The sequence below is a fragment of the Myodes glareolus genome, chromosome 25, assembly GCF_982192425.1.
Source record: "Myodes glareolus chromosome 25, mMyoGla1.1, whole genome shotgun sequence".
In the NCBI taxonomy this organism is placed as follows: Eukaryota; Metazoa; Chordata; class Mammalia; order Rodentia; family Cricetidae; genus Myodes; species Myodes glareolus.
This window is the reverse complement of record NC_142050.1, coordinates 42,217,501-42,289,589: the sequence shown is the minus strand read 5'-3', so window position 1 is coordinate 42,289,589 and position 72,089 is coordinate 42,217,501.

Below are 72,089 nucleotides of genomic sequence, written 5' to 3'. Positions count from 1 at the left end.
TAGTCTGTCTTGAGTTTGCACAGTTTTGTGGACACTGTCATAACATCTGTAAGTCTACAAGTGCAATCGCCTTCTAAATGACAGGCTTAGAGAACTATCAAAACCCTATACCCCAACCAAAAAAAGAAAACAGCCATGAAAACAAAAATAAAAGTAACCTGAAAGATGCAGGGGAAGGATTTCGACCTTGATTAATCAAATTCTACAGATGAAGGTGTAGTAGTTAGGGTGTTCCTATTGCCCTCTTGAAACACCATGACCAAAAGCAATGTGGCAAGGAAGGAACTGACTTTATGTTGCATGTCCTGATTGCAGTCCATCCTTAAGGGATAACAGCAGGAAACTGGAGGCAGAAACTGAAGCGGAGCCGGTGGAGAAGTACTCCCTACTGGCTGTTCACCATAGCTTGCTCAGCCTGCTTATACCAACTAGGACCACTTGCCCAAGGGTGACACCACCCACCATCAGCTGTGCCCTGCAACACATATTATTATTAATACTGAAAACTCCCACAGACTTGCCTAGTGAACACATGGGGTCTTTTACTCAACTTAGCCTATTATTTCCAGAAACTCCATGTTAGTGTCAAGTAGACAGAATGCCAACTGAGACAGACTGCTCATAAGGGTTCAGAATTCCAGCGTGTGTCCACACATCCAGAAGTATATTGACAGCACAAATAAAGCTTATGGGGTATTTTTAAGAAAGAGATGAAGTTGGGGGTAGAAAGATTTATCTGGGAGGAATTAAAGGGATGAGATTATGAGTTGTATATATGATCAAAACACAATGCTGGAGATTCTCAGGGAATAAATTAAATATTTATTATAAATTCTTTATGCTTTAACATCACCTTATAATACTTTTTCTTTTATTTTTCACTCATGTCCAATATGATAGTAACCAGGGATATTAAAAAACAACAAATTTAGAATAAAATATATACTACATCAAAGGAAGACAATAGGTGAAATACACACAAAATTTGTTTTAAGAAACCTCTGGTTTCGATTTTTCAAACATTTTAAAATAAGATAAAGCAGAGACTTGTCTTTTATTTTTTAAGTGAATTTATTTGTCACCTGTACTATGACATTTAGAATAAGTTGGTCTCACTGAATCAATATGAACTAATGTAAGACTATTAAGAAGGCAGTTGAATTTTCGGAGCAGGTGACAATGATTGGAAATGAAACACGTCTTGAACTGTCTTAGGATCTTGTTTTAAGGAATTGGGTGTTGATGTTTGTACTTGATATTATGGCAAATTTAAGGTTTTGTGAATTTTGGACATATAACGCTTACTCTTAATAGAAGACTGAAGAATTCCAGGTAATGTGTGAATATTGTATAGCATAGGGCAATACAAATTTTATTATTTTTCTTTTAATAGCTCTGAGTATTTCCAGTTTATTGAAACAAAAACAATATCCATGCCCTCATGATGCCTGGACAACTGGCTAGGTATCTAGTACCATGCACTCCCTCCATTAAGTGAGCCTTAATACCAATCAGAAAGCTGCTGGTTACCAACAAAATAGGAGTACAACTATTAAAACTTTATGAATACCTTTCCACGCTGACTATTGTTATAATTATAGGCATCACAGCTTGACAGGACTATTATTGAGTGCTTCTTTATATAGTGGTTTACATAGTCCTTTTGGGTACTACTAAAGCTAGACTTTAGGAAGGAGGTTGTCAGATTAAATCAGACTATATCTTCCTTGACTTCTAAAATAAAATAATCTACCACCACTTTGCTAGCCTATCAAATTCCTAAATGATTTCAAAAACATACCATGCATAACCACCTCAGAATACAACGACCACTAGTCTTGAAAACTGGATACAGCTTATAGGATTTCTTTTCTGCAGTTGTTTTTGAACTGCCTAAGTCATACTACGGATGCACAGCATAGGAAACAGTGTTTAATACTCTCGTTTTCTGTGGAAACAAAAGCAAAATCTCTTCTCCAAAGTAATATACCTTTTGACTTCAGTTTTGAAGCCAAGGTATTTTCAAAATTCCTATCTTGGGTTAGTTCAGCAGCATTTATAAACAAAAGTCTTTTAGCAGTTGTTGCTCCTTCCTCAGCATTCAAACAATCCAAAGAGAGCATAATAGCATACAGTATCAAGATTCTCTGTGTATTTTCCATCTTTATGCGGCTTTATTTTACTTCTATTTCTTTTATTTTTACTTTTACTTTTTGAGACAGGCTCTCTGTATATCTTTGTCCTGGAATAACTCTGTAGACCAGGCTGTCCTTGAACTCACAGAGATCCTCCTGTCTCTGCCTCCCCAGTGCTGGGATTAAAGGTGTATGCTACCACACCTTGAACTCACAGGGATCTGTCTGTCCCTACCTCCCAGGCATTGGGATTAAAGGTGTGCACTACCACACCTTGAAGTCACAGAGATCAATCTCTACCTCTGTCCCTTGAAGTCACAGAGGTCAATATGCCTCTGCCTCCCAGGCATTGGGATTTAAGGTGTGTACCACCACACCCAACTACTCTCTTTCTTCCTTTTTTTTACATTAAGAACTTTAACTTTAGCCTGCATATATTTTTAACACACTGTAAAATATTTAGAGGTTTTCTTCCTCTTTGAATCTCTCTTTACTGTATATCTCTCTTTTTCTGACCACATGAGCCTTTAATTTACTAAGCAATATGGAGAGCAGTGGCTTTGACGGCTAGATCCAACCCACTCCCCAGCTCTCCAGTCTCATGGCTGAGATACCAGCCAGAGTTGTGTTCATTGCCACAACTCTATGGCGTTTCAAGGTCCTTGCCAGCAAGCAAGCTGCAGCATTCTGCTCACAGACCACACTCAGTCAGACTGCCTGCCTGAAAGAGTCAGAGATTACCCTGTCAGGACAGCCCAGAAAGCCGGCATTGTAAAACAACGCAGCTTTTTTCCTGCTATGGCTGAAAACCGAAAAGCATGCATTCAGCTTTTGATCAACACCGTAATTGTTTCGTGGCAGGACCTCTTAATGAGCTGCAGGGTTTTGCAGCTAAAGCTGAGTCAGGAAACCTCTCTTAGACGAGAGCATTTGCTTGCCTCTAGCAAGCAGAGTAGACCCGAGAAGTTGCTGCTACCAAGAAAACATGCTTTACTCTATTCTTTCCCAAGCTTTCTCAAGCTTTCTGTGGATTCAGTTATCCACGTGGGCGCCATCTGTAGCATGAGGGCCGGCTTGTTGGGGTTTCCGTCCCGCCTGGTACCCCAACAGCCGGCAAATCCCAAAGAGAAATTACACACAGGACTCCATAAGGTTATAAACTGATTGGCCCTTAGCTCTGGCTACTTATTAGCTCTTATAACTTATGTTACCCCATTATTCTTATCTACGTTAGCCACATGGACTCAGTACCTTTCTCAGTGTGACAGCTTACATGTTGCCTCTTCGGTGGTCTGGACAGGAATGCCTGAGAGAGAGCTTCTGCTTCCAGAATACTCCCAGTCTCTTTGCTCCACCCCTACTTCCTGTCTGGCTTTCCCGCCTATACTGCCTGCCTGGCCAATCAGCGTTTTATTAAAATATGATTGACAGAATACAGATAATTCTCCCGTACCAAACACTAGTAATTCTAGGACATGATACTACAGTACATGTGAATGATATAGAACGTCTCATATTGGTTCAGGAAGTGAACAGGGAGGATAGTGGTTAGAGTGGAGCTTAATGGTGCCAGACCTTAAGAGAGATCTTAACTTTTGCATATTTACTTTAGATACCTGTGGGCAAAGATGACGTGAGGACAGAGTCTCAGACCTGAACCCACAATAGCCTTAATGAGCAATGAAGGCTGGCACTGGACATCAGAAGGGCCCTGCTTCATCATATCCATCAGAGGATCAACGATTGCTATTACGTGAGTAAAGGTGTACAGACAGTGTGGCACCTGTTCCTCCATCTGCCACCTCCTTGGATGTTAGAGATTGGAGAAAGTCAGTGCATAGACATTTTGCACAGTTAGATATTAGTAGCAAGTCTGAATAACAGATTCACTCATTAACTTGGCCTGGAGTCACTCAGTTCACTTCAACATGTAATAGATGTTTGCCAGAAGTCAGGAAATATACAGGCTCTGTCTTTAAAGATGAGCAGTGAGAGGAGGCTAGCACAAAGAATCGTCGCTGAGCAATGTGATGAGTTCCACTATGAGAAGGCCATTCTTTGTGAGGTTTGGGAGCTGAACTTCAGCATGACAGGTAGAAGAGGTGATAATCAAACTTCTGGAGTCTGGGGATTAAGGTGTCATCAGGACAAAGACAATGGCATAGGAATGGGCTGTTACTATATAGTGGACTGAACAGTACGACTTCTAACTTTTGCATAAGGCTTGGAGTGGCTGAGAGTACACCAATATGTAGGTCAGGCAGGAGAGGCCCTCCCTGAAGAGACATTTTTTTCTCTTTTATTCAAAACGTATTATTTTTCATATAATATCATCATTATATTTTCTCCTTCCTCTACTTCTCCTAATTCTTCTCTGAGAAGTTTCATCCAAATCCATCACTTTTCTGTGTCTTTTTGAAAAAAGCAGGGATAACAATAAAATAAAATATAATGAAATAAAGCACAAAATAACATACTAGAATAGAACCAATCAAAGAGAAGGAAAAAAAAATCAAAGAATGAGAATCGTCTATAAACAGACCCAGTCATTAGCACAGGAATCCCAAGAAAACACAAAACTGAAAGCTTTAGAATATGTGCAAAGAACTTGTAGGGAAGATAAAGTTAAAAATAAAAAGATAAAGAAAGACACAAAACAAACAGAAAAATCCCTGACATAAAATAATGGGACAAGCAACCTTGAAAGATGCTGCTGAGTTCATTTTCTTCTGGCCATCAATACCTGGACATGCAATCTACCCTCAAGAGTATCTTGTTTTCCCAGTGAGATATCTTTTGTAGAAAACTAGATTTTCATTTGCAAGTGATTATCAATTGGAGTTTACCTCTGGGTTAGATGTGGTAGAATGTGTCTACTTCTCTGGAACCCTACCTGCTGCAGACCCATGGAGACTCTGTGCATGCTGCCTCATTCTGAGTTCATATGTGCTTCTAACCTGTTAACTTAGAGATCCTTGTTACCTTGATGTATTCCACCTCTCTAAATCTTGTACAATTTCTGTTTCCTCTTTGAGGTTCTCTAAGCCGAGAAGGGAAGAATTTGATAGTACAATCCCATTTAGTGCTAAGTGTTTCAATATCTCTGTATTTTGTCTGGCTTGTAGTCTCCTTATTTTTCCCATTTGCTGCAGAACAAATCTTTTCTGATGATGGTTGAGCAAGGCACCTGATCTATGAATATAGCAAAATGTCATTAGGAGTCATTTTATTGCTACACTATTTAAGTAGAAAGTAGTATTTGGTTTTACCTTAGGTCCCTGGGTATCTGGTTTCATGCTTTTGTCATCCAAGCAGTTCTGGGTACAGGTTCCATCTCATGGAGTGGGTCTTATGTCAAATCAAAGGTTGGTTTATTATTCTCACAAGTTTTGTGCCACCACTGGGCTTGCATATCTTGCAGTCAGGATAACATTGCACATTGAAGGTTTTATAGTTGGGTTGTTGTTTAATGTGTCTCCTTTGGGTAGCATGAAAAGTACCTTCCTATACCAAAAATACCTACAAACACAGGTATGATTCTATGTAGGCACCAGCTCAATTTTTGTTTAATGAATGAGTTGTACAGGTGCTGTCTTCAGCAATAGGGACTTGCTGACAGTTTGTGGAAAGCAACATATGGTCTTGGCAAGAGCCTGCTTGTTTAATAATTCCCATGTGATCTATTTGGTCAACAACTCAGTTAGGTATAACATATTCCCAGTACTGAAAGCTTCATTTGATGACAAGAGATGTCGAGGTGTTCCTCTGTCTCCCCATTGACTTAGAGATTTCATTTACATAATCTTAAATATGTATATATTTTAGGAAGCATCTTCTTTGTTAGGTTTTGAACTAGCCCTCAAATATCCTTAGTTTTAGTTTTATATCACTGCATTTCCTTCCTCATTCCTTTTACCTCTCAATATTTGATCCTCCCTTCCCAGCCCCTGCCCCCATCCATCCATCCCCATTTCTTTTTCTTTTCATAGGAAGATCTATTTTCCTGCTTATTCCCTTACTGTATACATAACCTCTGTGGTTCTATGAATTTTAACTATACCATATTTGTTTTACTGTTTCTGGGTTATGTCACTCACGATGATTTCTTTTTTTAGATATATTCATTTACCTGTGAATTCCATGATTTTCTTTTTATGCCTGAATAATATTCCATTGTGTATATGTACTACATTTTTTTATCCATTCATCTATTGAGGGGGCATCTAGATTGTTTCCAGTTCTTGGCTATTATATGAAGAGCAACAATGAACATGGCTGAGCAAGTGTCTCTCTGGTATGATGAAGTATCCTTTGGGGATATTCCCCAAAATGATATGGTTGTTTGAAAGAAAATGGTCTCCAAATGGAGTAGAACTATTAGGGGGTGTGGTCTTGTTGGAATAGGTGTGGTCTTGTTGGAGGAAGTGTGTCACTGTGGAGGCAGATTTTGAGGTCTCACATATGCTCAAACCACACCTAATGAAACAGACCACTCTCTGTCGCCTGTGGGTCATATGGAAGAACTCTCAGCGCCTTCTATTGTGCCATGTCTGCCTGAATGCTTCCCACCATGAGAATGAAAAACTGAAACTGAACTATAAGTGAGCCACCACAATTAAATGTTTTCCTTTATAAGAGTGTCCATGGTTGTGGTGTCTCTTCAAAGCAATAGGAACCTTAAGTAAAGCAAGTGGTATAGTTGGATTTTGGGGAATATTGATAACCATATCCCTGAGAATCCACCACACTGATTTCTGAAGTTGCTGAACACATGTGTACTCCCACCAGTAAAGGGGTAGCATTCACCTTGCTGTGCTTCCTTGACGGCATAAGCTGCACATGCTATTACTTATGCTTTTGTCCTTTCTCAATCTTGCAGGTGTAAGATGAAATTCCATCTAGTTTAGATATACATTTGCTTGATAATAAAGGATGGTGAGCATTTCTTTGTTTCTCAGCCATATGAGTTTCTTCTTTTGAGAATTTTCTGTTTAGATTTGCACCCCATTTTAAAATATTTATTTAATTATTTTATATCCTGCCCACAGTTCCCCCTCTCTCTTCTCCTCCCAGTCCTCTCTCCATCTCCCTCTTGCTCCCACCCATCCCTCTCCCTTTTCTATTCAGAAAATGGCAAACCTACAATTGATATTAACAAAACATGGAATGCCAAGATGCAATAAGACTAAGCACCTTCTCTTGTATAGAAGCAGGGCAAGACAACACAGTATGAGGAATAAGTTCCCCAAAACTAGCCAGAGTTAGAGATATCCCCTGTTCCAACTGTTAGAAAGCTCACTGAACATCAAGCTATACAAATGTCACATATAGGCCGAGGGCCTAAGTAAGTTCCATGTAGGTTCCCTGGTTTTCTGTTCAAAATCTGTGAGCTCCTATAAACCCAGCATACTTGATTCTTTTGGTTTTGTGATATGCTTGACCCCTCTGGCTCCTATACTTCTTCCTTCCTCTCTTTATTAGGATTACCTTAGCTCAGCCAAAAGTTTGACTGGATCTGTGGAGCTGTTTCCACCATTTGGCGAATGGAGCCTCTCTTATGACTATTATTGGGCTAGTTATCAATCTATGAGTATAGCCTAAAGATATTATGATGTGAACCATTTTAATTGGGTTATTTGTTTTCTCATTATCAAAGACTTTGGGGGGGGGCATATCAGCCCTCTACCTAATACATCATTGATAAAATATTTTCCCATTCTGTAGACTGCTATGGATTTACCTCTTAGGTCTGCCTTCATTATGTCCCATAAGTTTGAGTATGGTGTGTATTTGTTTTCATTCCATTCTAGAAAGCCTTTATTTTTTCCCTAATTTCTCTCTTGACACAATACTCTTTCGGTAATAAGTTGTTCATATCCTTAGGTTTGTAAACTTAATGTTGTTTCTGTGGTTGTTGATATACAACTTTGATACATGGTGGTCAGATAAGATCGAGTTTATTATTTCAAATTTCTTGTTTATGTTGAGGCCCTTTTTGTGTCTGAGTATGTGATCAGCTCTGCAGAGAGTTTCATGAGACTCTGAGTGGGCAAACTGTTCTGTCAATATCTGTTATGTTCATTTTGTTTAAACATCAGTTAGCTCCAGATTTCTGTTTAGTTTTTGTCTGGATGACCAGCCTATTGGCAAGAGTAGGATATTGACATTTCCCACCATAAATGTGGAGGGGTTAACATGTGATTTAAGCTTTAATAGTGTTTCTTTTGCAAACTTTGTTGCCCTTGTGCTTGGTATATGGATATTAGATTAGAATATCTTCTTTGCAGATTTTACTTGGAGTGTCTTTCCATATTTCTTCTGATAAATTTTGGTTTTAAATTCTACCTTTTCAGATATTAAAAATGGCTACATAAGCTTGTTTCTTAGGTTCATTGGCTTACTCTGAGGTTAAACTGTCTTTTATTTTTAGGAGGATGGATCCTGTTTTTGCTTTCATTCTGTCAGTCTATGTCCTCTTATTGGGTAATCAAGACCGCTGATGTTAAAAAATGCTGATGAACAGTATTTGATTTCTGTTGTTTTGTGGTAGTTGTTGTTGTGTGTGTATGTGTCAGCCTCTTTTGATTTGCTAATCTGGGATTATTTATGTCTGTGTTTTCTTACATGTGGTTAACCTCTTTAGGTTGCACTTTTCCTTCTAACACTTTCTTTTGGGCTGGATATAGATATAGATATAGATATATATAAATTTTATATATGACAAATTTGGTTGTATGTATTACTTTCTCATCTACTGTGACTAAAAATTTTGTTGGGTGTATTAGTCTGGGCTGGTACCTATGATCTTTTATAGTCTGTAAAACATCTTTGCATATGCTTCTGGATTTTAGAGTCTGCATGGAGAAGTTAGGTATAATTCTAATGAGTGTGCATTTTGTATTACTTGTTTTTTTCCTTGAAGCTATTATTATTATTATTAATTATTATCATTATTTCTTCTGCCCATTTAGCATTTTGAATGTGATGCTTCCTGGGAACTTTCCATTCTTGTCCAGTCTGCTTTCTGTTCTGCATGCTTCTTGTACTTTGATAGGCATCTCCTTTTTTAGGTTATGGAAATTTTCATCTATGATTTTACTGAAAATATTTTCCATGTTTTCCATCTGGGTTTCTTCTTAGTCCTCTATTGACATAATTCTTAGATTTGATGTTTTTATGTTATCCCTGATTTTCTTGATGTTTGTACCTGGACTTTTTTACATTTACTACTTTCTTTGACAAAGGCATCCATTTCTCCTATCTTGTCTTCAATGCATGTGATTATCTTTTCCATCTCTTCTATTCTGCTCTTGAAGCTTGACTCTGAGGTGCCTGTTCAAGTGTCTTAACTTTTCATTTCTAGACTAGACTTCCCCTATTTTAGGTTTTTTTTTTATTGAATACACTTTCCAATCATAAACTGATTTATTCGTTTCCTTCTTTAGTTTGTGACGTCAGATTTTTAAGGGATTAATACAATTCCTCTTTTAGGACCTCTATCATATTCATAAAAAGCATTTTAAGGTCATTATTTTATGTATCAGCTCCCTTGTAGTATTCAAAGCCTGCTCTGGTAGGGTTCCTAGGATCTAGTGGAAATATTTTGTTTGGGTTTATAATTATTATGTTTTCATGTTGGTTTCTAGGAATTTGGGTTGGGGAATATTTTGATTCAAGGTGCTAATATCTGATCTTGTCTTTGTTGGCTCAGTGTTTTGTTCTTTTGTTTCTGTTGCCCTTTCTCGTTCTTAGGTGAGGGTGGTACCTGTGTGTTGTCTGGTAGGAAATTCTTCCAAAATCCTGATTGATATGTCCACTGAGAGTTATAGGTAAAATGTGTTTCTAGGTATTGGGAGCTCACACTTAGGAATGGGGATTTTATTACAGAGTAAATGTGGAGGCCCACAGAAGGGAGTAAAACAGTGGTGACGATTCTTGGTTGTCAACTTGACTGCATTTGAAATTAACTAATACTTTAAAATGACTGCGCACACCTATGTTTTCTTATACATTTCAAGCTGTAAGATCCTCTTCCAATCCAGATCTTTAGGTGAAAAGACACACATTCCATCTGGGTTACACTTTAAGATGGAAATCTATATAAAGTTCATGGAAGAACTAAGTTCCTTTTTTGTCTGTTTGCTCTTGCCCTCATTAGCAAGTCCACTCCTCCACTAGCATTAGAGTCATTTTCTTTGGGATTCTGGTGCACACTGAGGTCCAGCTGAAACATCGAGTCATTTATACTTAACAACCACTGACTTCTTGGACCTTCCCTTCATAGTTAATCATTGCTGTAATAGCAGGACCTCAGCCTGTAAGTCTTTTTTTTTTATTCTCTAAGTTCTGTTACTCTAGAGAACCATTACTAATAGTGTTCCATGAGGATCTTCTTCATCTGCTGGGAATGGTGCAGAGAGTAGAGAGACACTGAAGCAGGTGATCTGTAATTCCCAGACCATCGGGAGACACTAAAGCATATGATCTGCAACAAAGTTGGGCATGAGACTGGGAGATTGGACTTGATGAAATGCAGAGATGAAGGCCTACAGTTAGTCTACCTGCTTCCATGGCTGGAGTGGCCTGGAAGATTCTATGAGAGGGCTATTGGGATGGGGGCCTGGGATACAGCAATGAATAGAGGGAAAGAAGTTTGGAGGCAAGCATCTATGTGATTCACTGAGGAAGGAGGCAAGGGGAAATGGAGACCGCTGCAGATATTCTGCTGGAGAAGTGGGGATAGAGATGTGGGATAGGATTTAGACGAGCTGAGTGAGAGGTGAACATTTGTAATTAATCTTCTAAGTTCCCTGAGTGGAGACTAGTCATGCATTGATATATTATTTACGTAACAATAATAGTCAAAGCAAAAGAAACCACAAATTTGAGAGGGAATGTGGCATGGGACATGAGAGAGGTTTGAGGAAGGTGACATTGGGGGTATTTGGTGGAGGAAACAGAAGGTGATTGTGATATAATTGTATTTTTGTGTATTTTTAATAAAATAAGAATATTAAGTATAGAGACAGCTGCACTGACACAGTACTGATTCCTACTCATGTGTTTTTTAATTATGTTAGGATATACTTTCACTGTAAGAGCAGAACAGTATTCAACCTCATTTGATTCGATATCTGAGGGACTGAGAAACTGAGTTAGACAGGCAAGGCAGATGAGGTCTCAAGCACGAATATCAATATTATAGTGATAAAACTTCAATAAAGAGCTAAGCTAATTGGTTTATATGTTAAGGAATTCTTAAGCACCCAAATATGTCACACACATAAAAGCTTCATATTTTGTCTTTAAAATATGCATACACCTCTCCCCCTGATGCCTATGCTCAGGAAAGAACTCGGTCAATCACAAACAAAATTGAAGACCAGAAATTAGACCTGGAAAGAAGGGTTTCCATGGGAGAGGAAAGGAATAAAAGAGGAAATGAGAGATAAGATAACCAAAATTCTTTATGTACATGTATGAAACTGTCAATCAAGAAAAATGGGCTAAAATGTTACTAATATTTAAACCTGCATTAATAATTAGTATATCCTTTTGGTTTTGTTGGCTTTCTATTGTCAATCTACGTATTGTGAAGAATGGAAATTCATAAAGAAATAGTTGTTTAAATATTTTAATATTAAATGGACTAAATAAAATTATAGCATATTCTTTATATTTTTAAACAGTATTTTAAACCTATACTTCACATTCCATATCATTCACTATTAAAAGTAAAGATTGCAATGGTCTGTTGAAGAATATAATTGTGTATTTGCACAAGCCCCTGGAAATATTTTATCTCATCATAAAGAAACCATTGATTTTTTGTTGTTGTTTTTTATAAATGTTCCCTCATGGAACATGTCACACAAATGGAATCCTATATTTCCTTGTGACTGGTTTCTTCCTTTTAACAAAGCAGTCCAAGGTACAAATCTATAGTTTATTTGGGGTGGGCGTAGTAGCTTACTTCTCTGCTTGGTGGTAACTTGTCTATTTAATGTATTTGTCCTGCATTTTACCAGCCAACCTGTCAGCAACTTGGAAGGAAGGAAGTTAAAACTCAGTATTCAAGACCGACAGGATCACAAATGGAATTGTGCAAAGGAAACAATCTTGGAATTCTAAGCTTCCTCACCTGGAGCAGCTTATATTGCATGGGGCTAGAGTCAGGAGTGAACAAGAAATATTAGTTGTTTGTACCTCCTGGGAACAGAATGCAGCTTCGTGTAGACAAAGCATAGGAAGGGGAGCACCCATCTTCTTGTTGCAACTCAATTGCGTCTGATCTGCTTTGGATGGGGAGGAAGGTGGTGGCGAACAGCTTCAGGCAGCACCAGAGCATCTCATGCTTTCTTGCTGAGTTGTGCTAGCACTGCTGGCAAAGATGTTTCCATACCTGTTCCATGCCCGGACAACTTTCACACAGTTTAAAGTTTCTTTCTAAAATCACTTGTGCCTTTTATGACCGTTTGCTGTACAGAAACCTGTGAAGTGAAGGCAGAAATATCGGGCGCTTAAAAGAAATCTCACAGTGGCTCAGAACTGAGAGATAGACAGCTACTTATTTAGGGGGGAAACTTAGAAATCAGGATTCTCTGCTTGATCGGTGGATGGAGATGAGATCCAAACAAAAGAGCCAAAGGGGAACCAGGAGAGAGGAAAGAAGGGGCTGGATGTGCTTTGGCATCCTGGTAAATAGACTGTGAGGCCACGCCCCTGTAGGCTGGTAAACCTTCCTGCAGCAGTGAAGATCCTCACATCATCACTGAAAAAAACTTTGAGCCATTTATTTCTAAAGTTCACACTGTTATTTTTAAATGTATTACAAAAGTGAACAAAGTACTCCAATGGCTTTTTAAAAGGAAGTTGATTAAGGACATATCTGTTGTGCTCACATTGATCTATAATATCATTCAAGAAAATCAACTATTTAGGATATAAAATGTTTTTTAAAACAGTCCAGTTTGGTATTTGTAACAAATTTTTTGAAACTCAGAGGGTAATCAAAATACCTAAGAAATTTCCTTCTAAGTTGAAAATAAAAAACATTAAATGTTAACATAGTAATATCCTTCAATTAAAATACAACATTGACAGTCATGGATTTAATAGCGAATGCTCAAAAGTGTCAATTTTATTGTGAATTCAACTAGTACTATTACAGTATTGTTTGTTTGTTGAGAAAAAAGTTATAGAAACAAGATAAGAATCAATATTTTTCTTCTTTTAGGGGCATAATGTAACTGAAGATAGAAGGAAAGTTGTGCATTTTGGGGAAAGAAAAGTAACTATTGCTCCATTTTATTAAGCTTCCCTGTACAGTTAACTTTTTCCTCTTCAAATCATTCAATTTAAATCCCCTAACAAAACATATTATTTTCATTTTTAGGTGAAATGGAGCTTGCTTCCTGCCTTACACTAGGGCTCCCTGAAGCAAGGTTCAAACAAGGACATGTAGTTATACGGTTCATTTGAGGGGACGCAGTATATGGATTGAAAAGTGTGGGACAGCAGAAAAGATTCAAATTATATAGCTAACAGTAGCAAGTGAGACTCAGTTGTCGCTGACCTTGTCAGAATTCTGTATCCTAAGACTGAACATTCATTGATTCCTTATTCATCTTGATCAACCATGCTCCCCTGGACTATTCACTGCCCATTCTTTCTAGGGTGTTCATGGTTGAGGCTGGAGAGGATTGATGTTTACAATTAGTGGATATTCTTCCAGAAGATCTGGGTTCAGGTCTCAGCACCCAAACGGAGCTCACAACCGCCAAGAACTACAGTTCTAAGGGAGTCAAAAACAGTCTTTTGACTTTAGTCTGCATAAGGCATTCAGGTAGCACACTTACATATGTTGAGGTCAATACTTATTTACATAATGTGAAAATAAATTCGAGAAAAAAGAGGTGCTTAATGTTCTGTTCTAGCAGCCTCAGCCCATGATTGAAGCTACCTGGAAACAAGAACAGAAAGTGAAAGGCCCCTATCCCAGAATTCGTGTAATTGCTACTTGAGCCCATTAGAGTTTGGCAACTCTAAGAATGAATTAGAGGCAAAGAGGGTAGCAATGAGTTTTGTGACAGTAGAAATTTGAATACACTCTGTTTACCATAAAGTATAACTATACTTTACATATCATCCAGACAACAAATTGGTTCAACCAAAAGAAAGAGGGAATGCTAACGTATCCTATGGATATCTGTCTATTGGACTAGAGCAAAATTTCTTCTTTTCATACCCAACCTGATCTGCTTTTTGTCAAAGTCTTTCCTGTTATTGTGTCCTCAGCACTTCATCTTCATTGTGGTCCTTACTCGCACCCATCATCACTTAGGCAGCATTCAGAATCTAAGATACTGGATCAGATGAGGACATTGATATAATACAACACATTCTACACCAATGTGTGCTAAATACAGAACACCCAAATCCAATAGCTCTTTTGTTCCATTATTCGTTTCTATTTTAGTTACTCTATATTCTTCTTCCCACTATTGAACATCTCCTTGGGGAGTTCTTATTTTTCTTATTTTTTTATTTACAGAATTTATTTATTTTACATCATTATCACAGTTTTACCTCCATCCTCTCCTCCCATATTCTTCCTGCACCTTCTATTCCCCCTTTGTTTCTATTCATAAAGGGGAAGTCCTCCCAGGGGTACCAACAAAGTATGGCATATCAAGTTGCTTTAAGACTAAGCACCTGCCCTTGTATTTAGGTTTGGCAAGGCAATCCAATATGAGGAATAGTTTACCATAGCCAGCTAAAACACTGAGGACAGCCTCTGTTTCCACTGATAGGAGTTCCACAAGTAGACCAAGCTATACAACTCTCACATGGATGTAAAGGGCTTAGGTCAGTCATGGAAAGGAAAAAAATAGAAGTGGAATGGGGGTAAGTGTAAGCTTCCGCACTTTTCTGTGGACACCCGAACCTCTAAACAGGCGCTCGCTTTTCCTGACTCGAGCCCACGAGAACGGACGACTGTCCTAAGGGTTTGAACACATGACACAGACAAAAGAGACTTGGCTCATCTACAAGAGTAAATGGCAACTTTATTAAACTCAAGACAGGTATTTATGTCAGTGGGCAAGAAGTATCGAAAATGCAAGGCCTCCTCCCATCCAGGAGCAGGAGGAGAAGATTAAAGCTTCCCGGCCCCCCTCGGGCAGGGTCAGCTAGGGGAGGCAGGCTATCAGCCCACTGCTAAGACCTTGAATACAAGTGGAATCACCATAACAAAGAGAACCAGGTTCTTGCTAAATTATCCCCTCAAGCCAGAGCTAGTGCAGTCTCCAGGAAGTTGGAGGTCACACGGCCCGGCGAATCGCTAGGAGAGAAGGGAAGAAACTTTGGTAGCCACAGGTAAGTGGGGATGAGAAGTTGTAGATCAGATTGGGCGAATGGATAGAGGGGGAAAGTCCTGAAAAAGATGGCTCAGTCAGGTAGAAACCTGATGCAAGGGGAACTCCCATGAATCTACAAGGATGATCCAATCTAAGACACTAGGAATAGTGGATATGTATCCTGAATTGGCCATCTACTGGTATCAGATTGATAACTACCCTAACTATCATTAGAGACCCTTCATCCAGTAACTGATGGAAGAGGAGGCAGAGACCCATAGCCAAACATTAATTGAGTTTGGGAAACACTGCAGAAGAGAGGAGGAAGAATTATATAAATCAGAGGGGTCAAATACATCACAAGAAAATCCTCATAAATAACTAACCTGGATCATGGGAACTCACGGATTCTGAACCAGCAACCATGACAGCCTGTGTGGGATTTCTTCTTTACTCAGTTATCTTTCAACTGTTCCTAATTTTACCTGTGTCAACCTAAACACAGAATCTAACTTAATAATGTCATTTCTATACTTCACGTGTGTTATCTAACATTATACTCTCTTGGAAAGCAGAATTTCAGTTGTGACAAATACGTGGTCATAATTAGACTACCAATGCATTTCTGTTCTTCTAAGATATTAAATACAAAAGGGATTTTAAAGGCTAATTCCTTTTCTCTTTTCACCATTGTACTATAGACACTTGCATCAGTACTTGTCTCTAAATCAGCACAAATATGATGATTGAACAGAAAATATAAACTTGTAAAGGCATGTATATTAAATCCAAAGCTTACAGTCGTAAATGAGCTGTACATTTAAAAATGGTGGCCACCTTTATGAGTTAGAGTAAGCAAAGAAAACAGGCTGTAACTAAATGGACCATTGATTCCATAGTCATACATGCAAACAGAAGAACATTACATCATATTTTGTGCCTAATAATATCAAAGAATAAAACTTAAGCATGTCCAATCTAAGAAATATGAAGTAAGAGTACCTAAAAAAATAAGGATAAGAATTGATCAGAAGTAATTGGCTAATTTTGACTGTCAGTGGAATTATAACAGGTAAGGCATATTTCCTTTCAAAAACCTGTCCATATTATTGAACAATGGCTTTTAAGTCTGAAAACATTTAGAATAACTAGTCATGTGAATGAAAATCACTACAGGATTTTGATCAAGAGTGAGAAATCACTTAGAAAATCATGGATTAGGCTATTTAATACAAAAGTATAGGCTAAATGGAGAGAAACAAGCCACAAAAAGCATGAATTCTGGAAGCAAGCATTGAAGTGGCAATTTTCCCAAGGCTGGGATATGTGAAAACACAGACTAAAAAACAGCAGAGGAAATCAATAGTTATTAAAATAGATTTTGCCACATTGAATATAAAATGTGAAGAATAAAGTATGATTTCACAAAATTGAAATAAAAGCTGTTAATTTTGGCAATGCATAAACTAAATAGATATTTCGAGCAGGAAAGCAGTAGCAAGATAAAAAGTTGTTATAAACAAATTGAGAACAGTTGAGAATATGATTAGTATCAAGCAGAGTGGAATTTTGGAAGGAAGTCCCTTTTCACACCAGAGGTGAGGGCTAAGGAGAAGTAAATAAAAATGGCTACAAAGTATGTTCAGCTCGTCTTTTCATGAGGAGGTACTGAGTACTCAGTTTGAATTACAATTGACCTTGGGACTAGGTGTTCAATAACTTAAGTGAAAAAGGTATGGACCTCTCTAGTCCAGACTTAAAGAGGCTTGGACATTGCATGCCTAAATAACATTACCAGGCAGCTCAATCAGCAACTACACCCCTCTTTTACATGAATGAGCCCATAACAAACTGACTCTAAGCCTCAAAGAGATACAGGAAAGCCGGAGCTCTTGAAGATACATGACTATAGAAGCAAGGCGGTCCACCATGAAAGAGAAGAAAATGGTTTTCTTTGAAGCCATATAAAGTTAATGTTGTGCTTATTGCACACACACACACACACACACACACACACACACACACAGAGAGAGAGAGAGAGAGAGAGAGAGAACACTAATATTGACTAGAAAAAAAAAACGAAAGCAGACAGCTCAAATGAAGAGAGTTTCTGTAACCCAAGTAGATTGTAATCAGAAAGCTAATGAAATATAAGTAAACATTTTTTAATAGAAGAGAAGGAAAAAAATAATTTGAAGTTTGTAATGACAATGCAAAGGCTTTCTCAAGGCTACAGAATTTCAGAATATCTCAATGGACTTCTATGGAGAAAATACAGCCTGCCTGCTTGGCAGGGGACTCTGACAGATACAATTTTAAATTATTGCAAGTTAGTAAATGCTATGGATCTATCCTTTCCCTTTGAAATGGCATGTAACACCAGTACAAAAATTTGTAGGTTCAACTTCCCTCAAAAAGTGGAGCCTTTTCCTCATTCCTTAAAATTAGATCTGTGTTATAAGCAGCCTTAGCTGTATTGTATGCAGAACTGGTGTGTTCCAAGCCTAGTCTTTACAGGTCTGATCTTCTCTTGGTAAAACTCTAAGAAGATTAGGACTTGAGAAATTAAATCACTATCCTGCACCATCCACTGGATGTGTGAGAATGGTCATCTCATGTTATCATCTTATTCTTGTGAAAAAAAAAATACTCTGGAAAAGCAACTGAAAGAAGAGTTTATTTTGTCTCCCGGGTCTAGGTACATCTCATCATTATGGGGAAGTTACAGTGACAGGAACCAAAGGCAGCTAATCACGTTGCATCCACAGTCAAACACTACAGAACACCACAGACTGTGTTCAGCCCTTGTAAGGAAGTCCAGGACCTAAATTCAGCATTGAAGCCACCCACTTTTAGTGGTGGTCTTTCCATCTCAATTTGTGTTTTTATGTAAGTATAATTTGTCCCCCACAGTTGTTCCTGGAGGCTTTTCTCCCAGGCGACTGCATGTGTCGTAAAGATAATGCATATCTCTAACCATCACAAACACCATCTGGCCTCTTGGAGACACCACACAGTGCTGCTCAGTGAATTACTACAGGAGAGTGCAGCTGAGTAGGAAAATCATTGAGACCAAAGTCAAACACAGACCAAACACTTTTGTGTTAAGCAAAGAGTCTGAATATTTTTTAACAGTAAAATCAATGAGAAGTCACACTAATCTCTTATAACCAATCACAGGTGCAGTAAGGCTAGAGCTAAAGCTGCCATTCCACTTTAGACCCGTGGATGAGAGCCAAAAGTCTATGCATAAAGGAGGTAAACTATTTTTATATACGACTTTGAAAAGACCTTTGTGACAACAGAAGAATATCACTACAGCATATTTTTATATGTGAATATACTTTCATATTTAGAAGATTCTTTCTTTTGGATTTCATGAGGGCACTTCTTGCTTTCTTTTGTTCACTGTTGTGGGATAATTTTTTGCACACTGTGAAGATGGATCTCTGCTTAAGGCACCTTCTGATTGGTTTAATGAAGAGCTGAGTAGCCAATAGCTAGGTAGGGGAGAATAGGTGGAACCTCCAGGCAGAGGCTCAGGAAAGAATCTAGGCATGTGGGAGACACCAGCAAGATGTGGAGCAAGTTAGATGTACAGAATGGAAGAGAAGTTAAAAAGTTACATGGTAGAATGTAGGTGAATACAAACAGGTTAATTTGATTTATAAAATCTAGTTTGGAATAAGCCTAAGCTAAGAACCAAGCTTTCATAATTAGTAATAAATCTCCATGTCATTTTCGGGGGCAGGAGGTCTAAGAAAGTATGACAAAAAAGACTGTAAATCACAGGATTGCTACACTAACTTTCAGAGAGGCTAAAATTGTTGAACTTAGGTTTTACTTGTCATTTTCCCCTGTGTACTTCACACACATACAAAAACGAAATGTAGGAAAACATCCAGATGGTGCAGCAGAAATAACATCTCACTTCTGAGAGCATAGTTACTTTCACCTTTACATGATACCATCTTAAACATGATAATTTCTGAGGAAAGAGTCATCCTTAATATTTTTCTGAGATAGAATTTTGCCAATAGATGTGAATGACAATAGTTAATTTAGAAGGTTTCAAATTTCATTTTTTTTTAATTTCCCTAGTTAGAAAGTTCTAGTAAAGCTACATCACTGCAAAATCAAAGTAAACAGATACTTGTTCATGATGGAAAGGCTGTCGTTGCTTCAAAGAAGTTTATCATCTATTTTTACTGGGATAGTCCTGTGCAAAGACTCTTCCCCATATTATGAGGTCTGTGGTTTCGTAATGTATCTTATTTTGGTCTTGAGATGGGATGAATGAGTTTAATAAGAGTTACAGCGATTCTAAAACAAACAGAAGAGAGAACAATATTAATGTATAAGACAACAAAACAGAGACTACAAAAACTAAATGTAAGGCATCATGTCTGTGAAGGGTGATGACCACTACAGAGACTAAGAGTCTCCCTCCACTGGAGACACTGGCGGTAGACAGAAAAGCGAGACAAAATGCTGGTATTGATTCACTCAATGACCCTCAAAGTGATAGACTGACAGTGAAGGTGTACTGTCTGGTTTTGTGTATCAACTTGACAAAGCTACAGTCATCAGAGAGGAAGGAGTCTCAGTTGAGGAAATGCCTCTATGAGATCCAGTTTTAAGGCATTTTTTTCAATTAGTTATCAATGGAGGGTGGGTCCAGTTGTTTGTGGGTAATGTTATCCCTGTGCTGGTGGTCCTAAGTTCTACAAAAAAAGCTAGCTGTGCAAGCCAAAGGAAGCAAGCCAACAAACAACACTCCTCCGTGGCCTCGTCATCAGTGTCTGCCTCCAGAATCCTGCCCTGTTTGAGTTCCAGGCCTGACTTCCTTCGTTGATAAACAGCAATGTAGAATTACAAGCAAAATAAACTTTTCTTCCTAACATGCCCTTTAATTGTGATATTCCACCGCAACAATAGAACCCTAACTAAGACAGAAAGCTACCAAAGTATTGTTAGGACAGGACCTCATGTGAGCACTGATCCTGAGTTATGGGATATGTTATAAAACATGAACATTTTCACTTAGATATATAACAAGTGAAAGTCTAGAGGAAGATTATACATCAATGAGGTACCAAGAATCCAAGTGGGAATGTAAATAGCCAGCACCTAACATGGACTCGGGTCTAAAGCTGGAAGTTAGAGCCCTATGAAAAAGAAAATGTTTCACACTTAAAATATTATAACTTCTGATAAAGAATTAATCTGGAGCTGTTTAAACTAGAAACAATATTCTGGAGTAAATATCAAGTTAAATGTAGTAGAATATTGTCCACACATAAGTTCTCTAGTTTTGCAAATGTAAGTGCTGAGCACATTAAAATAAAATAAAAAAATATGAAAGGGGAATATGAATTAGAAGTTACCAGAAACAATGGGCATGGAATTTGAGACATGTAGGCACCAATTAGCTGAAGCACCAAAGAGTTTTTGAAATAAATACACTTTTCCTGCCAATGTATTTAGTACAAAGAATAAGAATGCCAGCAATAAAAATGGAAATAATTAAGACAAGTGGAAACTTTATAACTGAAAAAAATTAAGGAATTCTTGCTGTCAAACTGCCCTCTAAATATTTAAGCTCATGATATAGTCATTTCCCTTGCTACGCTGAATAAATTCACACCCATTGGATACAAAACAGTGTACAGCTAGGAAACAGGATAATCTCTTCATGTAAGGATCCAAAATTAATTATATCAGTGGATTTCTTTTTTAGGGTGAGGGAGAGGCACATATCTTACAGTTCTGGGGTTGAGGCAATCTGGTGGGGCACTATTTATTCCCATTTTCTAAAAGGAATTGTCAGACCAAGAGTGGACCCCAGGTGATGTTTTAAAATCTGTCTTAGAAGGTATCAGTAGGCCAACTCAGCTCTCCCTTATCCCTGCGGTTTGTCTGTGCTTGCCTGGGGCCTCAACTCACCTTGTCTATCAAGAGAGCAGGGTAGGAAGATGGCATGAAAGATACTTACAGAGATTAAAGTTTTTCTCTCTGCAGTTGTTTTGAATTTTATACGTCTCCTGTGATCAAATGTTGCTGATGATTTTTTTTTTCTATCTGATTTCTATTTGTAGTTCTCTCTATGCGAAACTGTCCTGGTTGCTATAACAAGGACCCCTAGGTTGTAAAACTTATAAATAATAGTATGTATTCTGTCAGCTCTAGATGGTCAAAATAAAGGCAGGGTTGTGTGGGATGAGGACAAACTTCCTCATGGATGGTGTCTGCTGGAGGTATGCTAACATGGAGGAATTACAAACAAGCTCCTGGGAGCTCTATATTACTAAGATCATCTGATTTTCTCCCAAATGCCTCAAAACTTCCTGCAAATACTTTTACAATTTGGTTTTAAGAGTGGAAGAGGATAATAAACATTATACCATAGGAAAACCTCCGCCTTCTCATAAATCAGTAGACAACATATATTTCAATTTTTGTATATTTTTGATAAAAATTTAGAGACTTGGAACTAGCTGACACCATATCTAAGAGGCAATTTTGACTATGAGAACTTAAGCTTTCTCTGTTGTAATGGATTAAAGTTATTGTATTGTTTTAGAAGAGCAATTCTCAACCTGTGGGTAACAGCCCTTTTGACAAACTTCTATCTCCAAAAATATTTATATTATGGTCCATAACAATAGCAAAATTACAGTTTTGAGGTAACAAGAATAATTTTATGGTTGGAGGTCACTACAACATGAGGAACTGTATTAAAGGACCGCACATGAGTAACACTGAGAACCAGCGCTCTAGAGTGTGTTTGCCTTTGACCCACTATGCAGTTGAATCTCTTGTGAAGCTCTTCATTTCCTCCCAGGGTTGCTTTCAGCATTTTGAGGACAGCTCCAGGTCAGTTTTTGTTCTAGCAGCATAAGAGAAGGTTTATTGTGACTTAGAGTTTGAAGGTGCAGTCCATCACAGCAGGGAAGGCATGGCTAAAGGAACACAGGCAACTGAGTACACAGCACCTACAGACGAGATGCAAAGTGCAGAATAAAAGGTGGGATAGAGCTGTCAGCCTAGTGGTCCACCCTTTAAAATTCCCCTCATATGTCACAGAGTCTTTTTATATCTGCCACCTGTCCATCATCATCTGACCTCATCCTATTCAACCATTGAATTGCTGGAAGCCTAGAAAGTCAACTAATTTGAACATGGCTATACCAATGCAATGACAACAACAGGGAGTAGCTGGTGTGACACTGTACGTGCCACAAAAGACTGAGAAAGAGGTGTAATAAGGGAATTAGAGAAGAGAAAAAAAAGGAAAGAATAAAATATAAAGAACAGTAAAACTAAGGGATAAAACTACAATAAATAAAAGTGCTAAGAAAGTTTAAAAATCTAAATTAAATTTTAATTGTAGTGCAGTTATCTCTAAGACAATTTACAAACAAATTTAATACTTAATTTTCTGAGATTCAAAAGCAAACTTTATCTTCTATCTTTGATATACTGTTGGCAGCTATTAAAATATAATCGCTGGTTAATTAGGTGTGTACATCTGCTTGTGCTTGGAATAAATGCTACAGTAACTTTGGATAGTGCTGGCTAATTCTTCTGCCAGAGTTGGCAGCATTTAAAATCAAAGTTTATCCAATGGCACTCCATAAAATCACTGTGATGGAGTTGAGTTTTCAACACAATCCAAACTAATTTGTATTACTGTCACTGTATGTGTGCATACCTACAAAGTATTTTGGGGTTTGCTTATTTTACTCTCTTTAAATCTCTTGACCCAATGCTCATTGCTAGGGGCTCTCTCTTGGAGCTTCCATTTGAAAAGTCAGAGAATATTCATTTAGTATGTTATAAAAGTTTAAAATTATCTTCCAGAAAAAGGAACATTACAGAAGAGCCAAGGTAGAAGAGGAACCGTTCCTTTCTAGACCGACACTCTTCCCAAGTCTTTGTGGATACTCTGAGCTCCACTAACAGTCAAAACACTTTTTGTCTCAGTGATATCAGGTAAGCATGACAGTAATTTCTGTTGCTTTGTGAGCAGCAGGCTAACACTTACCTCCTAGGATTGAAAAGAGTTTTCAGAAATGAGCAAATCAATGCAGCTAAAAATCAGAAAAAGGCATTGGCCAGATTCCCTTAAGTGTTTCTGTCTAACTGTGGCCTGCTGTTTCTTTTCAATGCTCTCTGACTATTCCTGGGTTGAAGTTTGTTTCATTTTGAAAACCACATAGTAGGAAAAAATGGAAACGGTATATCACTCCTCTGACATGGATAAGTTTACCCCACATTCTTCTCTTAAATTTCTACCTCCACAAATGACTCTAAATAAATGATAGAATCCTTATAATAAATGATGGTCATTACCACTTACAAATGGATAAATGGTGGCCATAAGCCTGAAGTAATAAAGTCAAGAAATGTAAGACTTTGTTTGCAGTGGAATAATCCATTTGTACACTTTGAAAATTTGTCACTGTGATTGGTCAATAGCTGGACAGAATAAGTTTAGGTGGGAGAGCCAAATTGAGAACATTGGAAAGAAGAAGGGAGGACACAGAAGAAGAACAAGACACAGAGGGAGCAGGAACATGCCACACTAAGAAGGTACCTACATGTGTCAGAGTGTTAAGTGAGCAATATGAGTTAACTTAAAATGTAAGAGCTAGTTAGCAATAAGACTGAGCTAATGACTGAGCATTTGTAACTAATATAAGCCTCTGAGTTATTATTTGAGACCAGGTGGTCTGGAGAGTAAACAACCATTTACATTTATTATATAACTGTCTTTGCACACGTGGTCTGTGTCTCAGGTTGCACTCTATACGCCTAGAACAGAAGCATCCATTGCTTGCAATAGCAGTATTCCCAGAGTTTGGGAATTGAAATAATATTCTTCCTCTGCCTACGAACCTCATGGAATGAGAATGGGAATCTGCTCCTCCTACTTCTACATATAGTTAGCTAAGTTTATACATTACCCTGCTTTGTTTTGTTTTGTTTTTCTGAGCTGAGTGATATGTTCCCAGAATCCCAACAAAGAAAGTATGATGTCCATTGAGGAAACGCGTCTATTTTTGGAGTCATTTTTCTGATATTCAGCATTTAACATTGTTTATCATAAACTGAGAAATGGGTATGTAGTGTGTATTTTAAGAGTTCACAAGGTGGCATGGTTCTCCAGTAGCCCCCAGATATTTCAAGAATATATAACCACTGTTTTGTGCAGTATCAGCTATTCTCAGTTGGTGAAGACACAATCTTTGATCAGTGAAAATGTACTTCTGTACATAGAGTAACTATCATAAAGGCCAAAGCTATGGTGGCAGCTTTTCAAAGTAGCATAAATATGCAATCATGCATTAAATATTTTACAATTTTCTTGTCTCCGCATCTGAAGCAACATTTACAATCCCAGACACCATTGTTACTAACATTATTGACTTTGTAATATTAAAGCTAAAATTAGTTCTACATTTAAAATTTTTAAATCCCTTGTATTATTAAAATCAACATGATGGACTTTTAGCCATCAGACTGTACTTGTTCATACAGAACCAGAGACCTGAGACTCTGAACTAAATTTTTTTGATTATTTATTGCCCATTATAATTTATTGTAACAAATCATTGTTTTGAATTCAATTTTAAGTCAATTTTGGCATTAAAAGTTTTATTTCCCAAGACACGTAATGGTAGCATCATTGGAATCAAAGTTTGATGGTGATTCAATTTTTATACTTTTTTCCTCATATGTTCACCTCTGATTTGTGGAAAGTCTGTATTCCATTGGTAGTCTAAATGATACTGAATTCCTGAATAGAATTTAAGATGGTGATGGATTAATGGGTCATTTCCAGGGGATTTAACAGTCTCTACTGGCATCTTCCAGCATTAGACAGACACCATACATTTTACACATACATATAAGTAGGCAAAGCACATATGTACATGAAATAAAACAAATAAATATTATACAATAGAAATTAAAATGTACATTGCTTTCTAAATTTAGATAATCCTAACTTACACCCTAGACTTTGAAAGTGCTCAGCTCTTAGCACATTCAGTCTAATAGTCTCATATGTTCACTTTTCAATGTAAATGGTTATTTTGCTATCAAAGTTAATTTAAAAAATCGTTTTGTACTTGTATAAATTAGCAAAATAATGGAAAAATAATATATTTAAAAGAAGGAAAGTGGCAGGATTGTTGGACTATTGGACTCACAGCAGCTACAGTGACCTACAGGCCTGCTTCAGATCAGCCTGTCAACAATACATCTGAAATCATGGAATGGGAGAGCTCACTGTGGAGTTATGGACACTGGTTGGCTTCTGTAAAAGAGACAGTTTTCTTCAATATGTGATTCCTAGTATGTCAATCAATAGATGGCCTAACACCCAGAAGTATATGTACAGTACAAACTCGAGTCAATGATCTATTAAACTTACTAAAAACAAAAAAAATGAATTTGGGCGGGGAAGAGGGAAATGAAGTGTGAACTGGGATAAGGCAAAGAGGAGGTATATTCAAATTCCCAAATAATTAATAGAAGTAATAATTTAAAAAGAAAGTATATTCTTTCCCTGATATAAGTAAGGGGCATTCACATAGTTAAAACATTTCAAGTAATTAGTATTGTCAAAGCAATATAAATAAAATCTAGGCTATTTGATCATTCAGTTTTTCACTCATATTGTCACAGTCTTCACATGTGTCAAATTAAAATGTGACAAGACATATAGTAAAAGCATGGAGAAGTGTAAATGAGTTATAAATTATCTGCATGTGGGGAAGCTTAGGAAAGGGAGGTGGGTATTTCAGTGGCTCTGTGGTTTTTAACCTTCCTAAAGCTGTGATCTTTTAAGACAGTTATTCATGCTGTGGTGACCCTCAACCATAAAATTACTTTCATTGCTACTTCCTAATGGCAAATTTGCTAGTGTTGTGAATTAATGTAAATATCTGTTTTTTTTTTTGATGGTCTTAGGTGACCTCTGTGAAACGGTTGTTTGACCTCCAAAGGGGTTGTGACCCACAGGAAGAGAATCAATGCAGTGGACAGTGGTGGATGGCCTCTATCTTTCATATTTTGGTGAAGATTGGGAAGATGCGGGCCTCTCCTTTTATTGGTAGCAGCACATATACATCTCTTCTTCCCCATGAAAAGTCTGTCTATACTGCAGATCAAGCCCCCTTCTCCTAGATGCCTTCCTCAGCTGAAAGATTTAATATCTACATCAGATACTCAATTCATACCGTTTACATTAGGCTGTTTCCCTTTAGCTGAGATCCTGATAGTGTCCATCATGTAGCTACTGTCTTTGTGAAGGAATCTTCCTCTGTGTATAAAAATTCAAGTGATCACTCTCGTGGCTGTGTATACTTATGAGTACATGATGTTTATTTAAAGGGCATAGCTTCAATAAGGAAGCTCACCTCTATCATTTAATTAAGGGCAAATGATTTTATCCTGCATAGGCATGCTAGTTTCAGAATCATTAAGCACCTTTTAGAAAAAAAAAAACAAACCAGTAATGAATCTAGACATAGAGGCTGCTCTAAAAATGCCTTCAGTGTGATCTACTTAAATAGGGTAAAATTGGACTACTGTTTTTGTGGAAAACATTTAAGAACCTATGCATAAATGATGAAAGTATATCTTTTGAATCTCTGTTTTTCTAATAATAAAAAATACTTAAAGAAACATTAAGCAAATTTAATTCAATCCCCTCGTTAGTATTGATTTGTGACATAAATTGCTGCAAACACTTTCTTGAGATTAGCTAACCTTTTATTGTTAAACAGAAATTACTATATTCTTGTAACCAAGAATAAATATTTTAATGAACATACACTCATTTCCTTTCTTTTTTTCTTTTCCTTTTTTAAAATTTATTTATTTATTCAAAATTTCCACTTCCTCCCCTCCTCCCATTTCCCTCCCACTCCAGTCCTAAGAGAAGTCAGGGTGCCCTGCCCTGTGGGAAGTCCAAGGCCCTCCCCCCTCCATCCAGGTCTAGGAAGGTGTGCATCCAAACAAAGGTCCACCCTTAGTTCCTGGACTACCCATGTAGCGTTATCCCGGCTGATAAACACAGTCTCTTAACTCTGGAGACTGGTTGTTTGCAATTGAATAAAAACACAGAGAACCTAGAGTATCCTTTCTCAACAGTATTTATGAAATATCACCCCAGTAAAGTAATGTGATAAACATGCAGAAATACCCATTTAAATTATGATAGTTTGAATGTAATACTTGTTTTCTGACAAATAACAGTTATGCTGTGCCATCTTTATAATAAATTAATTATTTATATAATAGATTCTGTAGATTATTATTTCCTTGTTTTTCTTGCTGTTGAGGTTTAAATAGGTATGGTCCCTGTATACTCACGTGTTTCAATATTTAACCTATAGAGAGTGGTACTGTTAGGAGATGTAACCTTGTTGGAGTAGGTATACCCTCATAGGAGGAAGTGTGTTGCTATGGGGGCAGGCTTTGAGGTTTCTTGTGCTGGAGCTATGCACAGAGTGGTAGACAGTTCATTTCCTGTTGGCCTGTGGATCCAGATGTATAACTCCCAGCTCCTTCTCCAGCACCATGTGTGCCTGCATGCTTCCTTATGCCTCCGGTCATGACAATGCAGGATGACTAAGCCTCTGTAAATGTAAGTCAGCCCCAATGAGATGTTTTCTTTTGTAAGAGTTGCTGTGGTCATGGTGTCTATTCACAGCAATACAAAAACCTAAAGACACTAATATTGACACATTATCACAATTTTGGCAATGTAAATCTAAATATAGCAAATCCTCTCATATTAATGATCTCGATGGCTACTTGGAATTCCACTCAAAGTTCAGAAGGCATATCAATGTACAGAAATACACAATGATAAAGCATATACAGAGGGGAGATTTTGTTTGGGCTTACATTTAATTCTTAATTACTCTAGAAAATATAGTAATGCCATCTTTATAATGGTGTCTTCTTATCTCTGACACAGATTTTTCACAGTGTTTAGTTCTTCAGATCATTTCTATTCGTTTCATGATTTTGCTTAAGGAGATACTATATTACACAGCTTTAGATCAACCTTTAAATATTCAATAAACTTTAAATATATTGTTATTTAACTTTTAAATTTCAATTTCTTAACTTACTGCTGGTATATGAATTTTTAAGGAATTTAATTTCAACCTCCAGAACTTATAACCACAAGTCACATAGTCTTTGACAATGTTTTGGCATATGCAAGCTGATGAAAACAGAAATCATGTTTTTAATATCTACCATGATAAAATATAAAATAAACTTTAATCACATAACAAATAAAGCTTTACAACATAATTTTCATTCATTTTCCATATTTTATGCTTATTGAAGTTGCTTATTATCTACCTCAAAAAATCTGAAAATTATAATTCTATTAATATCTTCCTTTCACTTTTTAAAATAAGCACAGAAATTTAATTGTTGTTGTTATACTTATGAAAAAAGAGCTCATGAATTTGAGACAGAGCAAGGGAGGTATTCATGGAAAAGGAAGGATAAAGGAAATAATGCAATAATATTTTAATTTAAAAATTGTGTATTATACAAATCTCTATGGAATTCTCATAATTCCATAGAAATAAGTCTCATAATAATTAAGACTTCTATTTATTATTTCTAGATGATTTTAAATAAGGTCTACCACTGAGAAATGGATAAAAATGGTAAGTGTTTCAAATAAAAACTCATGTAGACAGTGAAAAACTTTAGGCTTGTGACCAAAGACTTTTCAACTGGGATGAAAAAGACATGAAGGGAGAAGTCAAGTCTGAAAGGGTTTGTAAATTTGGAGTTGGGCAAACTCATATATGGTGTTCTACTTTAGAAAACCTAACAGTACATGAAAACTCAACTCAAAGAGGTACAAGATTTTGCAGGTAGGTGAGCTGACTCAGTGCAAGAGCTCCCTGGGGAAGCAACATATGACAACTCTTAGTGGATATTTTCATTAAACAATTTTCCATTACTTTATTATTTAGCAATTCTTTTGTCTAGTGTTTTAAAAATAATTGTTTGGGGTCTGGAAAAGTTGAATTAGTAGGTTTGAATGAGTACCTCCTGTCTTTGGAGAATTCAGTTCCCAGCACCTAAATGAAAACTAACAACCATCTAAATCTAGTTCCAGATGATCTGACATTCTCCTCTGGCTTCTTTGATCGCTATTTGCAAGTGGTACCCAGTAAAAACAAGAAGAAAAAACAGCCATTAACATGTGATAAAAGTTTTTAAAAACATTTTGAAAGAAATTATGCTAAGTTGTCTTTGGTTGTGACAATTTGAACAATGTGGAAACATATAGTATGAATATTATGGTACATTCATAATGAAATAAACTGCATGCATAAGGTTGTCTATTGTTTTGTCTAACCTGTCTACTGTTTAGCCAAACTCTGATAAACTTTTATTATTGAATTTACATTTAGCTAATATATAAAGCAATAAAATTTGCATGCGTTAACATGATTATTTTATTTAAAAAAATAAGTTCTGTTCTTGTCTCTGTCCTCTATCCTTATAAACTTCACATTATAAATCTACTACATCTAAACATATTTGTGTTCTATTTGCACTGTTATAGTTCTGCAAATTCCTAAACTAGTAAGTACAATTTAATTCCAAGTAAAATGAGTAGGAAGTGTAAATATAATCAAATAAAGTGGTAATAAAGTTATTTTACTAAAGTGTAAATAATAAAATTATTGCAAGAATGTGGATAGTGTCTATAAAAAGAAGTCATACCACTTAAAATTATATGTGCCATCTTTTATTGATATAAAAGTCATATAATATTTTTCTATTTTTAAAATAGCACTCCATTTAACATCTTCACAGCATATATATGTAAAACAAAATGATATTCCAGTATAAATTGCTAAAATAGAATTGCAAGTTGAGAAAACATTTATAGTTTTAATTATTTTGAAAAATAACTTTGAAGTTCTAGTTTATAGCAATTTATGAATGTGAATAACATCTAATTTACAGTATTATAGTAATATGACATATTAAGGAAATGTATTACTTTGTCCAACAGAATATCACAAATCCTCAAAAAGCATTACAAAAATTATGTGATTAAAGTCTGTATAAATATGAAAAAGTAAACAAAAATATTTAGGAAGTAAATGGTTGTGTTTTATAATTTTCTGATGTTTTATATGGTTGAAGATATGTGGAATTATTTCACTGGTTTTATAATACATGTGTCCCAAAATTTACAGAATGGTCAATGAAGTATATAAATATACTTTATATTTATATATAATAAATATATATTTATATATTATATTTATATATAATAAATATATATGAAGTATATAAATTTAGTTGGGACCCTAAATTCCATAGATAAAATTCACTAAGAAACTATTTTGCTTAACATTAACACATATGAATGAGGAGATATGGTTTAACCCTTAAGAGCTCATACAGGTCTTCCAGATAAAAGGAGTTTGCTTTCTATGGCCTACATTGGATGACTTATAAACACTTGCTACTTCAGCTCCAAGGGATTTGACTCCTTTTCCTGGCCTCTGCAGTTGTCTGCACACATGTACACAAACTTTCACACAAAACACATATTTAAACATCATTGAGAATTAAAAAAACCACCCCAAAATTGCAAATGAAACAGTTCAAGTGAAAAACAATAAAATGCAATCCAATAGGAGAGAGGGAGAGAAGAATGAGCCAGCTAGAGTGTATGTGGGTGCAAGCAAAAATATTATAACATATTTCTATGCAGACATAACCTAGGGATGTGGGCTAGTATTTCAGACTAACGTACTCTAATTTTTCTCATAACTTGAAATCCCATTCTAAAAGCAGCTGCACTAAACTACTTCAAAGTAGCAGAAAGTTTGCCAGTGAACAAGTTCCACTCTTGTCCTACACGACTGACCATCTTATTGAATAGAAAAAGTACTGGTGGAAAAGGCTGCCTGACATATTCAGCAAGTAAGTAGACAGAACATCTCTCTGCATTAGTTAATTGTATGCACTGTGCCTACACTTGATGGGCAGCTAGGGTTTTCCTATTCACATAAGCAGATCAGACCATGGACACATGAAATAAGCTAAATGCCCAAAAACTTGTGTCCAATAAAAAAAGATTTTCCATGAACACAAAAGAATTTTACAATATGAGTTATTTCAGAACCTCCTAGTAATACCTCTCTAAAGCAAAAGTCTGGCATGAAATTAAAGAACTCTCATTAAAAAACCTTTGGAAACTAAATTTATATAGAAAAAAATAAAAACAAAGGACAGTAAAAAACAGAAATGTATGCCGAACTCATATATATAGAAACATGTTATAAAAAATAAAACTGACAAAAGACAGCAAAATAGTGGAGACTATGGATCCAGATAGCAAAATATATGGTAAAGAGGAAGGTTTTTACCAGGAGGGGGGGGTCATTTAGAAACAGAGTATCACTAACTAAATAGTATCAATCAGCCACCCAGGGTTGAGAATAAGAATCCTACAGTCACAGTGAGTTATGAAACTGTCTATAAAAATTAATTTGTATAAAAGACATCCCTGAAAGATCCTAGAAGAGCATGTCCTAGGTGCTCTTCCTGTCTGACCATTTCTATTCCATTATCATCTCAGGACTGTTCTGATGTTTTCCCAGATAAGCACACTTTGCAGCCCTACCTACACTGTTACAAAATCATCACTAAACTATTAGCTTCACTTTCTATCATAGAACTCTTACTATTGTTTTGATTTCTCTTGCCAAATTCTCTATCCTTTGAAGTAGCCCCATTGATGTAATCATCAGTTATTTTAACCTATAAATGAAAACTTTCAACATTTGTGTCGTCTAGTTTTCTTTATATATAACCAGTATCTCTAGAAGCTCTGATAGTTTTTCAATATTTATTTAAAATTTTAGTTAATATTGAACCCACTTCAGTATAATTCATTGATTATTATTGTGGAAAATAAAACTATTCCAGAGTTCTGAAGGTTATCCTGAAGAAGAACATGATTTATGTCTTGCAGGAGGATATTTTTTTCAGAAAATATCTTACGCATTCTGAGATTGAAGTTTTGCCAGACCTTGCAACCAAGTTAATAATATGCCTTGATATCATTCAAAACTATATACCTAACCTATTTTACTATGTACAGAGCCTGTTAAAATTTAATCAGCTTTTAAGAAAGCAATGGAGTTGGGACAAATCATCTCCATTATTTGGAGACTTCATTAGGATTGCCTTTATAATATTTTAGGAGGTTTGCACTGCACTAGGTTTCCATACCACCCTTTTAATGTCCCTCAATTCTAGCTTGTCTCTCCTGGATTTTCTTTCTTTAACTCATTATCACCTCCTTGATCTTATCTGTAACTCCTTTTCTGGTCTTCCACCTCACTACCAATCTTCTTTTAAACTCCCTCTCCCAGGAAAGCTTAATAAATGTGCAGCCCAGGCTGGCCCAGAATTCATGATCCTACTATCTCTACATCCTTCAGCAAATCCTCCTGCCATGTAACGACGTATCTTTTCACCAAAGATTCCAATATCAGGACTGGGTTACATCCAATTGATTTATTGGCCAAAAGATCTCATGAAAATCAGCAAACAACCTAGGTTGTTACAAAGACAATACATTGTTCCCACAAACTGACAGCAAGGCCCCATTGCTGAGCATAACCCACACACAACTGAATGGCCTTGCAGCTTCGCCTCTTTGTTCTAGTGTCTTTGCTATTAAAAGGCACTCTATGGACTACCAAAAGAGGAAAGTAAACACCAAGCTAGCCACAATCCCTTTATCTACAATGTTACCATTCCTGCAAAACAGAAACACGATGTTACAAAGTTTGTGGGAGTTTGTTTGACAGGACTTAAGGCTCATTGCTCTAGAGGGAACATATATCCAACATTGATTGAGAACCAAGACTGAGACTATATAAACCTGAGATCTAAACTAAAATCATATAGATTTGGTATTAAAAAATGAACTGTTAGAATGGCTCCTAATGATATTCTGCTACATAAATGCAGTGACCCAGTGACCCACAGTCAGATACTAGGCAGGCAGAGAAAGGGTGGGGAGAGAGAGAGAGAGAGAGAGAGAGAGAGAGAGAGAGAGAGAGAGAGAGAGAGAGAGAGAGAATTTGGGAAACACAGCTATAAATGGGATTTCTCCATAAAATTCCTTCCTTCAGAGCTCAGGAATCCATTAGAAGAGAACAATAAAGAATGTAAGAGCCAAAAGAATTGGAGGGTACCTGGAAATCAAGGTCCTCTGAACAACTGAGTAAAGGTCCTATATCCTTACAGAGACAGAGGCCAAGCACATGTCCTGCATGGGTCTGTACCAGGTATATATATATCTCTGATTCTTGTCTCTTCTGTTAGGCTCTTTCCGTTCTGTTGGATTGTCTTGTCCAACTGTAATATGAGCCTTTTGTTTGATCTTTTATTTTATTACGCTTGTTTCTATGTCTGACTATTTTATAATGAGAGACAGAAAGTAAGTGAATCTAGATGGGAGGAGAGGTGGAGATGAACTAGGACGTGTAGAATAAAGGGAAAAGGTAATCTGAATATATTGTATGAGAAAATAATCTATTTTCAATAAAATGGGGAGAATAACAAGAGGCAAAAGAAAAAAAAGCAATGTAGCCAGTCTTACTATTCTATAATACTTCCTATGTAATTGAATTTAAACTCTCCCATGCCTCTAGCCCAGAATAAGGTATATGGGTACTGTGGTATTCATTTCCTGAAAATAACCAACAGACTGAAAGAAAATTTAAGCAACATTTCCCATAAATGCTGAAAATAGCATGTGGATATAGGTTTGCAACATCTGTGTGTGGTATTGAATTCTGTTCCGAGTCAGTTGAGATTAGTAAAGCTCTGTTTGTGAAACTGTGCTTATGATGGTTGTAGCAATGTGTTCCTTATTCTTTTCCCATATCATGTTTACTGACCTCAAAAATAGACACACAAAAAATTTCTTTGTCCTGGACATGCAATAGAGAAAGGCAAAAGACATAGAGCAGATATAGACAGCAGACACATCACAGACAGACAGGAGTCACAGGGGAAAAGTATTGAATTAAAATTTTAGCTACACTAATTCAAGAGCCCATTTCTTTTTCATTCATGAATGTGTCATTGGAACATTTAGTGCCCCTTCTAGAATGTTTTAATGTCTTGTTAATGTACAGAACATTACCTTGTTATGAACATGAATAAATTGGCTATTCATTGAGCAGGCTGATGATAAATGGACACTAGGAAGTAGATATGTGGCAAACATATGCCATGTTACAGCCTTTTTGAATCACAACTAAAGCTTGCATTAATTTTTTTTCACCTATCACATCATGAACAACTATGCTTTTTCTTTCCTGCAAAATTGTCAATTGGTCTGTTTATTTTCTCAATCTCTCTGCTCTCACCTGTTGCTTAGTAAGTTTCCCAGGCATACATCTGAGATACTTTTGTTTTTTGATGCTAAGTTTTGTTTGGATATATTTTTTTGTTTGTTTGACATACGGCCTTGTTGTATGGAATGGCCTATTCTGGAACTCACCATTCTCCTGTTTCCAACCCACAGTTCTAGTATAACAAGTGTAAGTCACAACATTTGGTTTCTTTGATAAGAATTTATTTACATAGTTTCTCACAGCTAACACTGAAGTCTGAAAATACAAGCAATTTTTATAGATAAGTTTTCAGCAAAATCTTGAAATAATTTCTCTATTATTAGATAAAAAATGGCCTAAGACTGAGCCAGTGACCTAGACAGAAGTGTGCCTGAGACAACAAACTCCACAAGAGCAGGTACAGGGGAGCAACTGCTGAGAGAGTGGCTGGTGCCAGAGACCTCTGCACTCTAGACCTGAGTCTGGGACTTTCAAGGGAGTAGATTGAAGCCAGAAACCATTGCGGGACCAAACCGAAGCCAGGGATATCAGCAGGATCAGATCCAGACTAGGGAAATTTACAGAAACGGGACAGTCCGTGCCCTAGGTTGCAGCAGGCCTGAGAAAAATGAACTCCACGGGAGCAGAACAAACCCCAGGAGCACTGAGCAACCTTCAAGAACACGAAGTGACCAACAAGAGGACTGGAACCGTGGCACTGACTGCACCACGAGGAGCAACAATGTGAGTCTTGGATCCACTGGCACCTGGAAGACTGATCACCACAGTCACAGATAACCCCACTTATACAAATTAGAGGAAAAGATGGGTAGACAAGGTGAGAACACATGCAACACCACAAAGAGCAACACAATACCAGTAAAAACAAGGGAACCTACAACAGCAAGACTTGAACAACCAAATACAGATGAAGTATAATAAAATGACCTAAAATAACTTTAGGAGAATGTCTGAAGTGAAAAATACCCTCAAAGAAATGGAGGAAAAGACAAACAAAAATATTGAAAGACATCAAAAAAAATCCCTTAGTGAAAACCAAGAAAAAGCAATCAAATATATGAAGGAAACTATTCAAGACTTGAAAACTGAAATAGAGGCAATAAAGAAAACACACGCTGAGGGAATTATAGGGAGAGAAGTCATGAGAAACCAATCAGGAACCACAAATGCAAGCATAAACAGCAGAATACAAGAGACAAAGAGAGAATCTCAAGCTCTGAAGATACAATAAAGGAAATAGACTCATCAATCAAAGAAAACATTAAATCTAACAAAAGCTTAACCCAAAATATCCAGGAAATATGGGACACCATGAAAAGACCAAACCTAAGAATAGAAGATATAAAAGAAGTAGAAGAAGTTCAACACAAAAGCACAAAAAATATATTTAACAAAATTATAGAGGAAGGGAAGACTTTCCCAACATAAAGAAAGATAATGCCTATGAAGATACAAGAATCTTACAGAACACCAAACAGAGTGGTTGAAAAAAAGTCCCTTCACCACATAATAATAAAAACACTAAACATACAAAAATAAAGAAAGAATATTAATAGCTGAAAAAGAAAAAGGCCAAGTAGCATATAAAGGCAGACCTATAAGAATTACATCTAACTTCTCAATGAAGACAATGAAAGCAAGAAGGTCCTGGTCAAGTATTATGCAGACATTAAGAGACCCTGGATGCCAACCCAGACTACTATACCCAGCAAAGCTTTCAATCACCTAGAAGGACAAAACAAGATATTCCATGACAAAAACAAATTTAAACAATACCTAGTCACAAACCTAGAACTACAAAAAGTACTAAAAGGAAAACTCCAAACCAAGGAAGTTGACTACATCAACAAAAACACAGACAATTGATAATCTCACAGCAGCAAATTCCAAAGAAGGGAAATATACACAAAATAACATGACCAACAATGAAAACTAAATTAATAGGAGATAGCAACCACTGGTCATTAATATCACTTAATATAAATGGGCTCAACTCAACTATAAAAAGACACAAGCTAACAAATTGGACAAAAAAAACAGAATCCATCCTTCTGTTGAACATAAGAAACATACCTCTACCTCAACCTCAAAGACAGACATTACCTCAGAGTAAGGGGTAGGAAAAAATAATTTCCAGTCAAATGGACCTGAAAATAAGCTGGTGTAACTATTCTAATATCTAACAAAATAGACTTAGAAGTAAAATCAATCAAAAGAGACAACAAAGGACATTTCATATTAGTCACAGCAAAAATCCATCAAGAGGAAATCTCAATATTGAACATCTATGTCCCAATTACAAGGGCACCCTCATATAGAAAAGAAACACTTCTAAAGCTTAAATCATGCATTAAACCACACACACTAATAGTGGGAGACTTCATTACTCCACTCTCACCACTGGACAAGACCGTCAGACAAAAAAATTAACAGACAAATAAGGGAACTAATGGATATTATGTCTCCAGTGTACTTAACAAACATCTATAGAACAGTCCATCCAAAAGTAAAAGAATATACCTTCTCAGCACCTCATGGAATCTTCTCAAAAATCGATCATGTACTCAGTAACAACACAAACCTCAACAGACACAAAAAAAAAATGGGAATAAACCTATGTATCTTATCAGATCACCGTGTCTTAAAACTATAATTCAACATCAGCATTAATTCCAGAAATTCAACAAACACATGGGAGTTAAATAATTCTTACTTGAAATATCAATGGGTCAAAGAAGAAATAAAGAGAGAAATTAAGTAATTCCTAAATTCAATGAAAATGACCACACAACATACCCAAATTTATGGAACACAATGAAAGCAGTGTTAAGAGGAAAGTTCATAGTGCTAAATGCCTACTGGAAAAAGAATTCTTTATCCTACTGGATAAAGAATCTGGAAAAATCGCACACTAATGAATTAACAGAATAATTGAAAACTTTAGAACAAAAAGAAGCAAACTCACCCAAGAGAACTAGAAGGCAGAAAACAATCAAATTGAGAGCTGAAATAAACAAAACAGAAACAGAGAAAACAATACAAGGAATAAATGAGACAAAGAGTTGATTCTTCGAGAAAATCAACAAAATAGGCAAACCGTTATTTAAACTAACAAAAAGGAAGAGAGAGAAAGAATGAACAAATTAAAAAATCAAAAATGAAAAGGGAGACACAACAGACATGAAGGAAATACAGAGACTCATCAGATCATATTTTGAAAGCCTTTACTCCACAAAATTGGAAAACTTAAAGGAAATGGACAACTTTCTGGATAAATCACTTACCAAAGTTAAATTAAGAACAAATAAGCAAATTAAATAGACCTATAACTGCTATAGAAATAAAAACAGTCATCAAAAGTCTCCCAAGGAAAGAAAGCCTACGACCAGATGTTTTCAGCTCAGAATTCTTTTGATAAGTATTTGTCTATTTTAAAGCTATTCTTTTCATACTAGTACATTAATAAATTAAACCATGCTTTAGTCTGTTGGAACATTTTTCATATTGATAATCAATATTCATATAATATTAGCATACAATTATTATATTAATTATGGTAATATCCACATTCAATGTATTTTCCTAGATAAAACATTTACAGTATCACCAATCATTTTATATTTTTATATTATTTATGCTTACATAAGTTCCCTTCTTCCTCTTCTACTATGCACTTCTATGTACCTCAACCATGCTCTCTCACACATTCATATTCTCTTTTAATTTTTGTGGAAAAGCTAAAGAGGCCTCATCCTTAGTCAAAGAACTCCAGGCAATTTAGGGATTGCTAAGAAAAAAAAGCCCCTATTGTTTATCTAATACATTGTGGTCATTTAAATCACATGCATACAAATAAGAATACGGACTGAGCTTGTCATATTTGTATATTTATGCTTTTTATTCTTTTGATTTTTCATATCTGCTTACATTATTATATTCATTGACAAACTAAACTGTGGTTCTCTTCTGTAAATATGCTGCCCGCAAATTAAAAAGAAAAGAAAAATATGGTCTTGTCCCTGTTCACCTAAAGAAAAAAGTAGCATCACATCATTTCTTTAGTAAAGACTTGATCACATTATTGAAAAGAAATGACATAAACTAATGATTTCTCCTGAGGAAATGAAATGAAATGGTAAATATTTTGCTTGACTGTCTTTGAGATTTCTAGTAGAGAAGCATTTTACTAAAAATATAAATAATTTTGTATATATAAAGGCAAACTAAAACTTGCCCTAAAGTCCAACCTGTTCATCTGACAGGAAGCAGCATAAGTCAAAACCTGAACATCTTTGGAGATTCATTTATGGGTGCTGCACATTTCTAGATAGGTTTCTTTAGAGATGATAGCAGAATTTTTCCATTCTAATCTTAGAAATTGTGCAAAGCCCACAATATATCACAGCCAAGACTCACACCCAGCTCTAGAATGAGAAAAGACAATTTCAGCATATTTACCTTGAGCATAGTATTAGAAATTACAGCTCTAAATATTCCCCATTAAAAATTTAAAACTAGTAGTAACTGAATTATTGATCAATTGATAAAATCATAGTAAAGTATGATGTCTACAGCTACAAGGGTTGTTTTGAAATAATGTGTACTTATATAGATGCTTCAGTTTGTAATTATCAATGAATATGAGAATTAAAGTACACTTTATTCCTATCATTATCATTTTATCCTAAACTCTATGGTTAGTGACTAGATTTTCCATTGTTGTTAAAGATATTGGGGAGTTAAAAATTGGCAAGAATCCACAAAGATGACCCCAGCTAAGACCCTAGCAATAGTGGAGAGGAAGCCCCAGTTGGCCTCCCCTGTAATCAGACTGGTGAACACCTCAACTGTCATCATAGAGCTTTTATCCAGCAACTGACAAAAAACAGATACAGAGATCCACAGCTAAGCATCAGGCCAAGCTCTGGGAATCTAATCCAAGACAAGGAGGAGTGAATATATGAGCTTGGAAGTTGAAGATCGTGATGGAAAGATCTAGAGAGACAGCTAAACCAAGCTTGTGAAAACTCAGAAACTCTAGACTGACTTCAGTTGAGCCTGCTTGGAACTGAACTAGGCCCTCTGTATGTGGGAGACGGTGGTGAAACTTGGATTGAGGGGCCCCTGGCAGTAGGACCAGGATTTATCCCTGGTGCATGAGCTAGCTTTTTGGAGCCCTTTCCCTATGTTGGGAAGCCATGCTCTGCCTTAATGCAGGTTGGAGGGGCTTTATCCTATCCCAACTTAACGTGTCAGATTTTATTGACTTTTCAGGGGAGCCCTTATACATTAGGAGGAGTGGATGGGGATGGGCTGGTTGTGGGGAAAGACGGGGGAGTTTATGGAAGGAGGAGTGGGGGCAGAGCTGTGGAAAGCATATAAAATGAAACTTAAAATTAATTAAAATTTAAAAATGGGCAAGTAACTATTGAAGCACAAAGATATCATCATTTCAATGCACGCATATGTTCTATTGAGTATCAAAAGGGAGTCCAAGCTGCAAGTGGAAACTGGTTTTCCAGAACTGGAGTATTAGTCCTTTGAATAGAAATTAACCATAGCGCTCTTAAAGTCATGGGCAAGGCAAAGTAGAACACAGCAGCACACAGATCCCGGGACCTCTCCCACATTCTGGATTTAAACTGGAAAAACAGAGCCATAAACCCTAAATATGTTGGCTTCTGAAAGTTTTGAATGATTCTCAATAAACAGCCAGTGTCACAGTATTTGGGCTTGCAGCTGATGTGAACCACATTTGCTAGCAACATGAATAAGCACAGAAGCAAAATCTTTCAGGGACTCTTCAGTCATTGCATGCAACCCCCTGGGTCCCTTTTGACATCGAGGCCATATAGCTTAAACTAAGTTGTTGTCATTTCTTAGTGATAGTCATGGGAACTAGTACATCAAAACTCATCAATCTTCCTTCAAATGGGGAAAAATACCTATTTCAAGTAAATTGCTATAAATGTGCTAAAACATGCATGTGCACACTCATATTCAAATCTAATTGAAATACTCGTGATTACTGAGACTACTTCGCAAATCTTCACAGTGAAAGCAATTTAAATTTTGAAGAGAAAATGCCACTGGGACCATTTATTTATTGAAATATAGTAAACACTAATATTCTCTCTTTTCAATTTAATAGCAGCCTTAAAGTATATGTCTTATTAGTTTAACCTTTATTCAATCTTTTCCAATGTGCTTGGGAAATCTGTGTTGATAAAAATTCACACTCTTATGTTAGCTACTTGTTTAGTCTTGAATGAAAATGACATTAGATTTTAAAAACAGGATCTTTAAAGTAAAGCAATCTGTTATGGTTGGTTTTGTATGCAATACTTTAATTACTTCCTGGATATCTTCTGTCCTGGTTTTTAGGTCAAAAACGGAGAACCATCTTGGTTGATAGATCAGATTACTAACAAAGGACACAAGAATAGCATCCTCTGGTCATAAAATCTCCCCGTGCAGATACATCTGAAGCAAAGGTATGCCTGCAGGCAAATATTGCATAATACAAGTGTTCTATGCCAAAGAAATGGCCCATTTCTGTGTGGGTTTTTGTTCTTACAATATTCTTTAGATTGAGACTCACTGTTCTAGTTTTTTTTATCAGTTTCACACAAGCTAGGAATAATCTGAAAGAATGGAACCTCAGCTAATAAAAAGTCTCTGTAAGATTGGACTGTGAGTAAACACATGGAATGTTTTTTGATCCATTACCATTTCCTGAAATAATAACATAAAATACTTCTATTACATGAGTTAACTCACGGGATTGATTATTAAATTTTTCTATCTTATTTTTCAGTCTGTTTTCATTTCAAGCCTGGGTCATGTCACTTGGCACAGATTAGCCTTTAACTTTAAATCTCATGCTCACAGATCCCGTAGATTAGAAGTGGCATCACCCAGATCTTCCTGCCTCAGTCCTACACATAGCTGAAACCGCAGGTTCTTGTGATGATCTTTGTTCTGTTTCTATTTTGCAATATTACAGTATAGTTCAATGATACTGTTGCTGTCCTCTATCCATAATCACCCACATAGTGGAATTCAGTGATTCATCCCATTGCCTATCAATCATATAGATTTAAAATGATTTTTCATATCTTGTGCAACTCAGAACCTAATAGTACCAACTCTGAAATGATAAAATGATTAATGAAGACTTGAAATATGCAAATTAGGTCAGATGTCCCTATGTAACTTAAAACAGTATGTTGAGATTATTTGCTATTCCTCATAGCATAGTTAAGCCTTGTCCTTCCCTTCTGGATACATACTGAAGTTATGGCCTCTCCTGCATGTCTTATGTTAGTAATCTACTCAAAATTTATAATAATCTTTGACTTATGTTCAGTCACTATATAGTAGGATGTTTTCCATCCATCCTCTTTGTTATGTCTATATTAGCATTATTAGAGACTATTTTATCATGCAATTAAATATACAGGAATGCAAAGGACAGAAAATAGCAATATATGTAGAATGTTTTACCAGTTCATAACTTGAAACAACAGAGAAAACATGAGAAATAAAAGGAAATTGAAAGGATAGACCAAAGACAATTATCCAGTAAAATTGTCATTAGTGTTTGAGAATAGTTAAAAATGTAAGCCATAATCTTAATATGTAATTTAGTTTTTTAATTAGGATATTAGATTATGTAGAAAAATAATACAATGATATCATTCCAGAGGCTGTTGTCAATTAGATGGCATTTAACAACTTTGCAATATTTGTTCCTCTATAGAACATCACCCACAGTAACTATATTCCTAAATTCACCCTCAACAGACATAAAGAAATCAGTAAAGAAACTATAAAGCCAAGCTATGAAAAGTAGGCACAGACAACTGGGCAGGACATGATGGACAGAATTACAGTGGACATGCCATACTTGCCCTAACCACAGGCAGAACATCACAGAGGGTGAAACCATTTGTAAAAAGGTGGTTCTTTTTTAAAATAAAAGTAAATAAGCCCTGCAATGCATCGACAGTCCCTAATACCATGGACTCCAAGGTGGTATCAATGGACCAAACCTTCTGTCTTGTCTCTCATCCAAGGTAAACAACCACAGTACCACATTCCAAGCATGACCTAAAGGCTCACACTCCAGGCTTCCTCCACTACCAGGATGATCACAGTGGGACCCAGACAGAGATAAGAGCAATTGTTGCTTATGAACAGATAGCTATCTCCTATGTATGCAGTCTGAGACCTCAGTCTGTACAATAGAACCACCCACACTTAGGGTGAATATTCTTACTTCAATTCAGATTATCCCTTTAAAACATGTTCAGAGTCTTATATATTTTTATATTATTAGTTCTAGTCAAATTGGTAATCAATTTCTTTTAAGAGCAAGAAAAGCGTAACAGACAAGGCAAAATAAACTATGTCAAAGACATGGCTTAGCCTCAGCAAATAATCAATGAAATGGAAAAATAAGCTACAGAGCAGAAATAGATATATATGTGTATATATACACATGAATGGAGATTAATATGCACTTTATATAAGCAAGTCAATCTAATAGTACTGGGGTAAACAGAAAATTTAATTGATTTGAAAGTAATGTTAATTGAAATACAATTAACAGATGCACTTTAGTTGTGTGGAAAATATCCAGTATCACTAATCTTCAGTAAAGAGGCAGATTCAATCCATCATACGATATAATACACAACATTTGTTAGAATTAATGTTTTTTTTTAAAATAAATTACAAGGTTCTGGAGAAAAGAGAATGCTTGCATGGAATGGTAGAAATATGCCGTCACTGTGGAAAACAACATCTGAGTTTCTAAAAAATGAAAAAGATATAAACACAGAATTGTCAAGAAGATTATACAGGGCACATTTCAAAGAAAGAAAGGAAGTAATAAAGGAAGAATGGCATGGAGGGAGGGAGAAAGGAAAGAACCACAGTGTTGAATAGACATATCTAGTCAGACCATTATGGTACCAGTGATCAGAATGGTTATGGGGGAAATCAATCTTGCACTGATCAATAGAGGTGAATGTAACTGTAGGACTAAGATGCTTTGAATACTTCAGACAGGTCACAGGCGAGTATCTCACAAAGGAACTGGTGCTGCCATTTGTAGACTGATTGATTTTTTTCAAACTTTCTGCTGCTATAATAATTTGCTCTTAATCCAACTAGACCTGACTAAATTGCAAATAGTAATCAATAAGAAAGGACCAAACAGGAGAAAGGAAACTGACTTTGTGAAAATTTCATAACCAAACCCATCATTGAATACAATTAATACAACTAAAAAAACTAATAAATTGAATTTTATAGTATTAAAAATGATGGCTACCAGTTATGGAGATTGACCACATTTACAATATCCTTTAAGAACGACACTTAGACTAATATTTGGAAGACTGAAAGGTGCTATAAACTAGACAAGTTGACATTATGCCCCAACACATTTTCAGTAAATTTTCTACCTACTACAGTAAAATGTGTCAGTAAAATATAATTATTTTCTTAAAATCATCACAATGACAAAATAAGGAGAAAGTACAGGCCAAGATTAAAAGAAAATGGCATATAAAATATGTATGAAAATACCTAAGCAACAAAGGGAATTTTCCTTAAGAATTAGCTGTCAATTTTAGCAAACTTGAGCTTGAATTTCAGGTACCTTACATAAGAAGGCTGTTTCTCATTGCAATCTTTTTAAAGAATTTGTTCATTTTACTTGGCATGAGGTTTCCAATGGCTTTGTCTGTCAGGTTAAGGATAGATCAGGAGAATAATCCAGATGTGTAGGCAATAACTTAAAGTGAGAACTTCTTAATGCTGAGAGTCGTGACCAAAGACTAGGAGGATGGGTAATCCTTAAAATGTTGCAGTGATGAAAATCTTCATGGAAAATTTGCAAAATGTCATGATGCCAGGGAGAACTCAGGTGAAAGACTTTTGAGCATCTGGTCATATATTTAGGTACTCTGCAAAAGTCCTAGAAGGTATGTAGCATAGTTATCTTTGTTCATAATCTTGACATGGGAATGACCCATTAAACTAGATGAAGAAGGGGCTGGAGAGATGACTTGGGGATTATGAGCATTGACTGTTCTTTAAGAGCACCCGGGTTCAATTTCCAGTACCCACATGGCAGCTCATAAGTGTGTGTAAATCCACTCCCTGGGTGATCTGATACCTTCACACGATTGCACATAATATAGAGTTTAAGAAAACTAGATAAAAAAGAGCACAAATAGCTATATGCAAATATATATATATATATAACACAATAATACAACACAGTAACAATATGCATATAAATATATTATTAGTCAAATTAAACTTAATAACAGGATTAGAAGTTACTGTCAGATAAGTGAAATAGTGACAGATATTAAGTATATGCAATAATATTATCAAACAAGTTAGGTATGAATAGCCTATAAAGATTTGCCACAAATCAAAAGGAAGTACATACAACCTAACTGAAAAACAGACTTAGGCATGATTTACATTAGGCATAGGTTTACATTAGGCAAGTCAATTTGCACTGATAGGCTTGCACATTTTAAACTTACAGAGGGGCTTAGGAGATCACTCAGCACTTAAGAGCTCATACTATTCTTCCAGAAGACCCGAATTCAGGTTGTAGCTCACATCTACCTGTAACCTCAGCTCCTGGGATTCTATGCTACTGGTCTATTAGGGTGGCTGAATTCATGTGCATATATGTCTTCATATATATACAAACACACACAACTAAAAAATAACAAAAATTTTAGAAAATAATATGAATATGACTAGAAATATCACTCTGCAATATATAGGGAGATTAATGAACTGTCAGGGTGACTCTCTCCAAATAAGCAAGCCGGAATTAGCAGGCAAATTTCAGTCATGGTACATTCAGCTTTGAATACCGCAGTACTCTTCAGAACATATGTTGTCTATTAGCAGTGACAAGAATTTTTAAATAAATTATCAATAGAAAGAATTGGGAATCTTATAGATCAGTGTATAATATCACTTATTGCTGCTAAAAGATTCATTAATAAAATTCCAAATATTACTTTGATAAAGTTTAGTAAAATTCATATACACACAACATTTACTCAATAAATCCACTGCCTGGGCATATATTCTAGAGAATTTTTTATAGATTTGCATATTTGCTGAAGTAAACGCGTAATTATGTATAAGAATGTTATTCACCAATTCAAACATTCTTGAAATTAAAGGATACCATAAATGTATCATACAAATCTTACAGTCTATAACATGCTTGTTATAGTAAGAACAACTCATCGGGCAATTAACTTTCTTAAATGAGGCATCAGATCTAAAATAAGTTCAATGTATTTTAGCATAAAATATTATAGCAGGATTATCCTTTTCTTAATTTAAATGAAGTAAAGGTAACTGTATTTTACATAGCAAAATTATAAAGCAGAGCTATTAATATAAACCAGGATAGAGTGATTTTACACATATCAGAACTTGGATTAAAATACAGAATTCTGATGTACATATACATGTACATTTTAAATATAAACATATAATTATTATATTATTATATGCATACAAATATATGACAGAAAAGAAACTCAGAGCATTTATCTAGAAGTGGAGGCAGAGGAAGATGAAGAAAACAGGTGAAACTGATCTGAAAGGCTAGTATCACTATATTTATTAACTGACTCATTCATACATACACATATATATGTATATATGTGTGCTTATAAGTAATTATTACCCTAATTAATTTACAGATTAATTTTATTTCTATTTCTATTTGATTTAGAAATATTTTTTGTATTTACAAACCTGAAAATGAAAATTAGAAGATGAAGTTGAATAAAAATGAAAATTAATAAATGGTGCATATACAGTACTGATATATTTATTAGTAATAATAAAACATTCAGACTGCTTCAAAAAGGTCTCCAGGTTCCATTAATGTATATACAAAGTTGAAACAGCATGGCAGGGCCAGGATTTCTGACTCTGATACAAGAACTCCGTGTACTGTGCAGGCCCTTTAGGAAAAGATTTAAAACATTTATTTGGGAGACTTAATGAAGAATTTTGCCTTACATGAGGGAATTTTTCTTTCTTGCTTCTATTGCATATTTTCAGAGCAATAAAGACATATTAAATTTGTTTGTATCCATAGAATACATACGTACAATAATCCTATCTTTGCTATTTTAACTGAAGAACCAAGGCTTTCTAAACTGAATACCATTAGTATAGGCATTAAGATCAACAATGAATAAACAGTATGGCATAAAATTGAAACTTTCTGCATGAGAAGCACTTTCCTCCACACAAAGGAGCAGGGAGCAGAATGGAGGTCAATGGAGTTTATTGGACTTTCCAGGCATAAATCCACACATCTATGGACACTTGATTTTTATTACATACCATAAATACACACTGGTAAAAGACAATATTTCCACAAATGGTACTGGTCAAACTACAAAGATGCATGCAGAAAAATCCAAATAGATACATATTCATTACCCTGCACAAAACTAAATTCTAATAGAGCAAAGACTTCAATATAAGGCCAGATACAAGGAACCTGGTAGAAGAAAAATAAGAAAATGCCTTAAAATAATTGGCATAGGGAAAATTCTGCTGAACAGAGCAGGGCTAGCACAGAAACTAAGATCAGCAATTACTAAATGAGACCCCATGAAACAGATAAGGTTCTATATCAAAAAGGGCACCATGATTTGGACCAAGTACATATCTTATAGAGGGCAATATCCAGATATTAAAAAAAAACTCACAAACCACATATGAAGAAAACAAAAACCCAATTAGAAATGGGGCACATAACTAAACAGAATTCTCAGAAGCAGAAACTCAAGTGGCTGAGAAATACTTAAAGAAATGTCTAATTGCTTTAGTCATCAGGGAAATGCAAATGAAAAATATGCTGAGATTTTATCCTACACCCAGGAGAATGTCTAAGATCAATGAAAAAAAAATACAACTGACAACTTACATTGGGGAAGATGTGGAGTAAGGGGAACACGCATTTATTGCTGGTGGGAGTGCAAACTTGTACAACCATTATGGAAATCAGTGTGGCAATTTTAGAGGAAGATGAAAATTAATATACTTCAAGCTTCAGCTATACCTCTCTTGGAAATATATTCAAGAGGTGCTTCATCCTACCCTAGAGATACTTTTATAAACATGTTCATTGTTGCTCTCTTTATAACAGTAAGAAATTCAAAACAACCTATATATCCCTCAACAGAAGAATTGATAAATAAACTAATGTGATACATCTACACACTGGAGTATTATTCTGCTTTAAAAAATTTAAATTTGCATAGAAAAATGGACGAAGCTAGAAAAAAATCCTGAGTATTATATCCCAGACCTAGAAAGATAAATGTGGTATATATTCACATATATGTGGATATTAGCTTTTATGTAAATGATAATTAATCTATAGACCCACAGAGGTTAGGTACACAGTAAAGGACTGGGGTGATAGATAGAAAAGGGAAATAATATAGATAGTTATGGATGGATGAGAGCCTCTCAAATGGGAAGATCAAGTGGGGTGGGAGAGGGGATGGAAGGACGAGGGAGGGAACACTGGAAAATACAGCCAAATTTAAAGACCTTTGGAGAGGTGGTATGGAAAACTGATACAGTAAAAAATTCCACATATGCTGCTATGAACATATATATATATATATATATATATATATATATATATATATATATGAAGGTGATTTAAATGAAATAGTCAAATAATTGGAGAAACAGAGCTCACTGGACATCTCATGTCACCAAATGAAACTTTCAGTATCAGAATAGAATTCTATCTAGTTGAGTTGTTGGTCACAGGGCTGCCAAGGGAAGTAGAAAAAGACAAGATCTCCTGAATAAATTGGGAGTTTGGGTGTCATGGTAAAGAGCAGAAGGGGAGGGGGAGGAAAGGAGAGGAATGAAGGAAAACATATAGCTCAATATAAACATTGAAAAAGAAAAACCAAAAAAAATGTATCTATTACTTGTACATTTTGGTCTCAGGATTTCTTTTCATTTTATCATTTCACTGCGCAGCTGTCATCTCCCTCTAAATATTTCAATATAATAAAGTCAGATAATTTTTTAAATGAAGATTATATAGGGTGCTCTCTACAAAGTAACTGCATTGCTGAAGACTACAGCTACAAAACTTATTGATATGCAGAAGTCAAGATGGCGCCTACATAGTGACTTCAACCCTACAACCTACCATCATTGGCACAGAAAGGTACTCTGTACACCAAAACTGAAATGTAAACACAAGCCAGTTACAAAACCTTTGACCTACAATTGTATCCTGTCTATTTGTTATGCTAGCATAATGGTGGCCCAAATGTTGTGTTCTTTTTTTTTTTTTGATTGATATTTGTTGAGCTCTACATTTTTCTCTGCTCCCCTCTCAGTCTCTCCCCTCCCCGTCAACACTCTTCCAAGATCCCTATGCTCCCAATTTACTAAGAAGATCTTGTCTTTTTCTAGTATCCATATAGATTAGATCTATTTATGTCTCTCTTAGGGTCCTCATTGTAGCCTAGGTTCTCTGAGAATGTGATTTGTGGGCTGGTTTCCTTTGCTTTATGTTGAAAAACATGTACTCACTTATTAGTGAGTACATGTGATAATTGTATTTCTGGGCCTCAGTTACCTCACCGAAAATGATGTTTCCTAGCTCCATCCATTTTCCTGCAAAATTCAAGATGTCGTTATTTTTTTCTGCTGAGTGGCACTCCATTGTGTAAACGTACCACATTTTCCTTCTCCATTCTTCAGTCGAAGGGCATTTAGGTTGTTTCCAGGTTCTGGCTATGACAAACAATGATGCTATGAACATAATTGATCACATGTCCTCATGGCATAATTGAGCATCTTTTGGATATATACCCAAAAGTGTAAATCCAGCCACACTGAAACTTATAGAAGAGAGAGTGGGAAGCATACTTGAATACATTGACACAGGAGACCACTTCCTAAATATATTCTGTGTGTGGATCCATAAATGAAGAAATGCTAGGCACTTGAAGTACACAGACAACACTGATAATAGTGAAAGGCATTCAGATTTGGTTTTTGTATTAGATTTGAACACACAGAGACATTAGTTACTAACATAAGAGACAAGCCACCTAGAAATTCAAATTCAGAAGAAGAATCATTGTGTGTGTGGGGGGGTGTCACAAGTAATAAGGAAAGAGTACACAGAAAAGAACCACTCCATGTAAGGGTGGGGTGGTAATTTGAGCAACAAAGGTGGGAGAACAAAAGAAATACAAACGGGAGCAGTAGATTCAGATAAATTGTAGTAAAAATGAAGAAACAAGTGAAAGGTCAAAGATCATCTACTGCCTTCTCTTTCTTTCTGAGAAGAAAAATATAGAGATTGCATTTTTAATTCTGAATGGTCTCTTCCAGCCTGTGTGACATTTCTGACCCCCTCCATTCACCTATTTGTACTATATGCCCCTACTTATACTGTGGAAGGGATTGTAGAAACTTGAAAGGTAGGAGAACAGGACTATGGCTCAATTGGTAAAATGCTCACTGCAAAATACGAGGACCTGAGTTCAAATCACTGGAATTCATATAAAAACCAGGCATTCCCTGGATGTCTGTAATATCAGCATTGGTAAAAGAATACAAATGCAAGTAAACTCACACAGCTTGTTGGATGCTTTCTAGCCATCAGAGAGCTCTGAGTTTATTGAGAAAATGAACAACTCCTGAATCAACCCCTGGCATCCATATAGGCACACAAGAGCACATGCACTCACATGTACACATGCACACACATACATCATACACATATTTTCATAAGCAAATGCTAGCTTTAGTTTTAAAATGCTATATTTTATGGCTCTAAACATATTTCCTCAGATAAGAAGACCTTTAAGTATAAATGAAAGATATCGTAAATATAAAAGAAAACATTCTTAGATCAGATAAGAAGATTTATCAGCTAACATTTAGGTTGAGAAAAATGACAGTGATTTCCTGCAAAATGTTAGAGAGGCACATTCTCTAGAGAAATAATTGTCAATATTAGAAAATTAAATTTCTTCAAGCATGCCTGCTATTGTCACCAGGATGTCTCTTTCTAGAAACTTCTTAAGCCATCTTTTAAGTTGTTATCCATGCACTATCAACACAGCAAATTATTTTTTAGACAGGTCAATACTTCACATTGGTGATAGCTGCATTACTCATTTATTCTACTGTTTTGACATGTACCATATGTTGACATAACTGTTAGTAGCCCCATATGTTGACATGTCTGTTATTAGCTCTTCACTCGAAGACCACCAGGTGAAAATGCCATATTCTCATGTAATTTATAGAAATAGTGACTGTTAAGTGACTCATGCAAAAATGAGGCTATTATCTTCATGTCATAAACCAGAAGGAAAGTGAAAACTCCTGGGAGAAAGACACAGTCAAGTGAGGGGTTCAATTTTTTGGAGAGTAATTGTTTAAGAGTAACTTTTATTTAACAGTAATAACTCAAAATAACTTAGAAGGAAATAAAAAAGCTTATAAAAGTTAATGGAAGAAAAAGGAAAAGAAGGCAAAAACTATGAAAAGAATTATCAGCAAGCCAAGCAAAAAAAAAAAAAGAGTCGATGTCAACGCTACTGTACACAATAAAAACATTATTAGTCATGAAAGATTGCTGAGACTTCGTGTGACTAGAGAATCCAGTCTCTTATTATGAGCCACCTGTTAGGTCTCTAATAATTTTATCAAAGCTTTGTCTTCCTTTATGTTGTAAAAAATTTTATAATAATATATTATTTGAAAATATCTCATGAGTTTTTGGATCTCTAGGCTTAGCTATACAGAACAGAGGGCTGGGCAGCTTTGTGACTTACAAATGAAAGCATTCATAATTAACACCAACATATGGCAGTGGCAGGTGGTCATCTTGCTCAATAATGGTCATGATATGAGTTCATTTAGAATTTTAAATTGAAGAACCATCACTTCCAAAATATATGGGACTAGCTCCTTGAGAACTATACCCATCAGTTATTCACTGTTTCCAAAGCATGACATTCTTAACAATGATGCTTTCTTAATCAAATGTCATAGAAAATTCCCTATCAAGGCACCGTGATCCTGGTAGCCAAAACCATGGTAAAAAATAGAAAAGCTCAATGTCAATCCCACTTGGGTATGAATATGTGCAAATCACTTAAAGTGTTCCTTGTGATTCACTAGAACAATATTTAAAAGACATAAATTAGAAGTTTTTCTCAGATAACAATTTGTGTCCTCCTATTTACTAAAATAAGAGCAACCTTAAAAATGAGATTTCAGTGTTCCCAAGTATAATATATTATTGTCATGTGTTTCTCTACTAATAGTTTACAATAATTATCAGTTCCAGTAACTCAATGCCAAATAGAAATCACAAAACAACCTCATTTTCGCTGATATCCCTGGTGTTCTCTTCATAGAAAAATACCATTTTTATCCAAAAGAGAAGAGGCATGAAACTTCACACAGATTTATAACAAAAATAGGAAGATGGAATGATCATTTCTTGGATATGATTAGTAAGTGACCCACCATGCATTGGCACATTCCACTGATTTTCATTCAAAGGTTTACATAATGCATATCAATAAAAGGCAAGAAAATTAAAAAAAAACAATAGAAATTGGAAGTAGGTTTCAAAAAAGGTTGAAGTCATTGAAAGACAAAACTGAGTAAAATATCAGAAGAAGATGGAAATATTTCCCATGTTCATTAATCAGTCTGATTAACATAGTAAATATGGCCATAACACCATCCTACCAAGAAATTATAGATTCAATGAAATCCACATAAAAATTCTAACCCAATTCTTCACAGGCCTTAAAAGGACAATTCTCAACGTCAAGTGAAAAAAAAAAGAAAGAAAGAAAAGAAAATGTACTTATAGCAGTCCTGAATAATAAATAAAAGAACTGTTAGGTTCATCCATATTCCTGACTTCAGGTTGTACTACACAGCTATACTAATGAAAATTCCATGGTACTAGTATAAAAACATACAAGTTGATCAATAGAATTGAAGACCCAGACATAAATCCACATTATTAAGGATACCTGCTTTTTTTGATTAAGAAGCCAGAAATACTTACTGGAAAAAAAGAAAGCATCTTCAACAAATGATGCTGGTCAAGGTGGAATTCTGCATGAAGAAGAATGAAAATAGATCCATATTTATTGTGCAACACAAAACTTAAATTCAAGTGGATCATATTCTCAACATAAAACAAGATACACTGAACTTGATAGAAGAAAAAGTGAGGAACATTATTGAATATGATGCACAAGGCACTACTTTCTGAATACATCGAATATAATGCAGGCATTAAAGCTAAGAATTAATAAATGGGACCTCACAGACCTGAAAACTTCCGTAAGACAAAAAAACACTGTCAATAGCATAAAACAGCAGCATACAGGATGGAAAAGTTTTTTACCAACTCCATGTCTCACAGTGGTCTAATATCCAAAACTTGTAAAGAACTTAAGAAAGTATATATCAAAGAAACATGCAATCCAATTAAAAATAGGTACAGATCTCAACAGAGAATCCTCAATAGAGAAATCTGAAATGGTTGAGAAACACTTAGTAGAAATGATCAAAATCCTTAGACTTCAGGGAACTGTATATCAAACCTACTTTGAGATTCTGCCTTTTATCTGTCATAATGGTAAAATCCATAACACAAATCACAGCTCATGCTGGCGAGGATGTGGAGCAAAGGGAACACTCCTCCAATGCTGGTGTGAGCCAAACTTTTATAGCCACTGTAGAAATCAATATGGTAGTTCCTCAGAAAGCTGGCAATAGATCTAACTGAATATCCAACTGTGCTATTCTTGGACCTATACACAAAGTATGCTTCATCCTACCACATGGACACTTGCTCAACTGTGTTCATTATGACTTTATTCATAATAGCCAGAAACTGGAAACAACGCAGATGTATGTGAAGAATGAATGAATGAATCAATAAATAAAATGTAGCACATTGATGCAATCAGTATTACTCAGGTGTTAAAAATTAATAGCATGAAATTTACAGGCACTAGGAAAAAAATTCCACTAAGTGAGGTAACCCAGATCATACGGTATATATTCACTCATAGGTGGACATTAGCTGTTATCTATATGGCAATCAAGTTACAATCTACAGGCCCAAAGATGTTAGGTAAAGAGGAGAGGATGTTGGAGGGGGTAGTGCCTGTATTTTCCTGAGAAGGGAACTAGAATATATTTTGCAGGTGAGGCCCGGAGCAGGAACAATCAGGTTGTAGCTACCAAGGTCTTTTTCCCTTCTCCTGGCGATTAGCAGGGCCTTGTGACCTCTGGCTCCCTGCAGATTCTGCACTAGCACTGGCTTGAGGGGATAGCTTAGCAAGAACCTGGCTCTCTTTGTTATGGTGATTCCACCTGTATTCAAGGTTCTAGCAGTGGGCCCATAGCCTGCCTCCCCCAGCTGATTCTGCCTGAGGTGCCAGGGGGGGGGGGGCCTTTAATCTTCTCCTCTTGCTCCTGGATGGGAGGAGGCCTTGCCCTTTTTGATCCCCCTGCCCACTTCTATAAATACCCGACTTGAGTTTAATAAAGTTGCCATTTACTCTTGGTAAATGAGCAAAGGTCTCTTTTTTGTGTGTGTCTGTTTTAAACCCTCAGGACCGTCGTCCATTCTCGTGGGCCTGAGTTCGGGAAGGCGCGCGCCTGGATCGGGTGTGGGTATCCACTGGAAGGCAGGTTCTAACATCAGGTGATGTAGAAAAGATTGGTGGAGAGAGAAGGGGAGATACACCTGTAATTTGGGAGAACCACATCCACACCACTGTTGAATGTAGAGAGGTCATGCTTGGAGCCTCATCCCTATGTTGTAATCTCTTTGGTGTGAGAAGGTACTCTACAGACTACAGAAAGAGAAACTTGACACCAACCAGCCATAAAACCTTTGACCTACATTTTGTCCTTCCCGAAAGATGGGCTGGGACAATGTTAGGAAAGAACTTGTGAGATTGGTCAACCAATAACTGGTTTAATTCGAGGCCCATACCACAAGAGAGAACCTGTGACCTATACTGTCCAAATGGTCAGAAATCTGAGGCCCAGATTGGTATGGTAGAATCAAACACGAGTGGTCTTTAAAAGAAAAACAAAGGAAAGAAAAAAAGATAGGGAGGGAGGAAGGAAGGACAAAATGACTCTTAATGATACTGAGCTCTATTCATACATGGTGGCTTGTCCAGTTTCATCTGTTTCCTCTGCAGCAGATGGGAGCAGGTACAGAGAACTTGATCCAGGAATTACACTGAGAGAGTCTAAATTGGAAATCTCCTTTGGTCCCTCTTCTGGGAGGCTGTGAAGCCTTTGGAAGAGGGAGCAAAACGACTTGGAGTCAAGGAGAATGGAAGACACCAGGAGAACGTGGACCTCTGAATCAATTCACATGTGCTCACCATAATTGAAGTTTCAAACAGGGGGCCTTGGATCTTTGGATCTGCACTAGGTCTTTCTTTTATATTATAGCTGTTACCTTGGTGTTTTTGTTGGTGACTCCTAAGAATGGTAGCAGATGTGTCTCTGACTCTTTTGACTGCTCATGGGACACATTAGTGAAGCATGATCCTAATTATTACATTTTGTGTATTTTTCTTTATATTGTGCTATACATTTTTCTCTGCTTACCACCCTTTCTCCCCTCTCTCCTTCTACCCTCTTCTCTGATGCTCAAATTCCCAATTTATTTAGGAGATCTTGTTTTTTTCTCCTTCCTACTTAGATACTTGTATGTCTCCTTTAAGGTACACTTTGTTGTCAAAGTTTTCTGGGGTTGTGGGTTGTAGGCTGGTTTTTCTTTGTTTTATGTCAAAAAGTCATGTATGAATGAATAGGTATTATATTTGTATTTCTGGATCTGGGTTACCTCACTTAATTTTTTTCTAGAGTCATCCATTTGTCTACAAATTTAAATATGTCATTAAATTTTACCACTGATTAGTACTCCATTGTGTAAATGTACCACATGTTCTTATCCATTCTTCCGTTGAGGGATATCTAGGTTGTTTACAATTCTGACTATTAAAATAATCATACTATGAGCATGGTTGAACACATGTTCTTGTGATATGATTGAGCACTTTTTCTGCATATACAAGTGGTATTGCTGGGTCTTGAGGTAATGTGTTTCCTAATTTCCTGAGAAATCACCATACTGATTTCCAAAGCAGCTGTACCAGTTTTCTCTCCCACCAGCAATAGAGGACTGTTCACTTTATCCCACACACTCTCTAGCATAAGCTGTCATCAGAGTTTTGAGATTGGCCATTCTTACAGGTATAAGATGGAATCTCAGTTGTTTGGATTTGCATTTCTCTGATGGTTGAGGATGTTGAGAATTTCCTTATGTGCTCTTCAGCCATTTGGGATTCATTTGATGAGAGTTCTCTGTTTAGATCTGTACCCCATTCTTTATTGGCTTATTTGTTCTTTTGATGTCAAGTTTCTTGAGTTCTTTGTATATTTTGGAGATCAGCTTGTGTCCGATGTGGGGTTAGTGAACATTTTTTCCCATCATGTAGGCTGCTGTTTTGTTTTGTTGACAGTGTTCTTTACAAAAACTTCTCAGTGTCAGGAGGTCCTTTTTATTAATTATTTTTCTCAGTGTCTTGCTACTGGGATTATTTTTAGGAAGTGCTCTCCCATGACAATGCGTTCAAGTGTATTTTTTACTTGTTCTTCTATGCAACAGTTTCAGGAGGGACCATTTATTAATGGATTTTCTCAGTGTCTGTGCTACTGGGATTACATTTATGTAATGGTCTTCTGTGATGGTGCATTCAAATGTACTTCCTACATGCTCTTCTATGAAGCTCAGTGTGGTTGGTTTTATGTTGATGTCTTTGATTCATTTGGACTTGAGTTTTGTGCAGGGTGATAGATACGGATCTATTTGCATTCTTCTATATGTTGATATCCAGTTATGCCAGCAACATTTGTTAAATATGCTTTCTTTTTCAATTTAAATTTTTTAACTTCTTTCTCAAAAATCATGTGTTTGTAGGTATGTAGATTGATATCTGGGTCTTTGATTTGATTCCATTGGCCCTCAAACAGGTGAGGGAAATGATTCAAAACTTGAAAACTGAAATAGAGATAATAAAGAAAAAAAAACAAATAGAGAGAATTCTGGAAATGGAAAATATGGGCAAATGATCAGGAACTACCAATGCAACCACTAACAGTACAATAAAATAGATGGAAGAGAGAATCTCAGTCTTTGAAGATACAATAAAGATTATAGTCTTGGGTTTTTTGTTTTGCCATATAAACTTGATTATTGTTCTCTCAAGGTCTGTGAAGAAGTTTGATGGGATTTTGATGGGGATTGCATTGAATCTGTAGATTGCTTTTGGTAGAATTGCCATTTTTACTATGTTGATTCTCCCAATCCAAGAGCAGGGGAGGTCTTTCCATTTTCTGGTATCCTCCTCAATTTCTCTTTTCAAAGGCTTAAAGTTCTTGTCAAATAGGTCTTTCACATCCTTGGTTAGAGTAACCCCAAGATATTTTATGGTGTTTGTGGCTATCGTGAAAGGTGATGTTTCTCTGATTTCCCTCTCCATTTCTTTATCCTTTGTGTATAGGAGTGCCACTGATTTTTTGGAGTTGATCTTGTATCCTGCCACATTACTAAAGGTGTTTATCAGCTGTAGGAGTTCTTTGGTAGAGTTTTTGGGGTCGCTTATGTACACTATCATATCGTCAGCAAATAACGAAAGTTTAACTTCATCCTTTCCAATTCGAATCCCCTTGATCCCCTTATGTTGTCTTATTGCTATTGCTAGAACTTCAAGCACTATATTGAAGAGGTATGGAGAGAGTGGACAGCCTTGCCGTGTTCGAATAGAAGACCCAGATACTAACCCTCAAACCTATGAACACCTAATTTTTGACAAGGGAGCTAAAGGTATACAATGGAAGAAGGAAAGCATCTTTAACAAATGGTGCTGGCATAACTGGATGTCAACCTGTAGAAGAATGAAAATAGATCCATATCTATCACCATGCACAAAACTCAAGTCCAAATGGATTAAAGACATCAACATCAATCTGTCCACTTTGAACCTGATAGAAGAGAAATTGGGAAGTAGTCTACAAGATATAGGCACAGGAGTCCACTTCCTAAGTAGGACCCCAGTAGCACAGACAATAAGAGAAACAATGAATAAATGGGACCTGCTGTCCGTAAGACAAAAAGGCTGCCTTCTGACTGGGAGAAGATCTTCACCAACCCCTCATCAGACAAAGGTCTGATCTCCAGAATATACATAGAACTCAAGAAACTAGACACTAAAACTCTAATTAACCCAATTAAAAAATGGGGTACTGATCTGAACAGAGAATTCACAGCAGATGAACTTCGAATGGCCAGAAGACACTTAAGGTCATGCTCAACCTCCTTAGCGATCAGGGAAATGCAAATCAAAACCACTTTGAGATACCATCTTACACCTGTCAGAATAGCTAAAGTTAAAAACACCAATGATAGCCTATGCTGGAGAGGATGTGGAATGAGGGGAACACTCATCCATTGTTGGTGGGAATGCAAACTTGTGCAGCCACTTTGGAAATCAGTGTGGCGGTTTCTCAGGAAACTGGGAGTCAACCTCCCTCAGGACCCAGCAATTCCTCTCTTGGGAATATACCCTAGAGATGCCCAAACATACTACAAAAGCGTTTGTTCAACTATGTTCATAGCAGCACTATTTGTAATAGCCAGAACCTGGAAACAGCCTAGGTGCCCCTCAATAGAAGAATGGTTAAAAAAGGTGTGGAACATATACACATTAGAGTTTTACTCAGCGGTAAAAAATAATGACATCTTGAATTTTGCATGCAAATGGATGGACATAGAAAACGCTTTACTGAGTGAGGTAAGCCAGACCCAAAAAGAGGAATATGGTATGTATTCACTCATAAGTGGATTCTAACCATAATTAAAGGTCTTTGAGCCTATTATTCGTGATCCTAGAGAAGCTAAATAAGAAGACGAACCTGATGAAGATTATTTAGCTATCTGCCAGGAGGTAGGAAATAGTCAAGAGTCCCAGGTAACCTTGGGTGCATGGGGGAGGGGGTGGGAGGGTTGTTGGAAGGGGAGAGAGTTAGAGAGAAGGGAGTAGGGGAGGAATGGGGAAAGCTCGGTTGACCGGGATGGGGGGAAGGGAGGAAGGATGAATGTGGGATCAGGGAAGAATATATTTCAACTAAGGGAGTCATATTAGAGTTTACAGGAAACTTGATTATATATGGGATCCCAGGTCCAAGGAGAGATCCCCAGATTGTTCTCTGGACAGAGGAGGGGGTGACTGAACCGGCCTTGGCCCGCGACCATACTGATGAATATTTTGCTTATCACCATAGATCCCTCATCTGGCGTTGGATGGCGATACAGATGGAGGCCCGCGTTGGAGCACCGAACTGAGCCCCCCCAAGATCCAAATGAGGAGCAGAAGGAGGAAGAAAATGACGAAGGACTGCGAGGGATACTATCACCCACTGATACAAGGGGTCGGATCTAATGAGAGTTTACCAAGGCCAGATGGAACGTGACTGAACGAGCATGTGATCCAACCAGATTCTCTGAATGTGGCCGTATTTTCTGAATGTGGCTGGCCTGCAGTCTTACTGAGAAGCCATTGACAATGACACTGGGACTGGTTTCCTCTGCATATACTGGATTTTTGGGATCCAGTCTCTTTGGATGCTCACCTTCCTGGACCTGGAGGGAGGGGGGAGGAACTTGGACTTCCCACAGGGCAGGAGACCCTGACTGCCCTTGGGGACAAAGAGGGAGGAGAAGAGGGAGGGGGGGAGTGGGAGGGTGTTGGGAGGAGGGGCGTAAATGGAAACTTTTTATAATTTAATAAAATTACTTTCAAAAAAAAAGATTATAGTCTTATTGGTCAAAAAAATGTTAAATCTAACAAAAGTTTAACACAAAATATCCAGGAAATCTGTAACACCATGAAAAGACCAATCCTAAAATACTAGGGATAGAAGAAAGAGAAGCCCAACTTAAAGGCACAGAAAATATACTCAGCAAAATCATAGAAAAAAAAAAACTTTCCCAATCTAAAGAAGGACATGCCTATGAAAATACAAGAGGCTTACAGAACACCAAATAGACTGGACTAAAAACAAAAACAAAAGCAAAAAACAGTAGCTTTGCCACATAATAATCAAAACAGTAAATATACAGAATAAAGAAAGAATATTAAGAGCTGCACAGGAAGAAGCCAAGTAACATATAAAGGCTGACAGACCTATTCGAATTACACCTGACTTCTCAATGAGAACAATGAAAGCCAGAATGTCCTGGACAAGTGATGTGGGACTCTGCTCTGTATGCTGTGATTACCATTAATGAATAAAGAAAACTGCCTTTTGCCTGTTGATAGGGCAGAACTTAGGTAGGTGGGGAAAACTAAACTGAATTCTGGAAGAAAGAAGGCAGAGTCAGTAAGAAGCCATGGAGCTGCTACAAGAGACAGACATGCTGAAACTTTGCTGGAAGGCCATGAAACTCATGATAAAATATAAAGTAAAGGAGATGGGTTAATTCTAGATGTAAGAGTTAGCCAATAAGAAGCTAGAGCTAATGGGCCAAGCAGTGTTTTAAATAATATAATTACTGTGTGATCATTTCCAGGCTGAGCAGCTGGCAACAAACTGGGAGCCTTCTTACAACAGTCAAGTATTATGCAGACATTAAGAGACCATGGATGTCAGCCCAGATTACTAAACCCAACAAAACTTCAAATTACCATCAATGTATAAAACAAGATATTCCATGAAAGAACCAGATTTAAACAATACTTAGTCACAAATCTAGACCTAAACAAAATACTAGAACAAAATCTCCAACTCAATGAAGTCAGCTGCACCCACAAAAACACATACAGTAGATGCTTCCACAGCAGCAAATCCCAAAGAAGGAAAACATGCACAATAACATCACCAACAATAAATATTAAAATAACAGGAACTAGCAATCTTTGATCATTAATATCCCTTAACATAAATGGACTCAACTCACCTATAAAAAGACACAAGCTAATAGACTGGACAAGAAAATAGAATCCATTCTTCTGCTGCATATAAGAAACACACCACACCCTCAAAGAGAGATATCACCCAGAGTAAAAGGTTGGGAAAGAATTTTCCAATCAAATGGACCTAAAAACAAGCTGATGTAGCTATCCTAATATCTAACAAATTAAATTTCAAACTAAAATCAATCAAAAGAGACAACGAAGGACATTTCATATTTGTCACAGGAAAAATCTACCAAGTGGAAAGCTGAATTTTCAATATCTATGCCCCATATACAAGAATACCCTCACTTGTAAGAGAAATATTACTGAAGATTAAATCACACATTAAGCCCCACACACTAATAGTGGGAGACTTCAACACCCCTCTCCCACCACTGGACAGGTCTACCAGACAGAAACTCAATAGAGAAATAAGGGAACTAATAGAGGTTAGTACTCAAATGGACTTAAAAGGCATCTATATAACATTCCATCCAACATAAAAGAATATACTTTCTTCTCAGCACCTCCTGAAACCCTCTAAAAACTGAGCACATACTCAGTAATAAAGCCAACCTCAAAAGATACAAAAATTGGAATAACCCACTGTATTTTATTAGATCATCATGGCTTAAAGTTTGAATTCAACGGCAACACTATTTTCAGAAATCCCACAAACACGTGGAAATTAAATAATGCCAACCTCATCCACCAATGAGTCAAGGAAGAAAGAAAGAAAGGAAGGAAGAAAGAAAGAAAGAAAGAAAGAAAGAAAGAAAGAAAGAAAAAGACTTTCTGAAATTCAACAAAAATGATCACACAACATACTCAAACTCACAGGACACAATGAAAGCATTGTTAAGAGAAAAGTTCATATCACTAAATGCTGACACAAAGAAGCTGAAAATCCCACACCAGAGATTTAACAGCACACTTTAAAGCTATAAAACAAAAGGAAGGAAACTCCTTCACGAGAACTGGTGACAGGAAATTATCAAATTCAGAGATAAAATCAACAAAAATAGAAAAACGAAAAAAATACAAAGAATTAATGAGACAAAGAGTTGGTTCTTCAAGAAATTCAACACAAGAGACAAACCTTTATCCAAGTTAAACAAAACGCAGAGAAAGAATAACAAACTTAACAAAATCAGAAATGAAAAGGAGGATATAGCAATAGACACTAAGGAAATTCAAAGTATCATCAGGTCATAATTCAAAAAATGGTACTTGCTGCGAGGTCCTTGGCCCAGGAACAGTTCCTGCTCTTGCACTGAGGCTATCCAACCAGAGGGGTGAGGGTGCACCTGCATGGCTGGAGGGGAGTGCAGGGCACCTCCAGCTCCTGCTGCAGGGACTTCTGGATTCCACACAACCTTCCCCTCCCCCGAAGTTCGCCCTTTTGTCTGTGGGATCCCTGAACCTCCAAGAGTCCTGCCCCTGTACTGAGGACAACCTTTCAGGCTGGTGAGTGGGTGCCATCCTGCGGCATGATAGAAAGTCCAGGAAAGGAGCACTGGGACCCTTCAGCTCCTGTTGCAGGGGCTTCTTGGTTCCACACATCCCTGCCTCCCCAAAGCCTGCGCTATTGTCTGCAAGGTCCTTGGTCCAGGAACACTGCCTACTCCTGTACTGACGCTGTCCACCCAGAGGGGAACAGTTCCTGCTCCTGCACTGAGGAGATCCACCCAGAGTCAATCATAGCACAGATTGGACCAAGATGCCAAGACTCTCCTGGCTGCATTTGAAGGAAGAGATGGGCAGGCGTCAATGCAAGATTCCTCCAACAACCTGAAAGGCAATATGACAACACCAGATTCCAGGGATCACACAAGAAGACTTGATCACCCTATTCCAGAAGAAGTAGAAGAAATCGACTTTAAACGTAACATTATGAAAATAATAGAGGACCTTAAACAGGAAGTGAAAAACTGCTATAAAGAAATGGAGAAGACAAACAAAAAGGTAGAAGAAATGAATATCCCTCAAAGATATCCAAGAAAACCAAGATAAAACAATCAAACAGGTAAGGAAACAGTATTTAAGACTTGAAAAATGAAATGGAGGTAATGAAGAAAACACAAACTGAGGGAAGGCTGGATATGGAAAATCTGGGTAATAGATCAGAACTACAGAGACAAAAATAACCAACAGAATACAAGAGATAGAAGAAAGAATCTCAGACACCGAAGATACTATAGAGGAAATAAACTCATTGATTAAAAAAAAAACAAATCCAACAAATTCTTAGCAGAAAACATCCAGGAAATCTGGGACACCATGAAAAGGCCAAACCTAAGAACAATAGGTGTAGAAGAAAGAGAAGAATTACGGCTTAAAGGCCCAGAAAATATATTCAACAAAATTAAAGATGAAAACTTTCCCAACCTAAAGAAGGATATTCCTATGAAGGTACAAGAAGCATAAAGAACATCAAATAGACTGGATCAAAAAAGCATCCCCTCGCCATATAATAATCAAAACACAAAGCATACAGAATAAAGAACAAATATTAAGAGCTGCAAGGAAAAAAGGTCAAGTAAAATATAAAGGGAAACCTACCAGAATTACACCTGATTTCTCAATGAAAACCATGAAAGCCAGAAGGTCATGGATAGATGTGCTGCAGTCACTAAGAGACCATGGATGCAAGCTCAGACTACTATACCCAGCAAAGTTTGCATTCACCTTCGATGGAGAAAACAAGATATTTCAGGACAAAAACAGATTTAAACAATACATAACCACAACCCAGCCTTACAGAAAATAATAGAAGGAAAACCACAAACCAAGGAAGCCAACAACACCCATAATAACACAAGCATCTAACAACCCTCCAACAGCACAACTCAAAGAAGGGAAACACACAAACACTATCACCAGAAAAAATAACCAGAGTTCGCAACCACTGGTCATTAATATCATTTAATGTCAATGGACTCAACTCACCTATAAAAAGGCACAGGTTAAGAGAATGGATATGAAAACAGGTTTCAGCATTCTGCTGTTTACAAGAAACACATCTCAACCTCAAAGACAGACACTTCCTCAGAGTAAAGGGTTGGGAAAAGGTTTTCCAATCAAATGGACCAAAGAAACAAGCAGATGTGCTATACTAATATCTAACAAAATTGATTTCAAACTAAAATCAATCAAAAGAGATGGAGAAGGACACTTTATTCTCATAGCAGGAATAATTAATCAGGAGGAACTCTCAGTCCTGAATATCTATGCCCCTAATACAAAAGCACCCACATATGAAAAAAAAAAAACATTACTAAAACTCAAAGCATACATCAAACCCCACACTCTAATAGTAGGAGATTTCAACACTCCTCTCTCACCAATGGACAGGTAAATCAGACAGAAACTTAATAGAGAAATAAGAGAACTAACAGATGTAATGAACCAAATGGACTTAACAGACATCTATAGAACATTCCACCCAAACAGAAAAGAAGATACCTTCTTCTCAGCATCTCATGGAACCATCTCAAAAATTGCTCACATAATTGTTAACAAATCAAACATCCATAGATACAAAGAAATTGTAGTAACCTCCTGTGTAATATTGTATCACCATGGAATAAAGTTAGAATTCAACAACAATTCTACCCCCAGAAAGCCTACAAACTCATGGAAACTGAACAGTCAACTACTGAACCACCTCTTGGTAAAGGAAGAAATAAAGAAAGAAATTAAAGTCTTCCTTGAATTCAATGATAATAAAGACACAACATACCCAAACCTATGGGACACTATAAAAGAAGTTCATAGCACTAAGTGTCCACATAGAGGAAATGGAGAAAGCACACATTCGAGACTTAACAGCACAGCTGTAAGCTCTAGAAAAAAGAAGCAGATTCACCCAAAAGGAGTAGAAGACTGGAAATAATCAAACTGAGGGCTGAGAACAACAAAATAGAAACACAGATAACAATCCAAAGAATCAATGAAACAAAAAGCTAGTTCTTGGAGAAAATCAACAAGATTGACAAACCCCTATCAAAACTAATCTTATGGCAGAGAGAGAATACACAAATTAATAATATCAGAAATGAAAAGGGAGACATAACCTCAGACACAGAGGAAATTCAGAGAATCATTAGATCTTACTACAAAAGCCTGTATGTCACAAAATTGGAAAATATAAAAGAAATGGACATTGTTTTAGATATTCAACACCCCTTTATGATAAAGGTGTTGGAGAGATTGGGTATACGAGGATCATACCTAAATATAATAAAAGCAATATATAACAAGCCGACAGCTAACATCAAATTGAATGGAAAGAAACTCAAAGCCTTTCCACTAAATGAGATAATTGAGATGGAGGAAGGGTGGATATGGAGCAGGGAAGAATATATCTTAACTAAGGGAGCCGTTTTAAGGTTGGCTAGAGTCTTGGCTCAGAGGGGTTCCTAGGTGTCCAAGGGGATTTTCCCAACTAGGTCTGTGGGCAGCAGAGAAGAAGGTGCCTGAACTGGCCTTCTCCCATAGACACACTGATGAATATCTTGCTTATCACCATAGAACCTTCATCTGGTGAGGGATGGAGATAGAGACAGAGACTCACATTGGAGCACTGAACTGAGCTCCCAAAGCCCAGATGAAGAGCAGAAGGAGGGAGAATATAAGAAAGGAAGGCAGGGTGGCAAGTCCACCCACGGAGACTGTGGAACTGATCTAGTGGAAGCTCACCAAGACAAGCTGGACTGGGTCTGAAGGAGCATGTGATCAAACTAGACTCTCTGAATGTGGCTGACAATGAGGGCAGACTGAGAAGCCAATGATAATGACATTGGATTTTGATTCTACTGCATGTACTGACTTTTCGGGAGCCTAGTCTGTTTGGATGCGCACCTTCCTAGGATGGGGGGGGCTTGTACTTTCCACAAAGCAGGGCATCCTGACTTCTCTTAGGACTGGAGAGGGGGAGAGGGAGAGTGGGGGAAGGGGGATGGTAATGGGAGGATGGGAGGATGCGGAAATTTTAAATAAATAAATTAATCAATTAAAAAACTATACTCCACAAAACTGGAAAATATAAAGGAAATGGACAAGTTTTTGTACAAATATCACTTACCAAAATTGAATCAAGACCAGATAAGCAAATTAAATAAACCTATAACCACTAAGGAAATAGAAACAGTCATCAAAAGTCTTCTATCCAAAAGGAGCCCAGAACCAGATGATACAGTACAGTATTATACAAGATTTTCAAAAAAGAACTAATACTAATATTTCTCAAATTGTTCAACACAATAGAAATAGAAGCAACATTGCCAAATTCTATTTTACAAGGCTACAGTTACCCTGATATGCAAACCACATAAAGACACCACTACAAAGAAATTCAATTATAGACCAATCTCACTCATGAACATTGATGCAAAAACACTCAATAAAATACTGGCAAGCCCAGTCCAAGAACACATCAGAAAAATGATCCACCATGACCAAGTAGACTTCATCCCAGAAATGCAGGAATGGTTCAACATATTAAAATTTATTAATGTAATCCACCATATAAACAAACTAAAAGAAAAAAACACATAATCATGTCACTAGAATCTGAAAAAGTCTTCAATAAAATTCAATAGCCCTTCATGATAAAACTCAGAGTGAGCAGGTATACAAGAAACACACCTAAACATAATAAATGCAATATACTATAAGCTTCCAGACAATATCAAACTAAATGACAAGAAACTCAAAGCAATCCCACTGAAATCAGGAACAAGATCCTAATTATTCTTATCAAAAAAAAAAAACCTGGAGTCAGATACCAGGGTAAAAGGTGAAATATCAGAGAGGCAGTAGCAACCACCAGTGACTTCTTACCTCTTGGAATCCTCAGATCTAAAGACCAAATCCTGTCTACATGCTGTCTTATCATTTCACTTCCTCTCTCTGCCCAGACTTATCACTTCCTGTATCCTGTCTGCATAGACCTCCAGATCCCTATGGTTAACTAGTGACTAACTCCACCCTCTGATCTCCAAGCAAACATTATTTGTCAGAACAAAAACAAAATATCCCACATAACACTTTACCTCCTGTTGGATTGCCATATTCAGTCCTGATAAGAGGGCTTTTGCTTTGTCTTAGTGTGTCTTGATTTTAAGAAATGGAGGGGACTAGACAAGAAGGGTGTGTGAGGGTGGGAAGAGCAGAGGGAGGGAAAACTGTGGTTGAGATTTCTTGTATGAGAGAAGAATCACTTTTCAATTTTTTTTTAAAAAAAGAAAAGCAAGAAGGAAAATACAGAATTTAAACTTTAAAAAAAATCAAATAAAAAGAATGGGATTTTTCCTAATGGCAACAAGCAGCTAAATACAGCATCCAGTGTGTTTTTCAGAATACTTGCAGTAGGAAAAGAATGTCCCAGCTATTCAGACTTATAGGAATCATTCAGAGTTGCCAGTTAAATTCAACTAAGTACAATCCTGCTAGGTTTTAAAGTTTTAGTCAGTTCTGCCAATAAAATTATCAATATATTTTGATAACTCAAGACACTTCTGTAAGGAGTAGCACTATTGTCTAGATTACATATGGTCTAATGGTCTGTTATTGGATACTTTTATATTCTTAATGCTTCTATCATCAAGAAAATTCTATTCATCTTTAGTTGAGGCCAATTTTTAAAAGATATTAATTATTAACCATACATGTTATATAAATGGTTGAACACTCATTAAAGATCCTGAATCCTAGGAACAAAATGAGGTATTTAGGTTTTGAATACCTATCTAGAACATAGAGCATAGATGAGAAGACACTGGAGTAAAATAAAGGAGATTTGATGCAGCATTGGACAGAATAGCTAGTGAGAGCAAGACATAGAGAAGGACAGGAAAACTCTGAGAAATGTCACAGAAATGGAACCAATAAAACAGAATAATCAATTAAAAGGTATTGGATCTGGGATAAATAGGTAATAAGAGATCAAGATAGAAGATAATACAAATAATATTCCCATATTATATATATATATATATACATATATATATAGAAGAAGTTTTTAATTACATGAAAAGAGGTTTAAAGATCATAGCATACAAAAGCAAGTAGAGAATCAAGAACTGATAAAAATATTTTTGAGATGTAAATTAGAATGGTAGAATAAAATTTGGGTCAAATAAAACAAAGAAGCTAAAAAACAGTATTTAAAAAATGTATGGTCAGAGATATGAAAAAAATTCTGTAAAGAATGTAAAGGCTTTGTCATTTTAATAGTTATCAATAAGATAGTATATGCCACCTCAATGTAGAGTGCAGTATTGGTGTGAAAGCCATAAAAAGGCTGTTTGCCTGTGAGCTCAGTGGAGCCCTGGAACACAGATTGCTCCAATACTGAAGAGATCTAAAATGTGAATTGGTGGCCACAGGGCCAGATAGCCAGACAAACCTTTCTCTGGGACCTCCCCAGTGGGACAAGGTCAGGGGAATCTCCCCATATCCCTTGGCTTTTCTAGTCAGCCAGCAGGGAGTATTCCTGTGGATGGACTATATCCCAACCCATCCCACCCCTACACCCACCTGTTCACCTGCACGCTCAGTGAAACCCTGGAACACAGATTGTTCCAATACTGAGTGGAGCTGGGAGCCAGCAAAGATAGTTTTAGTGCAGAATTCTACCAGAACTTTCAAGAAGAATATCTAACCTCCTCATAGTACTCCACATTATAGAAACAGAAGAGTCATTGTCAATCTCTTTTTATGAGGCTACAGTCACCCTGATACCAAAACCTCAAAAAGACTCAAACAAGAAAGAGAATTGCAGAACAATCTCACTCATGAACATGGATGCAAAATTCTCAATAAAATACTGGCAAACCAAATCCAAGAACACATCAAAAAAAAATCTTCCATTATGATCAAGTAGACTTCATCCCAGAGATGCAGGGCTGGTTCAGCATACAAAAATCTATCAATGTATTCCATCATACAAGTAAACTGAAAGAAAAAAAATATGATCATTTCATTAGATGCTGAAAAAGCATTTGACATAATCCAACATCCATTCATGATAAAGTTCTTGGGGAGGTTAGGGATACAAGGATAATATTTAAATATAATAAAAGCAATATACAGCAAGCCGACAGCTAACATTAACTTAATGGAGAGAAACACAAAGTGATTCCACTAAAATCAGGAACAAGACAAGGCTGTCCACTCTCTCCAAAACTCTTCAACATAGTTTCTTTTCCCCTTGTACCTTTTTTTTTATTTTTCCATTCAAAAATTTACACTTTCTGCCCTCCTCCCATTCCCCTCCAGTTTCTGCACTCACCCCCATCCCTCTTCCTCCCTCCTTAAAAGAGGGCAAAGAACCCTACCCTGTGGGAATTCCAAGATCCTCCCCTCTACATCCAGGCCTATGAAGCTGTGCAGCCAGATAGACTACAGTCCCCAAAAGTCAGTACATCCAGTAGAAACAAGTCCCAGTGCCTTTATCAATGGCTTCTCAGTCAGCCCCCATTGTCAGCCTCATTCAGAGAGTCTGGTTTAATCACATGCTCGTTCAGTCCTGGTCTAGCTGGATTTGGTGAGCTCCCATTAGAACAGGCACTCTGCCTCAGTGAGTGGACCATGAGGGGCCTGACTTCCTTTCACAATAGCATAAAGTATCTTAGGGCAACACTAATCAAGGAAGTGAAAGACCTCTTTGATAAGAACTTTAAGTCTTTGAAGATAGAAATTGAAGAGGATACCAGAAAATGGAAAGATCTCCCATGCTCTTGGATTGGGAGGATCAGCATAGTAAAAATGACAATTCTACCAAAGGCAATCTAAAGATTCAATGCAATACCTATCAAAATCCCAACAAAATACTTCACAGACATTGAGATATCAATAATCAACTTTATATGGACCAACAAAAAACCTAAGATAGGCAAAACAACCCTATACAATAAAGGAACTTCCGGAGGCATTATCATCCCTGACATCAAGCTCTTATTCAGAGCTACAGTAAGGAAAACAGCTTGAGACTGTTAGTAAAACAGAGACAATGACTAACAGAATTGAATTGAAGGCCCGGTTATTAACCCACACACTTATGAACACCTGATTTTTGATAAAGAAGCTAAAATTATACAGTGGAGAAAAGAAAGCATCTTCAACAAATGGTGCTGGCATAACTGGATGTCAACCTGTAGAAAAATGAAAATAGATCCATATCTATCACAAGTCCAGCTGGATTAAAGACCTCAATATAAATCCCACCACACTGAACCTGATAGAAGAGAAAGTGGGAAGTAGCCTTCATGGAAGTCTCCTGCATGGGCACAGGAGACCACTTCCTAAATATAACCCTAGTAGCACAGATACTAAGAGCAACAATGAATATACAGGAACTCCTGAAACTAAGACGCTTCTTTAAAGCAAAGGACATAGTTAATAAGACAGAAAGGCAGCCTACTGAATGGGAAAAAAAATCTTCACTAACCCCACATCAGACAAAGGACGGATCTCCAAAATATATAAAGAACTCAAGAAATCAGACATTGAAATTCTAAATAACCCAATTAAAAAATGGTGTACTGAACTAAACAGAGAATTCTCAACAGAAGAATTTCAAATGGGCACAAGATATTTAAGGTCGTGTCAACTTCCTTAGCTGTCAAGGAAATGTGAATCAAAACAGCTCTGAGATACCATATTACACCAGTCAGCACGGCTAAGATCACAAACACCAATGAATATTTTATATATCACCATAGAACCTTCATCTGGCGATGGATGGAGAGAGAGTCAGAGACACACATTGGAACACTGGACGTAACTCCCTAGGAACAAATGAGAAGTAGAAGGAGGGAGAACGTGAGCAAGAAAGACAGGACTAGAGGGAACCCTCATCTGACGATAGATGGAGATAGAGACAGAGACCCACATTGGAGCACTGGACTGAGCCCCCAAGGTCCAAATGAGGAGCAGAAGGAGAGAGAGCATGAAAAAGGAAATCAGGACTGTGTGGGGGGCGTTCACCCTCTGATACAAGGGGACTGATCGAATGAGAGCTCACCAAGGCCAGCTGGACTGGGACTGAATGAACATGTGATCAAACTGGAGTCTCTAAATGTAACTGACATGGGGGCTGACTGAGAAGCCATTGACAATGGCACTGGGTCTTGTTTTGTCTGCATGTAGTAGCTTTCTGGGATCCTAGTCTGTTTGGATGCTCATGTTCTTAGACCTGGAGGGAGAGGGGAGGAACTTGAACTTCCCACAGGGCAGGAAACCCTGACTGTTCTTATGACTGGAGAGGGAGGAGGAGAGGGAGTGGGGGGATGAGGAGAGAGAGTGGGGGGAATGGGAGGATATGGGGAGGAGGGGAGAAAGTAGAAATTTTTATAAACAAATAAATTAATTAATTAAAAAATAAAATAAAATAAAATCTCACAAGCTAAAAAAAACACCAATGTTAGCTTATGCTGGAGAGGATGTGGAGTAAAGGGAACACTCGTCCATTGCTGGTGGGAATGCAAACTTGCACAACAACTTTGGAAATCAGTGTGGCGGTTTCTCAGATAATTGGAAATCAACCTACCGCTGGATACAGCAATAACACTCTTAGTAATATACCCAAGAGATGCCCAGTATGTTACAAAAGCATTTGTTCAACTATGTTCATAGTAACATTATTTGTAATAGTCAGAGCCTGGAAATAACCTTGATGCCCCTCAACTGAAGAATGGATAAAGAATGTGTGGCACATTTACACATTAGATTAAGAAAACAATGAATGACATCTCGAATTTTGCATGCAAATGGATAGAATTAGAAAACATTATCCTGAGTGAGCTAACCCAGACCCAAAATATGAATATGGTATGTACTTACTCAATAAGTCGATAGTAGCCTTAAGCAAAGGACTTTGAGCCTATAGTTCATGATCCTAGAGAAGCTAAGAAATAAAGTGAGCCCAAAGAAAAGCATATAAAGACCCACCTGGGAATTGGAAACAGA